Source organism: Neopelma chrysocephalum, unplaced genomic scaffold, assembly GCF_003984885.1.
Source record: "Neopelma chrysocephalum unplaced genomic scaffold, ASM398488v2 Primary Assembly neopelma1_26, whole genome shotgun sequence".
Classification (NCBI taxonomy): Eukaryota; Metazoa; Chordata; class Aves; order Passeriformes; family Pipridae; genus Neopelma; species Neopelma chrysocephalum.
This window is the reverse complement of record NW_020897695.1, coordinates 12152758-12216851: the sequence shown is the minus strand read 5'-3', so window position 1 is coordinate 12216851 and position 64094 is coordinate 12152758. Positions and strand designations below refer to the sequence as shown.

At 45.5% G+C, this 64094-nt stretch overlaps 4 protein-coding genes and 2 non-coding genes across 9 annotated transcripts; 2 read left to right on the top strand and 4 right to left on the bottom strand.

Moving 5' to 3' along the window:
- Positions 1 to 9542: 9542 nt before the first annotated feature.
- RPSA (ribosomal protein SA) lies at positions 9543 to 14277 on the bottom strand. The gene is made up of 7 exons (XM_027675579.1): positions 14160 to 14277; positions 13762 to 13929; positions 12682 to 12800; positions 11187 to 11432; positions 10176 to 10304; positions 9775 to 9943; positions 9543 to 9684 (listed from the first exon to the last, which is right to left on the bottom strand). Exons 2-7 carry the CDS (start codon positions 13892 to 13894, stop codon positions 9590 to 9592), a joined length of 891 nt encoding a protein of 296 aa, XP_027531380.1. The 5' UTR covers positions 13895 to 13929; positions 14160 to 14277; the 3' UTR covers positions 9543 to 9589.
- On the bottom strand, positions 10857 to 11015 carry LOC113964209. Its single transcript, XR_003533099.1, has one exon. It is a non-coding gene; the product is annotated as a small nucleolar RNA SNORA62/SNORA6 family (small nucleolar RNA).
- Positions 11918 to 12075, bottom strand: LOC113964210. The gene has a single exon (XR_003533100.1). It is a non-coding gene; the product is annotated as a small nucleolar RNA SNORA62/SNORA6 family (small nucleolar RNA).
- Positions 14278 to 21958: 7681 nt separating the features above from the next.
- On the bottom strand, positions 21959 to 29093 carry SLC25A38 (solute carrier family 25 member 38). Of its 3 annotated transcripts, none has more exons than XM_027675576.1 (7): positions 28972 to 29093; positions 26805 to 26926; positions 26056 to 26140; positions 25357 to 25536; positions 24736 to 24904; positions 23973 to 24139; positions 21959 to 23128 (listed from the first exon to the last, which is right to left on the bottom strand). In XM_027675576.1, the coding sequence occupies exons 1-7, from the start codon at positions 29044 to 29046 to the stop codon at positions 23006 to 23008; spliced, it is 921 nt and encodes a 306-aa protein (XP_027531377.1). In that variant the 5' UTR covers positions 29047 to 29093; the 3' UTR covers positions 21959 to 23005. The 3 variants fall into 3 exon arrangements, with proteins under 3 accessions (XP_027531377.1, XP_027531378.1, XP_027531379.1); XM_027675577.1 differs by lacking the exon at positions 28972 to 29093 and adding an exon at positions 27958 to 28103; XM_027675578.1 differs by lacking the exon at positions 28972 to 29093 and adding an exon at positions 27735 to 27755.
- A 5156-nt stretch (positions 29094 to 34249) lies between these two features.
- Positions 34250 to 37487, top strand: LOC113964192 (C-C chemokine receptor type 8-like). The gene is made up of 3 exons (XM_027676130.1): positions 34250 to 34377; positions 34467 to 34529; positions 35560 to 37487. Exons 2-3 carry the CDS (start codon positions 34476 to 34478, stop codon positions 36637 to 36639), a joined length of 1134 nt encoding a protein of 377 aa, XP_027531931.1. The 5' UTR covers positions 34250 to 34377; positions 34467 to 34475; the 3' UTR covers positions 36640 to 37487.
- A 9038-nt stretch (positions 37488 to 46525) lies between these two features.
- On the top strand, positions 46526 to 57641 carry CX3CR1 (C-X3-C motif chemokine receptor 1). Of its 2 annotated transcripts, XM_027676128.1 has the most exons (3): positions 46526 to 46769; positions 48013 to 48084; positions 56033 to 57641. In XM_027676128.1, the coding sequence occupies exon 3, from the start codon at positions 56047 to 56049 to the stop codon at positions 57106 to 57108; it is 1062 nt and encodes a 353-aa protein (XP_027531929.1). In that variant the 5' UTR covers positions 46526 to 46769; positions 48013 to 48084; positions 56033 to 56046; the 3' UTR covers positions 57109 to 57641. The 2 variants fall into 2 exon arrangements, with proteins under 2 accessions (XP_027531929.1, XP_027531930.1); XM_027676129.1 differs by lacking the exon at positions 48013 to 48084.
- The last annotated feature ends 6453 nt before the right edge of the window (positions 57642 to 64094 follow it).

Genomic DNA, 64094 nt, shown 5'->3' with positions numbered 1-64094 from the left:
AAAAAAAGAAAGAAAAAAGAAAAAAGAAAAAAGAAAAAAGAAGAAAAAAAGAAAGAAAAAAAGAGAAGTTTTTGCCAAAAGGCTTTAAAGAGTGATTCCCCCCCACCCCATTTTGATTAATTCTGCATGCAGTGTTATCAGCTCTCCAGCCTGACAGCTGTGGGGATTTTTTTTCTCTCTCTCTCATGGTTTTCCTGCTGCTTGCCTAAGCCCTGAGGCAGCAGCTCGTCCTTTGGCAGGTGGCAGCCCGGCTTCATCTGCAGCCAAGGCTTTATCACTCACAAATGCTCAGATACAGTTTTCCCCTGGGGAAAAAAGCAACTCTGAAAACCAAGGATTTCTAGGTCCTGGCCCATTTCTCACACAACATAGTCATCAATGCTGAATCAGAATTCAGCATTGTTTTAAATGGACCATACCAACACAATGCTGTGCCATGTCAAGCTAATATAGGGAGGCTTGGCTTTGCTGCAATCACAGGACCCAACTCCCTGGGATCCCCTTCAATTCAGCCATCTATAAACATCCAAATCCAGTTGTGAACATTGTCTCTAAATCTTAAACTGGCACCACGTGGTGCTACTCAGGGAATATCCACCTTCTCCACATGCTCAGCAAACATAGGCCACTAGGCTCCCACACGTCGGGAGACAGTCTGTGTATGCACAGATGCCACACAGGCACCGAGATAAAGATGAGTGAATTTTAAAATGTTTCAAAATTGATAATATTTTCTCCACCACTCCTTCATGATTGATGGCAAAACTAGAATGCAGCGAGGAAAAGAGATTTCTCTGTGGCTGGTGCTCCAAGCATGCAGGTGGAGGGAGGTGAGCTGACAGCCATCCAGGGATGGATGGACAGATGCTATTTCCCAGCAGCAAAAGCTTTGTGTGCATCAGCATCCAACCCCAATGAAAAGACCCAATGGACAAAAGTCACCTGAAGGTGGCAGAGGAGCCAACAGGAGGAGAGGGGCGACCACAGAGGGTCTTCTCCACCTCCTGGGGACCAGACACAGGCAGGAGAGCAGCAGTTGGACAGGAGAGCCTCCTGTGCTAAGCTCAGCTATGCTCCCTGGAGGCTCATGCCTAAGGGAACCGGAGTGGGATTTAGCATCATTTAACCCAGCTCACAGATCTGGGAAATCGGGAGGGTTTGGTCCCAGGCATAGCAAGCAGGTATGTTAGAAATTCAGCAGCTCTGCACCCACCTTAAGGCTGGCACAGGGGTAAGTATACACTGCACCCAACACTGCTACATACAGGCAATGAAAAAGCTTTGCAAGGCAACACCTGCAGAATAAAAAAGCAGCAGAGCTTCCCTGGTGGGAACCAAGCAATGCTTGCTGAAGCTGCCAATGTCATTTCTGTCCAGGAAATGTGGGAGGGAGACAAAATAACTTCAGCTCGGTTGAAAATAAAATGAAAACAACCATAGTGGCATAGCACTGTTACCTGGACTGCTTGAGGATGGGCAAACTATCACAGTGATCAAGTGTGCAGATCAGGTTGGTAGGAGGTGGAACTTTATTTAAATGGTGTTACTAACTCATTTTTCTGGGGAACAGCAGCTGCAGAAACATCCCAATCAGCTGTGTCCTTCCCGTTTCTCCATTCTCCCTCCATCAAAGCAAAACTGTTTGGGGGAACCAAGGCTTCTCCTGTAAAAACCTGCAGATCCAAACCTTCCTCTAATTAAGAAACATTTCACACATAGGAGACTTTTGGGGGTTTTTTTGATAGCAGCAAAGTAAATAATTCAGTGCCTTGGCAGATGTTTAGGAACTTCAAAATATGAAGGTTATTATCAGATTTATTTATATATGGTACCTGGAGGGGTCAAGGCCAGATAAAGAGAAAAAAACTCCACCACTGTAGTAAAAACCATGCCTTCTTCATTAGCCAGAGCACTTTAGCACATTATCTACAGTGGCTTGGGCACAGCAGCACAAACACTGCCTGAACACAAAGTGGAGCTTCACTGTGACTGCAGCAGCACCGCTGCAGCTTGCAGATCCCACAGCTCCATCATGCATGCTGCAGTGTGGAAACAGCCCCAATGCCAGGGCTGCAGGAGTTTTGCTGACGGCCCCGGCAAACTGAGCTTCTGCTCCCCATGAAGCCCAGCAGTTTATGGAGGAAAAGGCTGCAGAAACATTTTGACACTGCATTCACAAATATAACTAATGAACCACTGCTAAGTTTTCCCTCACGAGTGGCTGCAGCTCTGCCTGGGAAACACTCCACAGCTTCTGCTTAACTTTCCACACTTCTGGTATCATTCTCACATGGATGGGGTTGTGCCACAGCAGCAGAGAGCCGGCAGTGGGGAAACTTCAGTCTTAGTGTTGCCTGAAGCATTGCCCCGTGGACAAAACCCATTCCCTCATGCAGAAGTGGTGGAAATCTGCTGTAACACGTCTCCAGGGACAGTCCAGTATCAGGCACATGCCCTTTCAGCACTTTATGTCCTCCCTGATGCCAGTAACATGGAGAGTAAGTAGAATTTAAAGAACTTTGGCTGGCTCTGAGGAGCTAATCCACTCGTGCTGGAACAGGACAAGTCACCACCTGGGTATGCAACATTACCGCAGTGCCACTGAAGCCAAGTAGTGTATTTGAAGTGGTTATCCACCAAACAACCAAAACCATCACATTGTCAGGGATGAACCAGACATAGACTGCTCACAGTATTCCTCTAACTCAAACTCCAGGAGAAAAAACAAATATCCATCTAAAAATAATGGGGGGTGCAATAGGGTTTTTGGGCTGGACTTTGGCCCAGAGAGCAGGCAAAGCTCTTATCTCTCCATTGCCACTCCAATAAGAAACACAGCAAGACTTCACAAGCACAACCTGACCCTCCTCCTTCCAACCCACCCCACATCTACCACCTCCTCAGCACACCCTTCCCAGGAATTGGCAGCCCCGGCTCTTCCACCGACCACCAAATCATGCACATCTCAGCCTGGTGCTGATTCAACCTCTTTAGTTACAGGTTCATTTACTAATTGCATTTCAAACTGTTATCTTCCTGGGTGAAGAGGAGCGGGCGTTGACAGCCACAAGATTCCCAACAGCAGGTGCCCCTTTTCTGCCACAATCAAACCTCGAATTCAGAGGAAAGAATATGGAATGCAAGGCAAATCCTCCACAAGTAATATCTGTTTAAAACTATTTGCAGTAACCACTTATCCCAAAGCTACCCAGCACCAAAGAGGTGGGATGTGGGAGCTCTGCAGCACCAAAGTGCATCCTAGACAGCCTCCATTAAATCTCACCTAACCAGGAATATGTACCAAGCACACATTTGCCACAGGGGTCCCTATAGTACCTGCAAAATATTGCCTGAGCAGCTATCACAGCTGCTAAACTCACCCTTGCCTTGGCAAGCAAAGATGCTCATGCTGTTCCCCTCTGGCCTACATTGCCCCATGGCACACACTCATTGCTCCCCTCTGTATTTTGTGTTGCAATTACCTTAACAGCAGAAGAGCCCCAAAAGTAAGCAATTACAAAGCCACAGTTCCAGAAGACAGCAGAGTCTTTCAGCAGCCCTCACATCCCAGAACAAACATGGGGTCACACGTGCACACTCAGCCTTTCTCAGACTTGCCAGCTAAAAGATGCTCTGTTCTAACACAGTGCCTACTGAAGGGACACAAGAAGGGAAGGTCAATCCACTATTCTCACAATGGTAGAAGATTTAAAATAAAAATTAAATAAATGCAGAGGCTTGACACTAACCTGAACAGAGCAACCTCCATCTCTCAGATCCCAGGGGAGCAGAGCCAGCACAGACCACAACAGAATGGCTCGAAAGAGTGCTCATCCCACCTGGGCACCACACAGCATTAATAACTTGCAGCATTTTAAATCACAAGTCTCAGATTTGACATCTTCATGAAGTTTCTGTTTCATGGTATGGTTTGAGAAATCCCAGTCCTCATTTTGAAACAATAAACACAAACACATACCTTTCACAGAATGAAAATATAATTTAAAACAAGGAGCAGGAGCAGCATACAAATCAAGCAGAAATCCAAGACATGCTTAGGCAAACAAAATTAAGACTTAGAATTTACCTCAAAAGTTTTCAAAGGATTGAACCCCTGAAATCGGAAAAACTAGTTGTTAGACTTCTCAACCCTCCTGAAAGAGCTGATGGAGAACCACTGGCTGCTTACAGCACTTGGACAAAATGGATTTGCCTCACAAAACCAAGAAGAAAAGCCAACAGAATGCTCACTCCTACCACACACCAGTTCTTGTGAGCAAAGGGTAGGAGACACTTCAGCCCCTGGCAACTGGGGCTGGTAAAACCTTGTCCAGCTGGGAGCAGGAATGTGGCTTAAAGGAGCCTCTAACAGCAAAATAAAAAAAAACACAGCCTGATTCCCTCTCTTCATGTGCTACCTAATTTTTTTATATATAAGCAAAGCCAACAGGTGTAGTAAAGTGTATACTTGTGAGCTTTGGGAGTACTAGGGAGATGTCACTCTAGAAAAAGCTGGAAGCAATAAGCCAAAAAGGACAGATGAGCTAGAAAGCTTCCAACATATCTTCGACTAGGAGCACTTGCAGCCAGCAGCATCCCACACTTGCTCCCTTAGGGAAATTAAAAGCAGGATCAAGGTTTGCAGCTGAGCGCGGAGGCAACAAGTTTAACACTCAAACACATACAGAAAAACAGCAGGGTATTAAAAAAAAAAGTATTATAGTGCATTATGGTCCCTATGAGAGGGCATCATTCTGCTGCAGGGAAGTAAAGAAGCCAGGCCAGTACCGTCCCCTCCCCGGTGCCTGCTCTGTCCAGTTCTCCTGCGTCGGTGCCAGCAGCAGCTGAAACGCGGTCAAACCAGGAATAACAGCCCCACCTATTGGAGACTGGGAAATGATCCACACCCTCCTATTTTGCAGCTGGGCAACCCACCACCATCATTCTCCCGACACCTGCCAGGTGGAAGCGATGCTCGCGCGTTTGTTTGCCTGCTCCTAGAAAGCCACTTCCCTTAACGTGCCCGTGTATGAGAGTGGCAAAAGGCTGGTATTGTCATCCCGATCTAGCTCAGACCCAAAAAGCAAATATCCACACTATCTCCTTCACTCTCGGCATCCCCCAGCTCTCCAGAGGTGAGAGGCAAACAGCCTCTGGAACCAGTTTCTTGGACAATGCTAACAAATTCAGCATTCCAGGTGAGAACTAGGGCTTCACAGCAGCTTTCCAGACTGTACAGCCGCACCCTGACATTTTCAGCTACAGCACAGAGCAGTGCTGAGATGCCCTGTTATGGCAAAATCTTCTCCATCTTTGTCACAACTTGTCCTCCTGGCAGACCAGCTCGGAGTTTTGCAACATGCCACACTTCTCACACCGAGCTCCCTGCTTTGCATAACCCTAAACCTAACCCAAACCCATTTATACAGTGCATAGGCGTGTAGCCCCTTTGAGCACCTGAAATGTTGTTTCAGTCCTCAACACCCAACTCTGGCCCATACAGCACGCCCTGTTCCCCTCTTCTGAGCTGCCTGCTGTAAAAACCCAAGCCTCACACTAAGAGTAGTGGGCACACCACACCCTTGGAAGGTGGTCTGTGCCAGAGGCATGGGTGCACTGTGGTACCTTGTCCTGCCCGAGAGTGACCATCTAGACTCTGTACTAAAACAAAGAGAATTAGAACCCAAGGAACCCTTCTGGGTGTAGTGCAGTGGCACTTAAGCATGAAGACAAAGATTTTCCACAAAAGCAGGTTTCTCTGGCCTTCAAAGCAGGGTTAGGGAGCCATCATTTCAAATGATGCCATGTCTTTTAAGGATTTATTTTATTAATGCTTGAACAGTACTAGTAAAAACAATCTCGTAATCAGTGAAATAAACACTGACAGAAATAGTTAGGATTCTGTCATATGAGAAGATACACGCTAGTTAAACTCAGGCTTTATTAACACTTTATAAACTGAGGTTTAAGCAGCAGCCCCAAAAAGAGATGTTATTTCAGCTATTGAGATAACAATCAAAAAAGTATCTTCACTGTATAGTTTTGTTCATCAGTGACTGCTGAGTGTATAAATAAAAATTACATGCTTTCCAATTTGGACAGTAGAAAATGGCAGTGAGCATTCCGAAAAACACAAGTATTTAAAGAGCAAATAAAAACAGGCTCAGAAATCAGCATCCCACAAAGCAAGGAATTCAGAAAATCTGTGTTGTGACGTAGCAAGACTGTGCCCATGCCCGAGGTTATCACAGTCTGCCTCTTTGTAGGACCAATAATCAACAATGTTCTTCATTCCCAGTGCTACATACAGCTGTAACACACAGTTCTACCTTTACATGTTATACAGACTTGGTGGAGATGAGGTTTTCACAAACTCAGAGGCTTTGTGGTTTTCACAAGCTCTAGGTTGCAAGGGCTGGGAGCTAATAGTGCCAAGCAGTGGCTAGAGGAAAGAAACTTGGCCTGAAATGCTGACTGATATCTCCTTGGAAGCTGCAGGGCAGTGGGAAAATGCTCCAGCAACACCTTAGTCCTACAGCAATAATGAGGTAAATCTGATATGTTTTTATTTTTCCTTCCTCTGCCAGGACACACGTATTCACGACAGGCTTCATCTGTCCAGAGAAGGTTCAAGATACACAGGTTCGGAGAGTGCTGCATTCATGACAGTTCAGATTTACTATGTGCTTTACTCCATGTAGAGTCTATCTGCATCATGCATATTAATCCAAGGGAAAAAAAACCCCTCTAAATTACAAGATCCACTTCAACTGCATGGTCGTAGTCCTGGGCACAGAGGAAGCCTCTAAGAGAAGCAGTGAGGTGAATTCATCAATCACACACACCTCGGTTTCCTTTGCATACTTACGTGCTGCACTGATTTTAGTAAACAGGCTTACAATATCAGTATACCATACTCCTAAAATTCAGCATCAAACATCCTATAGCCATTTTCACAGTTTCATAAAGCAAGACAGGCTACAGATGGAAAGAGTGGAACATTCTTGCAGACTGGATTTAAGTAAACAGAGATGAGTCTCTTCAACTGTGCATAAAACCCTGCAAAAGAAAAGCCTTGGTGTAATCCTACAATACTTGGATACTAAAAATATGATGATTATTTGGGCAAAGAAGTGACTGGAGAGGAAAAGGAACATCTGTAAATGGTGGCATATAAATTAGGGAGGGAATTAGAAAGCAGATGTGTATGAGAGATTCATGGATCACATAGTAGCATTATTGGCAGGGACTCTTCAATAGCTCATTTCTCCAGGGGGGTTCTGTAATGCTCAGCAACACCAGTCGGCTCCTGCCGAGACCAAATGTGAAAAAAGGGTATCCTAAGAAGTGTATCTAGCCCAACTCAACCCACTTCTAACAACCCAAATTGAATACAGACAGATGGTCACAGAGAAAGGAAACACCACCATGACCCTCAAGGGAAAAAAGTTGTTTTCACTACATGGAGACCTCTGCCTAAACCATTTTGAGTCAAATCGGATCAATCCAGAACAGAGTTTTAAGTTCTCTGCTGTCCTTTTTCAACATCAACAATGCAATTGCTGGAAAAACCCTGCAATAATAAACAAGGCACTACCTCTAGGATTGCTCCTACCTCCTCTTCCTGTTCCTCTACACTGCCTCAATAGATCACATCTGCCAGGTGTTTGCCACGGGAAGCTCTGGCAGATGCAGGATCTTTTGCTACATCTCTGCTGCTGCCTGCACTCTTGTGCTGAGAATTCTCCTTCCCTGTGCCTCCGGTATGCTGAGGAACACAGCCTTCCTGCAATGTGCCCTCTGCTGCTGCAGCCAAGGCTGCCTTTTTTTCTAAAAGGCTGCTATTCATCCCCTCTGCAGAGCTCCAGGCAAATGAGCTCTTCCACTGCAGAGGTCTCCTGACCCTCTTTTCCCATGATGTGTAGATCCACCTCACTGACAGTCCTTGGTTCTAAGAAGAATCCCAGTCATAAAAGCCAAGGGGATACATCAGGAAATCCTTAAATGAAAACAACCACATTTCAGTAACATACCAGAAATATTTCAGTAACAAGTACTCAGATGCAGGTCTCAATTATTTAAAACAGCACCTTCACCCACACAGGAGCTGTCTGATGACTGCTACATACTCATTAACTTGAACATTTACGCTTATGAAGGAGGTTACAACACAGATAAAGAAAAGGGACAACGGTGAAACAGTAACAGTAATAGCAGTGATTCACTATACAGAGGGGTAAGACTATGCTCTGAGTTTTGAAATGTTAATGCAGAAGAGTGAAAAGAAAGTCAAGAGCAAAAAGTTATTTGGGGCAATCTGAGATCTGGGGAGAGAATCAGCAGGTGCTGTACAGGCTGTCCCCGATTCAGGTACAAAGCCCACCCAGAGTCCCAAAGCGACCAGGTCTCAACCCACCCCAACACACCAGTGACAGACCTCAGGTGACAGGAAGGAGCCTCTCACTGCTGGGTGCTGGAAAGTGAAGTACTTGAGGATGTGTCACAAACACACATCTGAAGAACATAGTGCACAAACAGAACAGGCCCCTTTCAGGGCCAAATGGTGAAGTGCTTATATGCCTCTTGGCTAAAAGCTTTTTGTTATTAACTGAATATTTAGTCACCTTGCATGTACTAGGTAAAGACAACAGGAAAAAAAATCACCCTCCTTTGGATATGTGCTGTGCAATAATATACATAACTTGCTTTAGGTTTTTTTACTGTTACTATGCACTATTACAGTAAAATCAAATGAGCACATGTGCTAAGAGCAAACATTCTTTACAGGTTAATTGGCAGTGCTGAAGGTACAAAAAAGAGAATCCGAGACCACAGCAACATGGAAAAAAAGGATCCAATTTGATCTCCAACAAAAATCCCCATTTCTCCTGGTGAAGGGTCTACCTCCCACTATTGCTATTAATCACAGCAATATAATCCTCAAAAGAGTTAAAGCAGACAAAAGAATGTGGAGGTTTTTTCCTGAAGCATACTGCAGTATTTTTGAGGAAGGAACTGGCAATACTGATGCTAGAAGCTGGGGTTTCAGCAAGGGAGCAGCTCCCACTCAAGGGCTCTCCTCTCCACACTGTGCAGTCAGGCCACCTCCCACACCCAGTCACCAGAACCTTCTTTGCCCTGCGAACTTGTGAAACCCCAGGCAGAATAATGAAAACACTCTGCTTGGGTGGACCCCAGCATCACCCACCCACCGGGGGTGCAGGGAGTGGTGGAAGAACCAGCTCCACCCCTCATGACCTCCCCTCCAGACCCACATGCAAAGCCACCCTAGCTGGACTCCTGCTGGCCAAGAGGGAGCTGCCTCATCACTCGGGGGGCATGGAGCCAGGCAAGGCGGGAAATGTGAAACCCACCCTGAGCCCTGGTGCTGTGTTTTGTCAGGCAAGCAGGCAGGAGGGGCAGCCCAGCCCACTGCTGCAGGCAGGGACAGAACCCACAACCCCCCCACTCTTGGCTGAGGACTGTGCCCCACACTACCCACACGAGACAACAAGTCTACAAAAGCAGTACCAGGCACAGTGTATAGTAAACCAGGCTTTATTTCTCTCACAGTACAGTGGGACTGAAGTTAAGACCACTCTGTGGCAGTGCCAACCCACTCAGTAGCCTGGGCTGTGGGAGCTGCTGACCAATCCTCGGTGGCAGGCTGGGCGCTCCAGTCCTCTGTAACCACAAAGACAACACTTAAGTGCACCCCAGCTCTTCCCACCCACAAAACATCCCTCCCTTCCCACAGTCACCCCTCAAACTGACCTGTGGGGAACTGCTGGATGGGTACAGATGGGACTTGCACTCCCTCAGACCAGTCTGCAACCTCAGGCTGAGGAGGAGCAGTGAATTCAGGTGCTGGGGCCGTCCATTCGGTCTGGAACTCCTCCTTCGTGACAGCTTTCTCGGCAGCAGCCTGCTCCTCCTTTTCAATCTGCAATGGAAGAGCCCAGCCTGAGTATCCCAGGAACACATCACCACACCTACTATAACACATCAGACAGCAGGCACTAACAGGCAATACAATTAACCAACCATCACATTTAAGTGTGAAGTGCAATTATTATTTTGGCAAAAGCCGTCCTCAACAGCTAGCAGACACGACAACGGGGTGGGAGCACAAGCAAAACATCTCAGAGACACACTTCCTGCCATGGGGCTCCTACCTCCTCAGGATCTCTGTAGAAGTACAAATCAGGCATGACTTCCCATGGGTGCTCACGGGAGATGGTGCCACGCATACGCAGGACCTCCCGAGCCAGCATCCACCACATCAGACCCACTGAGTGGGCTCCCTGGAACAGAAGAAAGTAGGTGAGAGTTTCTGTAAAGCTAAACCTTTGAAGAAAGAGCAAAAGACTTATTTGTACCTAATCCAAGGTTCTTCTGTGGTGAAAGAAAGACATTACTTGCCCATACCCAGACTTGTATACTTAGACACAAAAAAAAGGGCAACTTTTCACATTCCCAGTGACACTTTCAGGTCTCAGCAGGAGTTGCAGTGCACGTCAGTCACCAACATGTGAGTCTGTTGTATACAACATAGCCCAAGGTAAATCTCTTGCTATGGAGTTTCATACTGGTCACTATCCCATGTGAATCTCATCAAAAAACCAGGGATTATGCTCATCACATATGCTAGAATGAAGAAACTGAAAACTTGATGAAATAAGCAAAGCTTACACACATGCTCAGATGTGGCTTACATTAGTTTTGGTGACTGACATCTAGATAGTCTAAAGAAGCTTCTCATTTTCCTATACTTTACCTTTCAGGTGATTTCTGGCAAGGTAATGTTTCAGAGCAGTTCCTTCATCAGTTCACTTTATCTTTCATTCACATTCATAATCTGTGGCAAGAATAACTATCAAACTCCACTCACTGGGCCACAAAGACCCTCATGGCGTCAGCAAAATATCTTGCCAGGTTACTATAGCACACGTCCTACACTTGAGAGTTCCTTGGCCAGAAAGCAGCCTCAGCTCCAAGCTCCAACTGTGTGCAGTTTAACTCCTCCTCCCCACCCGCCTGCCAGTTTGCAAGAGACAATTATTAGCTTGTTCCCCTGGGAGACACACAAGATACAAGCCAACTCTCCCTTGCAGAAAGCATCCATCTTGCAAACACAGGGCATGCTACGGAAGAAGCTGCTTGGAATGTTACAACAAAGCCATTACCTTGTTATTGCAGGGAATAGCAATATCCACATAGCGCAGTGGGGAGTCGGTGTTGCACAGTGCGATAGTGGGGATGTTGACATAAGACGCCTCTGTCAGGGGCTGATGGTCAGCCCGGGGGTCCGTGACAACCAGGAGTCGTGGCTCACGGAAAGCCGCTTGGATCTGATTGGTGAAGGTACCGGGGGTGAAACGTCCGGCAATAGGAGTAGCCCCAGTGGCAGCAGCAAACTTCAGAACAGCACGCTGCAAAATGGACCACAGCAACGGTGAAGCTGGAAAACCGCATTTCAACCAACTCGCCCAGGCACTGTCAGTGAATATGCACAGAATTTAACTGAACTACTTGTTTCAATATATGTGAAATCAGGGCTCATCATCGCAGAAGGAGACAAAATGTTTCTGAAAATAGCTACACCATGAGTTTAAAACGTCATATCCACCAATAAAGCAGGAAGTCAGGATACAGAAAACACTCTTCTCTTCCCCTAAAGTAATTTGCAAGCTCTACTCCAAATTCTCATAATCAAATCATGAAAGGGGGATAAAACAAACAGCTTATTACAAAAACAAGCCAATTTTCTTCTGTTATCTCTACATCCTTTCATTATCCAGTAGCATAACTTCAGGAACTACAGGAAAAGCTTAATAGTAAATACATGCAAACTGTGGCTGTGTCCACTAAAATTCCAGCTGGCAGTTCTTACTCGCAACAGTTTTCAACTTCGCAGGCATGTGGCAGGGCCTACTATTGAACTCCAGTCCTAGAGGGAGCCCCTCTCCTGGCGTTAGCAAAAACCCTGCCATCCATTGCTGTCGCACACCTCCGACACTTGAGAGCTCATCGGCCAGAAACTGACCTCAGCATCAAGCTTTAACAGTGTGCATGTCAACCCCCCAGGAACTCAGGTTTTTCCTTCATAAATCCAACCTGTGCCACTCACAATCTCCCTGTTTGTGGCCCCAGCTGCGTTAGTCCAAAGAAACTAATCTCACAAACTCCAGTGATTAGTAAGTTTTATTTAAAGGTAGTTATCTTCTACAAGAAAAATTTTTTGCTATAACGCTACAGACAAAAATTACAAATATACCAGTTACTATATCTTGCTCAATAACAGAGAAAATTATTTCTTTGAAAACTCTTCTATTAGGTCCTTATTGTCCCCAAAAAATCAATTACTCATGGGGGGGGGAAGAGGACACCAGGGGACTGGCCACTAATATGCCAGAAAATACAAAAGGAAGTTTCCAAGGGAGGACATAGAAGACAAATAAGTTACCAAATGCTCTGAAACTACAAAAATGGGGAGTGGGTTTCAAATGATCCGTTTTAAGCTGCAAATATAACACAAGAAACATGTTTCCCAAAGTGTTCCCAAAATTAAAACTAGTGTTACTGCCTTTTATCACCAAGCTGCAACTGGCAGGCAATGATGCATGACAAGACTGTCCTGCTATTGAGACTGCAGGCCTCATGATTAACAAATGCCCGTACCTGTCCAGTATTCCTAGAGGAAATGACGCTCACATCAGCTGGGTTCTCAATGGCAACAATGGCACGTGCTGCCAGGAGGAGCTTTTCCCAGGTTCTCTTCAGATTGATGATGTAAATACCTATTGATGACAGAATGCTTTAGAGCAACCAGCAAGTACAAGATCCTAAAACAGGACAGCACTCTTCTGCCAATAAACCTGTCACATGGCTATGGTTATTCCAAAATTCAAGGAATTGTAGAATCATCAAGGCTGGAAGAGACCTTTAGGATTATCCAGTCCAACCATCAACCCAGCACTACCACATCACCCAGCACCAGATCCAAACACCTTTAACACCTCTAGGGACAGTAACACCTCCACCTATTACAATGCCTGACCACCCTAATTTTCACCTTAGTGAAATCTGAATCTCCCCATCTCAGTTTAAAGCCATTTTCTGTAGTTTTCTCACTGCTGGCATGGCAGAAGAGACTGGCCCCCACTGCCTACAACCTCCTTTCAGGTAGTTGTAGAGAGCAATGAGGTTACCCCTGAGCCTCCTCTTCAAACATGTTCTCTAGTCCTTTCACGATGTTGCCCTTTACTGGACATGCTCCAGCACCTTAATGTTCTTTTTAAAGTGAGAGCATTCTGGTCTAATTCTAATTAAAGCTATTCCAAGGAATAGCTCCCCTATGGGTTTAGTGTAACACAATTCCAGCACCTAGCACCTATCAGCAAGAACCTAGGCCTGGTATGAGCTTTAATCTTTTCACAGACGGCAGCTCAGATTGAAGAACCACGCAAACAAGTAGGAATCACTACTGAGATAGTAAAACCATGTTGTTAATATAGTCAAGAACTAGCAGAACTGCTCCAATCCAGCTGTGACTGATTTATCAAGTTCCAAAATGAAGATAGTCAAGAACTAGTAGCTCTAAAATCCATATTTCATTCTACTTCTCTGAGTTAGTACTGTTTGACCAGCAAAAACGTCTGTTCCTTTCAGGCCATGGAGAAACCATGCTAGAGAGCTCAAACATTAGCACTTTCCTGTGTCATGCCCACAAGATCCCAGCTACCCATCCCGTGGGTTTACCATCGCTCTTCCTTTTGTAGATGTACTGCTCCATCTGGAAGTCGAGGTTAGTGCCTCCCAGGTGGGTCCCGGCAGCGAGGAATTTGAGGACATCCTCCTCCTTCATCTGCAGGACATCGAGGCCTCCGGACATTGTGGGGTTTCCCTTTGGAAGCAACGACAGGGAATCTGCGGGCAGAGGGACCCGGCTCAGCGCGGCGGGGACGCGCCACGAGGACCAGCCGCACGCGCCGCCATCTTGGGCCGCCTCCCCCCTGCACCCAGCAGGCCTCGGCCTTCCCCGCGGCTCGGCCAGGCCAGGCCCGGCCCGGCCCCCGGCCCCGCGGAGGAGCGCGAAGAGAACCCCGGCGCTACCACCTCGGGGGGACGACACGCCCCGCGCGGCGGCCCCGACTCACGCTGACAACGCCGTGTGGAGGCCCAAGTGGCGCGGAGCCGAAAGGAAGTCTCCGTCTTCCTGAGGCCTATATATAGCCTCGCCAGCCAATGGGGAGCGCGGGAGGCGGAGCTCCGCGGCGGCGGGGGCGTGTCCGGCCCGGCAGGGCGGGATCGGTGCCGGCGGGAGCGATCGCGGACCGGACGGTTCAGGCCGGCCCTTCCCGGGCCCTGCCCGGCCGTGGTCTGCGTGCGGATCTGAAAGCTGTAGGATTTGTAGGATTACGGATCCAGAGAAGGGCAGCGAAGCTAGTGAAGGGTCTGGAGCACAAGTCCTATGAGGAGCATCTGAGGGAGCTGGGGGTGTTTAGCCTGCAGAAGAGGAGGCTCCGGGGTGACATTATCGCTCTCTACAACTACTTGAAAGAAGGTTGTAGCCAGGTGGGGGTCGGCCTCTTCTCCCACGCAACTACAGGATAAGAGGACACAGCCTCAAGCTGCGCCAGAGGAGGTTTAGGTTGGACATTATAATGAATGTCACAGAAAGGGTGATTAGACACCGGAATGAGCTGCCCAGGGAGGTGGTGGAGTCATTGTCCCTGGAGGTGTTTAAGAAAGGACTGGATGTGGCACTTCGTGCCATGGTCTATTTGACAGTGGTGTTTGATCAAAGGTTAGACTTGATGGGAGGTCTTTTCCCACCTGATTAATTCAGTGTTTCCATGATTCTGGACAGGAGTAACTGCTTCAGAGCTGGTGCTCCAAACAAACCCAAGGCAGTTTTTGAGTCTTTGAAGTGAAGAGAGAGCAAAGATTTATTTTAAACACTTTACAGTTCTGTTTTCCTGCTGAAAGTGAAATATATGCTCTTGTTTTCTGGGGCTGATGGTTATTTAATGAATTACATCTAGCTTCTAAACTGCCTGCTGTGGGGGGAAGCTTCTAAGGGGCCATAGCATCTTCCCTGCACCCACAGTTTCCCTCCCTGCTGGGGCACTGCTCTGAGAGCTTGTTCTGCCAAAACTGTCCATAAAAAGACATTACATTGGCACTGAACTTACACATCCTGTTCTGCAGTGGACATTCATTTGGTACTTGCCCTCATGGGGTTTTTTGTTGGGTTTTGGTTTTTGGGGGGTTTGTTTGTTTGTTTGCTTTTAAGAAGCAACAGAAAGGGATGAGATTTAAGGATCTTCATCATCTTTCTCCTCTTCTTTGTCCTATTCTGGAAGTAAGCACAGGGTTGAGAGTGGAAAAAAGAAAAGTAGTGATATTTACTTTGTTATGCTTGCTATTGTCCAGATCCAGATACATTTCTGGACAAATTTCTGGACCATGCAAACACTATTGCCAGTGCTTTCTGCTAGTAATAATTTATCTTCACATTGTTTTCGTAACAGTTTTCTCTCCTCTGTTTTAACCTAGTTTAACCTCAGCAGTGTGACTGGACATGGATTCTCTTGAGAGCCTGTTTGCGATGTCTGCACACTGAGTTGCTCTGGAGAAGATTGGTTAAATAGCAGGTTACAATGCCATCTCATGTATGTTCTTCACCTCCTGGAAAATGGGACCTTGTCATGTTTTGGTGAGGGGCCACTGCCAGCCACTTTCCAACATTTCCACAAAACTTCACCTTGCAGGTCAGGAGCTGGCATGCTTGATAGATGATGTTAATTACCAAGATTACCAGATCAGGTTTAGGATATTTTTTAAAAGAGTAATTCAGACATTTGTCACATGGTGGTGACAAAGTAGGTAAAATGAAACTCAGCGACTCGCTAGTGAGCTCTTGTCAGGAGCATGAACTATTGAGAGGTTATAGACATCTGAGGCACTTTGACAAGTGCACTGGGGACAGTGACAGCTGACCTGATGGGGCTATGTACAACATGTGTCTCTCCTAACAGGAGCACAGTGTGAATATTAGCTTGGGGGGGAAGAGGGGAGGTGGTGGTGATGTTACCATGGTGTGTGCAATGAATTTAGTCTGGAGAGTTCTTCTGCACAATCAAAATCCAGCTGTATTAAAAGTGTATTTCAAGATAATGATTGCAAGTTAAGTAATAAATATTGCAGTAATTACAATGTTATCAAAAGAGTGCCACTGGTAAGCATTCCAGACTCCTCTGGCATCTCTAATACTTAATTTATTTCTTCCTGTTACACTTTGGAGACTGTCTGGTAGACCATGAGCTCCACAGCCCATGAGAGGGCTTGGAAGAGTCATGATAAAGCTTGACAGTAAAGTATTTCTAATTATTTCTCCTTAAGTAACCTGAAAACTTGCTTTGTTTTTCCACTGTGTGCTGAGACTTCTTAAAATAAATCTCTGTTACAAATGTACACGCCCCTCAGGTAGAAGTGTATCTATCTTACCATGTGTATTAGACCTGGTATCTCTGGTCTAAAGTTCACACTGAAATCTATTACAGAATTACATACAGAGCTTGGCAGACATTGCTTTTTATAAGCTGAGTTGGATTCAAGATATTCCTTATCTGAGAGAAACTTCTTACAGTTTAATCACCTCATCTGATCACTAAGATGTTGGAGCTGATATTAAACATGAGCACCTTGAATGTGAAGGACAGATATGTTTCTACTTCTTTTGTGCAATCTGTGGACATGGCCATAGCTGCGGCTGTTCCTGTTTGGCCGGTTTTGACTCTACAGTCAGTACTAGCAAGGTAGTGACACCCCGGAGCATGCCATGCATAGGGTCTCCAGGATGGAGCCCGGAATGCTCAAGGGAAGGCTGAGGGCAGTCCGTGGGAACAGGGACTTGTAGCATGCAAAGGACCCCATAGAAAGGGGCTTTTAGCCACTGGTCCTCCTGCAGTGCCAAGGAGACTCGGGGCCTACAGGTACAGAGAGAAGCATCATGGAGTTACTACCAGCCTTTGGGTGATGACTTGAGAACCTTGAGCAGGTTCCTGGGGTAGTCACAAAGCCCCAGAAACAGCATCTCTCCGACAGCCAGCCCAGGCTGCAGGAGAGAGCAGCAGCCCTTGCCAGAAGCCTGTGAGTAAGGGGCTGTAACAGGGCCCCCCAGTGGTGGGACAGAGGGCTCCTCACAGGGCTGTAATGGGGGCATTCTGTGCTCCCAGAACAGGTCCTACAATGAATGGGTTGAATCGTGTGTCTTGGGAAGAGTCTCAGGCAGAAAGCTCTTTCAGCAGTATCTTCCCTACCAAACATGCCCCTGGGTGTCACCCAAGAGATGGTGTGGCACCCCTGGAGCTGGACTTTCCAGAAGACAAAGGAGAACTGTGAAGATCAACCTACCTCTGGTGAAACTGCACATTACCGTGCTTCCCTGCAAAATCCATCTTGGCTTGTTTCAAAGGTTTGTTATTACTTCTTACATGTTTTGGGAAAAAATACTTTGGCAAATCTATTCCCTTCTTATTTCTAGTTCTACACAGAAATGAGTTACCTAACACCTGTTACAAAACTTGCAGAGGTCTCATTGTAACCTCTTACTGGGATTTTATCATTTTTACTAAAGTTCCTTAATGCATTATGATAAAAACTCCTAAAGCATTATACAGTCATAAAATTGGAAATTAAGAAACAGTGCAATGTAGAAAATCAGCTTGCTATTTTGAAACAAGAAGCAAAGCCAGAAGGGATAAGCATATTCAAGAGTGTGGCAAACAGGCTCTCTCAGCGTCCCCGACGGCCTGATAGGAATGAGGGTTCAGACACTCCTATGTAGGGTGCAAAATGGAACTCTTTATTAACATGGCTCCTGCCTTTTATAGGGCAGGCGCAGAACTTGCTGGAACAAGGGGAATAACTGGGGAGGAGCAAGGGCAGAGTATGCAAACTAGGACTATATAGGGAAGAAATGGCCATATAAGGTTGGTACTGCAATGCAGCACTAACTGGCCAATAGAAACACAGGGTTCGAAGCCTTAGGGAAAATAAGGGAAAATGGGGGTACAATGAAAGGGAATAATACAATAACATAGTATAATAACATAACAAAAATCCTAAAACACATTTTCTCAAAAACTGGATCCCAATACAAGAGCTCTGCATAGAGTTTGTAGAAGTACACATACATACCTGTGTATGTGTGTGTGTGAGATGAGGAATACCTTCTGTTTAGTTCTGGTGTCAGTGACTATGCAGGGCACATAATACATTAAAAATTTTAAAAGCTAGCAAAGTGTTCACCTATTTTTTATTTGAAAGGGAGATCCCTAACTCAATGTTTCGCTACAATGACAGTGCCTTTAAACTTTCAGTCTTTCCCACCCTCTACCGCCCCAAGAGGGTTAGGGAGCTTGTCTGCTATCTCTTCTCACAGCTGGGGCAGCTGTCAGCAGCATGAACAGGTGGTTCTCCAAGACAGCAGGAGAGCTCTGGGGAGCCCTGCGTTTAAGAGCAGGCACCGTCCCAGCCCATACCTGAATTGCTATCAGGTACCTGCACAAGTAGTTCAGATCCAGTTGACACAAGGGGACACAGGACTGTCTCACAAGTCTGTTACACACAGATAACTCTCCACAAAAATTGTTCCATGTGAGAATGTATCATCTAAGTAACATCTGAAAAGAGAAGAGGTTTGGGATCTTCCCGTGCAGAGGCTTTACATCTCAGTATCAACAACATCAATGTTTTGCTGAGCACAACATGCCTGCTACTGAATCCCCAGGACCATAATGTGACAGCAAGAGGACATCCCAGCAATCCATCATCACCATGCATTATGCCTTGCAGGAGACAATTGCTGGTCCCCCGCTGAGATCAGACTGTCTGAGTAGCAAAGACCTCGTTGGCTGGAGATTGAAAACAGTCTCTCCCCACAAAGATTAAAACCCCACTGTCCTAAAGGCAGGTATTTCACCAGGAGATTCAACTTCCATCTGTCTTTACACACAGCAGGCAGGCAAAGGAAGCTGTGCAAAAGACAAGATTCCCCAGTGCTGTGTGTTTTTTCCATTTAAGTAAAGCTGATTTAGGTTGTACTAGCACAACCTGTGCATATTATACACCACAGAAGAAGAGAATATTCATTGCCTTGTATGGGCTCTGCAGACATGCAACAGTTCTGTTCTCTTGGGAAACTCCTTTTGCCTTCTTCAGCCTCTCTTTCATCCCATCCCTTGTGCGTTTGATTGGTTTGTGGCTTGGTTTTCGTTTTGTTGGGGTTTTTTGTTTTTTTTTAAAGAAACACTGAAGAGGAGTTTCATTCATTTTGGCAAGTCGTTTTTAATAAAACATATAATACACCTTCTCACATAAATATTTTATATAGACACATAAGCACTCACAGTACTTAAAGCCATGCAATGTTCCAAGGTTCCAGTTCTGTTTAAAACAGTGCAAGGGAAAAAAATCATCACACAGGAAAAATGGAAACATGAAGTTTCTAAAGCATATACAGACTATTCCTCTTGTGTCCTTACAACTCACTTAAATACAGCCTTTCTCAACTTGCTAGCCAGTTGTGTTCATATGCCACAGCTGCAGGGGCAAGCAGAGACAATGCACATTCACTAAGAGTGTATTGCTAGCATCAGAGGTCATCCAAGAGGGATCCAGCTGGGATCCTGCCATACATAGAAGGGATCACACTACTGTCTACTGTCTCTGGAACCCAAGCTAAGATGGCTTTGATTATCCGATAGGATTGTTAGTGTTGAATTGCTGGCACCATGCAGGTAGGTGATTAAGCACCTGTGCCCAGATCTTTTATTTAAGTTACATTGCATTTAGGTTGTACAGTGACTATTTGTTGTTAATTAGAAGCACTAAACTCCAAGGGCAATATATCTAAACTTGAAGTCTTCACTCTTTTTTTGCCTTGACTTGCTTTAGCTATCAAAAAGTAACTTCAATAAATCACTTTAGAAACAGAAAGGGAAGAAGGGAAAAGGGTGAAGGATAGTAAGGATCAGAGCCGAGAAATAGTCTTGTGCTTGCCTGTGTGATAAAGCTTTCATAAAAAGAATGAAGCAGAACTTCAGGCTTTCCCTTGCACCATAAAGAGACCTGACAAAAAAATAATAAAGAAAAACAAACAACAAACTTGCACCGCAGAATTCATTCTCCCCAGCTCACATGTAGGTAAGTTTTTGGATTTGCAGCACCAACGGTAGATGAAACATAGTGCAGTTTAGATTCACTGTTTATTATACTCAAAGGAGCTCAGGCTAATTCACAAGTCTAAAGCATGTAGTTTTTCACTCTACTCCAACATCAAAGCATCACATCACCTCATTCTCTACAAAGGGGAATGGAAGAACTTTCCCAAAGAAAAAGCAAACACTGCTTTAGGCCTGAATCAAGATTTAAGACAAACAGTAGACTTTAAAACGTGGTGCATGGGAGTAAATTCTCTAGTTCTTTGTTATTTGACCAGGCAGAAGTACAGGGCATAAAACCCACCAAAACATTTCTGAATTTCAAGTTCCTGATGAGGATATTACCTAATTCCAGATTTATCACCTGGCATTCCTTGGCTCACTTGCCTTATGTTTCTGTCTGCACAGGCTGCACACTGCTTTGCCATCGCTAAATCAGGAACTAAAATACGTGTGAAGCACCTTGAAGGTGACCCCACACACCCCCCCTTGACTACCACTGCCCAGGAGATCAACAGATCCAACTCACACACCAGATTCAGAAAGCCCCAAATAAATTCAGGCTTCCAGCACAATGTTAGTTTGATCCTATGTACAGGGGAATAAAAGACAAATGAGGTAACTTGTGTAATTGCCACCTTATTCTGCCAGGTCAGCAACCCTACACTTGGTTCTCCAGCTCTTTGTGCCAGTAGTGCCCAGGATAACAAACAAGCAGGATGAGCAGTTACCATGGTTTCATGCGCTCTCAGAAGTTCAGGTCACTACGAGTAGGAGGGACAGCAAAAGAAAGGATTTGGTAAATAATGTGCCACATGCCTGACAGTGAGAAGCAGCAGAGGGAATCTGGCTGCTTGTCAATCACAGGATTTGGTAAATAATGTGCCACATGCCTGACAGTGAGAAGCAGCAGAGGGAATCTGGCTGCTTGTCAATCACAATGTGGAATGATTTGATGCAGTGCTCTATTATCAACACATAGACGTGCACACAGGACCCTCCACCACCATTATTAGAGACTCCTGCACTGTGAAACGTCAGTGTCCCCTCACAGATGGGCTGAGACTGAAAACAGGCAACACCTTGCAAGCCTCCAGCCTGTCCCCTTACACTTTACTCAACTTTCACACCAGTTATCAAACCTTTTTGGAGTTGAAATCTGGTAAAGAACATCTTTAACAATCCACATCCCCTCTACTCTTGTGCTGAGGAGGTTGCCAGGGCAGGCAGTGATTGTCCAAATTACACTCTGAAATTTATGAACAGGTAGGTAGCACTGATTGTTCATACAGCTACAGTGTCATGCCTTCGTCTTTAGAAACAGATGCTCTGGTTTTTAAGTGAATTGTAATATCCCTAAATGTTTAAGAAAATAAAAGCCAAAGCTAAGTTTTCTACAAGGCACACTACAGAACAGGATGCACACTTCCATGCCAGCTTCATGGCTATGCTAACAGAGCTGCAAGAGATCCAACCCACCGCAGAGGCACAAGTGAAGAGGGGAGCAGGCTGTACCCAGGTTTGGACAGCACACACTGTGAGGTCTGTGTAACACAGTAGGAAAGAGTAAGAAGGCACAGTGGATGGAAAATGTGTATTTATCTCTAAGCCTAAACTCAGGGATACTCAAATATGGACTACCTGAAAAGAGAAAATGATCGGCCGGGAAAATGTGATGGTCTCTGTGGAGCCGAAGGAGAAGTAAAGTTCCCTACCAAGCACTCACAGGGCTCAAACTTTGGAGAAATCTTACAGAAAGAGCAGCCTTTTCTTTCCAAACCCCAAACACACTCCACACGCAATCAGCAGCTGCTTTTAAGGGAAACCTGAAGTGCCAGTATCTCTATCTGCTTCCATCATACCTTTATGCATTATGAGCCATAACCCTCAAAGCTACATCGAAGGACCAGTTCACACTGAGGGTGTTGATCGGGGATTAACAAACGAGTAGTGGGAAGCAAGTAAATCTCTGTGATAAAAAAAGAAACGCACAATAAAACCCACTTGAGCGTTTCTGCTAATGTTAAAACCAGCAGGAATTTTTTTTCAGAGAACAAGTAGCACTTTGGTAGCAATCAATTCTAAAGTGCCTTATGCTTCTTAATTCCAGTGCAAACACTGCTGTAGAGGCAGAAGCACACTTCAACGGTGTGAAGATGCTCAATCACATAATAACACAAAACGCAGCAAGGAGGTTCCAGTTACTCTCTCTGCTATCACACACAGTACGAAAGTGATGTCAGAGACCATGTTTCTAGCTTTCCTTCAGCACTTCATTTCTCTTCCAGCCACTCCTGCAATATAAGCATTAAGAGACACATCCAGTCCCCCACTGGGGCCTGCAATGTTCCTCTCTGAGTACAAAGCATATGAGGAAGGAGGTTCTATATCAGACGGTGGCTCACTGTGGCCTTACTGGCCACACTAGCAAGGAACAGGCTGGCAGGTTTTCTCCTCAAACACTTTTGTTCTAGGAATGTCTCACTGTGTAAAGGTGGTGAGCACAGAGCTATTTTTAAAAATAGCTGAAACCCTGCCATTTCCCATGGCAGTCTGCAAGTGCAGTCCTTCTGGAATACATTGATCAAACAATGCAAAGGTCCAGTCTTTCCGTTCCTCTACTTGCCAAAAGGCCTACTCCCCTGTCTCAGAAGGGCTTTCTTCCTCCTGGCTGAGCAAGGCTTATTCCTCTGTGGAACAGGGAACTTCCTAGTGCCAGTTGATCACAGCAAGCAGGAGAAGGAGTGAAGCTGGTCATTTCTCATGCAACTCGGTCAAGACTTCAAGCCCATTTTTTCCATCATCTGTTCATACACCGTCCATGCCATTGCTGCCATCAGAGTGCGCCTGAGGGCACGGGGCACACCACCTCGGAAAAAGCCAACCAACCCAAAGTCCTGCAACAGGAGATACACAAAAAGCAAGTCATCACAGTCTGCCTCCAGCGTTTCAGTTTCTCATCATTTATTATATGGAAGAGCACAGGATGTATTTCAGCTCAGACCCAGATCAGTTTGTGCAAGGTCCAGCCTTAAATAGCATTTAATGTTTAGAAATAACCTGTAGCACTGCACAATTGCAAGGCTACCCAAGAAAGCAGGAAGAGCACTGAGTGGAGAACACAATGACAAGATGGAGACAATAGTTAGGAAAGTCCAACAAAGAGAACCATGGTAACAGTTTCAAGACACTTCAGGAAAATTACTTGTCTTTGTTTTAGAGCTTCATATTTACAAAAATCACTTAGCTGTTCTGTAAAAACTGAGATTTATAAATACTGAAGTAAAAAAACCTTCTGATATGAGAAAAGAGTTACATAAAATACATACAAAAATAAACAGAATCCTGTTTAGGAATAGAGTTCAATATGGAAATAAAGCAAACCTGTCAAGATCTGCCCTTCTGAGAGCAGGAAGGAAAGGTGGACTTTGAGTACATCTCCATCCTATTCCTGGGATACAGATCTGGGCATTTATTTCTCTTCTAGTGTCCAAAGGACAAAGAATTATTTTGTATCTGGTTTGTATCTGAAACCATCATTTCAGACTACATACTATAGTCTTGGTTTCCCTTCAGCATCTGAAACTGGTGACACTGATTATCCCGACTGCAAGAGGGTATCAAGCAGTGACACTTGTTCACCTCCTTTAAAAGGCAAAACCTTCCCCAGAATAGCTGTGCTTCAAGCAAGGGGATCAGAAATGAAGTTGTGATTGCATGTATTAGAAGGGATTCACTCACCTTGTAAATGAAGGCAATGGCCTGGCTTGTCCTGTGGTACTTTTGGGGGGTCAGCTGCATGTGTGTTTTGATGACATCAGCAGGCTGCGTTGCCAGCGAGGCCAAGATTCCCGCAAAGATCCCACAGCCAAAATTCAGCAAGGGCATGAGCACTGGATCCAGCTGGTCTGCAACAGAGCAAAGGGAATGCACTCAGACAGAAAACAGGCCAGGAACATTCATGCTATGTGACAAAGAGAAAGCTACTGAATGATTAAATCAACATTGTAAAATCCTTGCAGGTAAAGAAACCTTTCAAAGGGAAATACGGCTACTAGTCAAAAGTTAGCACTACTAAAAAGCCTCACTTGCTGGGGAATTGAATTTGACAGAAACTCAGAAAAGACAAGACTGTACAAGTGTTGCCCCAGTCAGTTCTAACGTCAGAGAAGCCCCAGTTCAGTGGAAACAGAGCAGTATGCAAGACAAGCAGAAGTAGCAAGCAATGCTGAAGATGTGCTCTCTTTCAACTGTTCCCTAACCCACCTTATTGCATCAGTCTTCATTAAGACATCAATCAATTTAGGGTCATTTCTGCACTGACCTCAGCTATAGGTCTACAGTTCTCCACAGGAAAATGTGGATGTCTCACCTAAGGCCCTGCAAGAGACTAATTTAACTCCTGAGGTGGAGGGCAATAAGCAGAGCATGCAGGCTGTCAGCAGCAGGGCAAGATCTGAGAAGAGAAATATTTTCCATCCCAGCCTCCAACAATCATCCTTACCCTGCAGTGTGAGTTTTTTGGTCTGCGTGTAGAACATCAGGTATATGCCAGAGAAGGGGGCATCCCGCAGCAGTGTCGCCGTGAGCCCGCTGAACATGCCACGAGCCCCTTCCGTCTGATAGATATTCTTCAGAGCACCATATACGCTCCCATAGCCAAATCTTCCACTCTGCAAGGGTACACGAAGGTCAGTAATCCATGTGCCAGGCACAGGTCAAGGAGCCCTATACACACCCTGAGGCCATCCAAAGAAATGGTAGTATGCACTCACTGTGATGCCCGAGATGACAGCACAGAGGACAGCCCAAGACAAAAACTGGGTTTCACTTGCCTCAGCCTTTAAAACAATCTTTCAAGAAGGTAAAACATGAAAGATGCTACACATACATCCTATACAACTGAAACTTAAAAATCTCAGGGTGAATTTTGTGTCATCTTACACTTCTTGTCTAAGTATCAGTGTGTGGCAGCTCCTGCACAGTGTGTGAACCAGGATGAAAACAGGTCTACACCCCTGCCTGTACTCCAGTGGGAGTAACCTTCTCCAGACAGAAGAACTTATTTTTCATCACAAGGAAGCTGTGTGATACCACTAACAGGGAACTAATTGGAAAGGCATACCTCATATCGGGTCTTCACTACAGTCACTGGCAACATGCAAATCCCAGAAACTGCACGTGAAGTGGCACCCAGGAAGACAGACTCCAGGGCTGTGGGTGAACGGTCCACTAAGAACTTCTGCTTCATCATGTACAAAGTGCTGAAGTAAATCCCAACCCCAGGAATACATCTTGCAAAGGACTTCAGAAGAAACAGAAGCAGACGAAGAAAGAAAAAGCTAACGTAAGACAAAATGTACTACAGAACATTTATGAGACTGTTAAACTTGACAGAAGGCTTTGTAGAAAACAAAGAAATCACTAAAGTTAACATGCCAAGGAAAGAAGATAAGGTAAAAATTATTTATGGCACTGACAGACAAATGATTCAAATGATGCCAGGATTTAATGCATTCCTCAATGGCAGTTTTCTAGGAACAAGATATTCCAAACCAAAAGGAAGTTCGTGCAGTTGCCATCCCACATTTGCAAAAGTATTCAAGTGTTCAGCTGGTCAGGACTGCAAAACCACAGGGAGTGCCATAACCAAATCAGCGGAATTCACAACAGTAACTCCTTAAAATTGGATATAATCTAAATCATGTGGTTTCATTCATAATTGTACAAGAGTTGGCTATTTAAATCCAGGCAGATGTAGTAATAAACAGTAAATTTATTTATCTATTTATTTTCAGAAGTCAGGGTTAAAACAGCCACTTACTGGAGAGACACCTTTCCAGAGCCCCAGAATACTCTCAGTACGAACAACCCTAAAGAGCAGCCTTACCATCCCAGCACGACCAGACCTGAAAGAAAGACAGGAACTGCAGAGATGACCTGCTCCTGCTACCTGGCAGATGTACTCCATGGTCCCCCCCTTTCATGCCTATCTCTGTGCATTACTCTGAGGTGCTCTTTCTCAACTCAGCCTGCTTTTCTTGGTCTCTCTTTCCAGGGCTTCTCAATCACCTTCTGTTTCTCACCACTTGTAACACACATTAGAGCCCACTCTCATTAGCATTTTTAGCTGATCACTGCCTTTGTTAGCAGCGGCAGATATAGGCATACAAGAAGCAAATGGGAGCAGCTGCATGCATGGAAAAGTTATCCTAGGATAACCACACCAGATTTTTCAGGCAGAGGACACCCCATGAAACTGCACAGCAGCCACTCCAGCAAACCAGTCTCTCAGATGAGAACAAACAAATGCTGAGGTTACACATTATTACAGCATATGTAATATTAATTATTAATTATATTAAAGTAGCGTTCACAACCGCAGACACTTTCCCTCTTCTGGAATAAAATATCAATCCTTCTCCATGATATAAAAACATACCTCCTCTTTCAAGAAGACTCCGAGTTCCTGAATTACAAACCTGAACTCCAAACCCCAGCCAGCAAATAAGGCAGAAGCCTATGGAGGAGCACCCCCACACCCCCCATGCATACACATCCCCACCCTCTCACCCATTCACGGCAGGCTGCAGAGTTTGCAGGCGGGTTTTCAGCAGGTCAAGGGGTTGGAAGAGGAGCGTAGAACAAGTGCCACTGATGGAGCCACACACAAAGGCCTTTAGGACTGGATGCATCTGGAAGAGGAAGAACAGAAATTTAAATGGCTCTTTAATGAAGACTGGCACAAAAAGAAATATTGCAGCTGGTATGTCGCATGCTATAGGAAAGGAAGACAAGCTGACCCCAGATGCTAAGGATTGTTTTTAGGGCACAGAAAACTTTGCCAGACCTTTTTTGAGGCTGATTACATTTTATTTGTGGTTTCTGGTCCCTCTGCTCTTTTTGGGAGATTGTTCCAGAATCTCCTTGCAGTTCGGTGGTTGGAAAGTTTTGTGAACATCGAATGTATTAGCAGCCATTTGGTTACCATTTGCCATGTCAAAGGAAATGGGTGCCCCCTCCCACCACCTACCCGTACCTTTGCCCCAATCCCATCCACCTCTGCTGGCAGCACCTCCTACCCTTCCTCCCCGCTCTGCACACCAAGGTCCCGCGCTGCCACGGGCACCAGTGGCCCTCTTCCTTAAGACAGCCCTCGACCCAAACCTGGCTCAAACGTACCCAAACCACAACATGGCCTGCTCGGCTGAGCTGTGCCTCCCGCCTTTCCTTACCCGCACCGGCTGCCGCCTGCCGGCGCTTCTCGGGTAACGATAAGGCAGGAGATACAAACCACGCGGCCGGGTGAAGATTTTTTGGGGTTTTGCTTTTATATAAACATATAACTGTTTTTTTAATGGGCAACGAGTTTCTGCGCCCCTTGGCACAGCAGATGAGGAAACACTGACAGATCAGAAACTGCACGCCGGTGTCCAGAAGGGCACATTCAAAGACACCAATGGTCCCCCCGAGGCCCGACCACCCCCCACCGCCCGGACCCACCGCTACGGGGCTGGGCCCGCGCGTCCCTCCCCTCCCGTGCCTCCCGCTGCCCCGGGGCCGCGGAACAAGAGCCGGGCTGCCGCGGACCGCGATGGAGGAGGGCGGAGGGGGTGGGGGGCAGCGAGTCCCCCGCCGCCTCCCACCCGGGCGCTGCCTCGGGGCTCTCCTGGGCAGAGCGGGGGAGGAGGGCCCGAGGGAGCGGCCCAGTCCGGCCCAGCCGTACCTCAGCGTCCCGGCCCGGCATCCCCGCGCCGCCCGCAGCCAGTGAGCGCGGCGGGCAGCAGTGACGCCCATCCAGCGCCGCCGACCCCGGGCCGGCCCCGCTCCCGCCCGGCGCATGCGGGGCCTGTAACCCTTCGCTCGCCGCGCCGCCGCTCCGCTAGGGCACCCGGGCGCGGTCCCGGGAGCGAGCGGCGGCCGCCCGGCCCTGGCCGGCTCCCGCCAGCCGCTTCTGCCCCGGAGTCGCGCTTTCGTCAGTTCTCTCGGCCGTTCAGTATAGAATCATAGAACCGTAGAATCATAGAATGTTAAGGGGTTGGAATGGACCTTAAAAGATCATCCAGGCGCAACCCCCGCTGCCATGGGCAGGGACACCTCCCACTAGGCCAAGTTGCTCAAGGCCTTATCCTATGTGGCTTTGAACGCTGGAAGGGTTGGGGCATCCACAACCTCCCGGGCAACCTGTTCCAGTGTCTCACCACCCTCACAGTAATGAACTTTTTCCTAGTATCTAACATAAATTTCTCCTCTTTCAATTTGTCCCCATTACTCCTTGTCCTATCACTACAGTTCCTGACAAGGAGTCCCCCTCTGGCTTCCCTGTAGGCCCCCTTCAAATACTGGAAGGTTGCTGTGAGGTCTCAACACAACCTTCTCCAGGCTGAAAAGTCCCAACTTTCTCATCCTCTCTTTGAAGGGGAGGTGCTCCAGTCCTCTTATCAACTTTGTGGGCCTCCTCTGGACTTGCTGCAACAGTTCCATGTCTTTCTTATGTTGGGGACAGCAGAACTGTACTCAGTTCCAGCAACTGTATGCTGTATTCCAGAACTGTACACTGTATCCAGCAACTGAACCCCAAAGCGCTTTCTCAGACACCACGGGCAGTGGGAAGCAGTGGTTCATAACCAGCAGCTTCCACGTCTTCCTTCAGTTCACACCCCCCACTTCCCCACAAAACCAGCTTCTTGTGGAGATTGTGTCATTCAGAAGCCTGAGCTACTTCCTGACGCTTCCTTACCGCTACTGGTGGTGTTTCCACTTGGTCTTCCACATCCTGGGCCTGGAGCAGAGGAGGGCTGGGTTTCCAGAGCATTGGAGAAGTGAGGCACAGAAACAAAGCTTTTCAAGATTAGACCTGCGCCAGCCCTGAGACCGTGCAGCTTCACTGTGCCTGCAGAACCAGACACTGCTTATCAATCAAGCCGGAGGAGGCTGGGAGGAGCATGCAATGGCTTTGGCAAGCTGCTTTTCTGAGAATCTGGCCTACCAGCTTGCCGAGCCCTGGGCAAGTAAGGAACAGCATATTCAGAACGTCATGCTCCAGCTAGTTGGGCTGTTCCTAGAAAGAATTCCCTGGGCACAGCAGTAGCCACATGCACAAACTACTTCCTGTCGTGTGCTCGCTTTGCCACATGGCAGCCCCTGAAGAAAGAGAGAATATACTTCTCTGAGAAAATGTAGCACACAGGCTGGTAAAAGCACTTCATTAGATGCTCTCTTTCCTTTTGGAAGCTCCTCTCTTGTTATGCAGTTCTCTCCTCAGGGGAGTAACTGCCTTATATTTCATTAACTGACTTTGCCTGCTAACTCATGGAAAAGAGGATCAGCTCACCCCCATACATCCTGGTACTTCTTTCCTGTGCTGGTTTAAAGGTAAACCAGCAGGAGAAATGAACCCAACTCAAAAGAGATCATAAGCCAGAGTCACAATTTAGTAAAAATAATACAATAAATACAATTATACGGACATACAATTGGTTTTAACCCACAAAACCTAGATGTAGAACCCAACACCCTGGGGCACGAACAGAATGGTGTTCATTGGCCCCTGTGCTGAGCCCCACGTGGTCCCCCTGAGTCCAAAGTAAAAGGAGAGGAAAACTTGTTGGTGAGAGTGCTGGTCACAGTCTGGTCGAGGGTGATGGTTGCAGTCTGGTCGAGGTTCTGGTGTCCTCTGGATCTGACAAGTGAGTCCAGAAGTTGCAAGACCCCAATATTATATACACTCAGGTTTGAGTGGGAATGCCCAGTACCTCCCCCAGGACAGGGAGTTCCACAGTGGGTGATTGTGAGTCGTGAGATATTTTTGGAATCCTTGATGGCCCATTAGCAGAAATGCCCCTCAGGCTGGGTGTGGAGGTGCTAACGACTCTCCTCCGGGGAATTATTACACCTGAGTTATTGGTGTGAGGATAGGAACATCCTCCTATCTCACAGGCTTCTTAACACCCAGCTTATGGCCTGAGGGGTCAGGTGTGCTGTGGGCAGCTGCTGCAAATGGACTATTGTTAACAGTTCCTGGGAAATGATATAGAGGGTGTAGAATACACAGTTTGGGTTACACCCACACAGTGATGAACTGGTCCCAGCTGCTCTAACTAGGACATTTCCCTACCTCACATCCTGCTCCACTGTGGACTTCCACAGGGACAACATGGGTCACTATGGTCTTCCCCACAGGCTGCAGGGGAATCTCTGCTCCAGAACCTGGAGCACCTCCTTCCCCTCCGTCTTCACTGACTGTGGAGTCTGCAAGGCTGTTTCTCTCACGTATTCTCACTCTCTCACAGCTGCCATTGCACAGTGTTTCTGATTCATAGAGGCATTGCCAATATCACTAGTGGGCTCAGTTTTTGGCCAGCAGCAGAGCCATCTTGGAGTTGGCTGGAACTGGGTACTACCAACATGGGAGCAGATTCTGACAGCTTCTTACATAAGGGACCCCTTATGCAGCCCCCTTAGTACCAAAACCTTGCCATGAAAACCCAGTGCATCATCATTGATTATATAATTGATTATATAAGGAAGCTGGCTGGGAGATGTGTCATTTTGGAAAAACTGCTTTGGCTGTTTCTTTTGACACGTTTCTGGCTGTGCTGGGGTGAGACTGCGGAGGTAGATTGTTTAGAGGAGTAAGCTTAACAACTCTAATAAAGCTGCCAAACTCAAGTGATGCATTTGAAATGTTTCTTTATAGAGCTGGTGTGGTTGGGTCCTATCCGTCCATGCGTTTGGGTGGAGCAACAATGGACATTTTTGTCTTTTTCTAGGAAAAAAGGGGTTGCAACAACAGTGACTAAATGGCACGCATCCAAAGAAAGAGCTCATCCAGCATGAAACCCTGGCAGTAACAGCACTCTCCAGGTTCTTGTCTTGCTGTGGACCTGGAAGAGTTTTCTTCCTTAAAATAAGCCTCATGATGAATAAGGAGGTGAAGCAGCACCGCTGATCACACACACCTCTGCAAGGATGTGCCTCACTTCTGCAGGAAAACCCAGCAGAGGGAGCCGCATCCCTTCATGTTGCTGTCCTGGAGAAATGCAAGGAGACAACTCAGCTGTGGTGGCTTTCCAGCCACCAGTGGGGGGCACATTCATTCTTCAGTAAAGCGGTGGGGAGGCAAAAGTGAGCTGGGTCCGGACTGGTTCCTGCTCAGGTGTGGGTGCAGCTGGGGTGCCCAGGCACTGTTGGATTTAGGTATAGGATGACTCTGAATCCCTGGTCTCTTCTGCTCACTTGTCTCACACTATGGTCTCATCATGGCCCGAAATATCCCTGTTCCTGAGCCAAAGTGTTACTGACTCTGCTGAAGGAGACAAACTTCGTTGCTGAAGGAGACAAACTTCGTTGTAGAGCCAAACACTACTTTGAGGCACTTCCAGTGAAGGAGAGATGCTTCCCTCCCACGCCCCAAAACATTTACAGTGACAGCACTGGTCAATAAGCCCATTGCCATGTTAGAGCCAACAGGGCTGGGGCCATGGAGTGAATGAAGACCTCTCAGATGGTCCAAATGGCAGTCTGACAAATATCACCTCTGAGGTGACACTGATGCAATCCACCTGGCTGTGATCAGGAAGGTGGAACACATTCCCTGCATACGTTGTGCTGTGAGGACATCTTCCACAGGAGGATCCCACAGGGCTTTACAGGGATCTGCAGGTCACCGTGGCCACCAGTGCCACCCTTCTCTCTGCACTGCTGCAACCAAGCACCCTCAGGTGCTTAAGGTGCCAAATTTGGGGTTATGAGTTACAAAGGGCATTTTCAAGCTTTTGACCCAATCCAAAATGATTCCCAGTTGAACCTGTATTGCCATGCTGCAACTTGGAGGGTTTGGCTCTGCAGTGCCTGTAGGATGTTTTCTGCTGAGGGTATGTTCAGAAGAAACAGGTTAAGTTTCTCTCATGCCACTATTCATTTTCCATGTGCTCTAATACTGTAACTGCCCCTGTGAAGCCAAGGAGTGGGCATCCCATCCAAGGCTGAGACATGATGCCAGTGAGAGCAGCACCAGCACTCAGGCACTGTCCTGCTCACAGGCTGGCTACCCAGGGACAACTGCAACTGTACCCCTCTCTGCTTCTCGTGGGCACCTGCCTCTTCGTCCTCCTCCTGCTCATCCACTTTCTCCTTTCCTGCTGGCACCACTCTTTGAAAGGAGCAAGACACTGATGACCTTTCTGATGGGGTTGGTGGCAAATTTTCCTTGTTTCTGGGCTTCCTTCAGACAGGGCTTCCCACTGCCATGCAGGACACAGCCAAGGTCTCCCAGAGAGGGGCGTTGGGCCATGTCTTTCCTCTGTGAATGAGGTGCCAGTGGCCTGTGCCACTGCTATCACTGATGCATGTTGACATCCTGTCTCCTCTGGCCAGTGCTTTCCCCATAGGAAGACCCTGGGGTGGAGCTTGGCAAGCTGCAAGCAGAGGTCGCTTTGGCGTCTCTGGCTGGGGGTGTTTTGTGCTGCTGTGGCTGTGCTGACCAGTGCAGGCACCAGAGGATGTCCTGTCACAGACTCTGTGCAAATGTCACAGGCAGCTTGCTCCTCTCCCACTCAGGCTCAGTGAAACAGCTCCCCCAAGCACAACATGTGTGGCGTGAATGTCCGAGGTGTCACCCTCAGTCCCAGCTACTGCATGGGGTGGCTTGTGAGCCTCTGTTCCCACTTCATTGGGAGATGCCTGGACACTTCACAGCTCCCTAGCAGTCTCAGAGCTGCTGGGGCTGCTTGTTCCTTGTGCTCAGGCAGCCTGTCATGTCTATTTGGGAGATGAGAGGCACAGAACTGCCAAATTCCCATTTGGTGAACACATCTTTTTCCACATTGAATGATTCCTAGGTATATTCTCTGCCACCAACACTAATAAATTTGTGAGTGCTGTTTTAAACCTGCATATGGATAGTGGAGATTCAGCTTCAACAACGTCAGTAATTCCTATGACAAAGTAATTTGTTCCTGGTTTTGATTTCTAGTTTCAGGTATTTTAAGAGTTAATACCCAGCGGAGCTTGGTTGTCATGGCTTGACTCATGTATAAAACTTTGACCAATATCACTCTGCCCACCACGGACAAAGAAAGCCAATCATCACCACCACATGTGCAATAGTTGCAGATTTTCTTGGTTCACAGATATTTACCCCTCTGCCTTTGGAGCAATGGTGAATGCAGGTGGACATTCAAAGAGTTTGGGAGAGACAAGAGACCATTCCAAATGGGGATCTTTAGCGGCACATCTGTGGACTGATGCACAGTAAGGTACTGTTTGTTCAAAACAAACAAAAAATTATGAGATTTGCCTGAATTTCAGTAATGGCACCAAGCTATAGTGAGGAGCAGCAGTATTTAAGGAGATAACACACACTTCAGATGTTACCTGTTGCTCAGCAGTGCTGCTCTTTCCCATGTATCTTGTGTTGTTGGGAAAATCAGACACAGCTATGGGATGGAAGCCGTGTTGGGTCAGGATATGGTGACAGTAGGTACTTGGTAGAGTTAGTGGAAATTCAGTGCTGTTCAGGGCTTTATTGTCAGTGAGACCATCTGGAAGTGTGCATGTTTTGGGAAGAAAGGGTGATATGGACTTGGCAGCGTTCAGATTACAGTTGGACTCTTAAACATGATCTTAAACATCTTTTCCAACCTAAATGACTATGATCATTTCCCTTTGGTATTTCTGTCTGTGCTTGGGTGATTGTGGTGGGAAGGTGCCTTCCAAGGAGAAATGTTAAAGCAAACATGGTGCCCTTTACCATTGCTGGCTACTGGCAGCATTGGACCATTCCCCTCAGACATCTTCACCAAAAGTTCTTGGAGTAGAGGAGAGGCAGTGCTACTTTCACTCTCCTAGCCAGAGAAACTGCAGAACAGGGGCAGCAGGTAGGACAGGGGCACCCAGGTGAAAGACAGGGACACTTCAAAGACATGTGGGGGAAATTTCGAGTCTCTTCCACTGACGTTCATATGAACACCCAAAGTGAAAAAGCATACTGATTATTCAGAGATAAACCTGAAATGTTTCCGTTCCTCTAAGTGTCAAGTACAGAGGCTGTAACACATGCCACACAGAGGAAAAGATATTTTAGGACTGTGCACTGCAGTGGTGAGGACCTCGCCTGTGACTTGGCATTGCAACATAAGCTAAGGTAAATACTGCCAGCCTATATAAATGAAGGTATGCTTGCTTCTTAAAAATGTCATATAAAGACAATTTTTTTGCACTCTTTAAACACAGTGTTGGATTATGGAGAGAAACTTGACATACCAGCTGGGCAGAGGCAGCTCTGAGGACATGTCGGTGAGTCACTCTCCACCAGGTTGCTCCCCTGCAAGCTGAGGCCAGTAGCACATCTTAGAGGTCCGGTTTTGCCTATGGGGACATATAGTACTGAAAGAGATGACAAGGATTTAGAAGAAATCAGTGTGATTGTTGTTAAAAAAAAAAACATTGAGTGAAAGTATCTTTGGCTGATGAGACTGTGTTGTGGAAAAAGGCTGCCCTTGAGGGCAGAGGTAGTGCTAGGAGTGTCCTATGGAGGATATCCTGACTGGGGTATGTGCTACCATCCATCTTCTTTAGCTCTTTGCTGTCACAGGTACTGCCCAGGGATATGGTGGTTGCAGAGAAGGCAAAGCTGGGAAGGAGGGAGGAAGAGGCAGAAAGCACCATCTGCTCTTTGGGAAGTCACCCCATGGGCCAGAGCTGCCACTGTTGTCTCGCCTGGGGTGGCGAGAAAGTGTGATGTGCAGCACTCACTGGTGACCTGTAAGTGCTGGCACCTTTACAGCTGAAAACTGCTTGAATTGTGTAGGAATCCTTGGCAAAAGTAACTTGTCCCACGGAGGGCTATTTTTGGCATTCAACTAACTGGAAATGAAGCTTTTAGGAGATAAATGTTCATATGTCAATCTCTCTGAGCCCTGCTCCCTTTTGCCTTTCAGAAGGAAACATGAAATAGGACCCCAAAATCCATATCAGGGGCTCTCAGCACCCTGGCCATGCTTATTTTGTTGCTGGTTTGGGGATACTCCCTGTCTCTGGCCCCAGTGCCCCACCTTGACTCAGGAATGGGGGGTGCCTCCACAAGGAGTCAGGGGAGTCAGCTGCATTCTGATCTCCTCTACCCCTCTGGTGCAAGAACCTCATCCCAGATCTTGCAGGAGAGGACCAGTCTCTCATGTTCATTCCTTGTTTGCATCCTGTACCACAGCTGCAGCACAGCTGTTTTGTCTTCATGTGGCTTAGCATGAGCTGACTCGTGCCTAGTATATTTATTAAGAGGGTAATATGGGATTTGAGTCTTATGAACTTCTTTGTCCTTGAACAGGTGGGTTACACATTGCCAACATCTAACTCCCCTGCAGCCTATGAATCCACCTTCTACTACCCAGACCTGGGCATCATCTGTAATGCTGAAAATATTCCAGCATTTTCATCTACCTTTTTTCCAGTGCTGTACTCCCTACTGTTTGTGGCAGGCCTTGTGGGAAATGCTTTGGTGATTTGGGTTCTAACAGTTTTCAAGAAAATCAAGACCATGACTGACGTGTATCTGCTGAACCTCGCCATCTCTGACCTTCTCTTTGTTTTCTCCCTCCCCTTCTTGGTTCAGTACTCCATTATGAGTCAATGGACTTTTGGAAATGCTATGTGTAAGATCATCAGCTCAACTTATTTCATTGGTTTTTACAGCAGCGTCTTCTTCATAACCATCATGAGCATTGACAGGTACTTGGCCATAGTCCAGTCTGTCTATGCTCTAAAGATTCGAACAGCTGCCCATGGGGCTATCACCAGCCTGGTCCTCTGGGTAATTGCCATTTTAGCATCAATGCCAGACTTAATTTTTTACCAGGAAGTAAATGACAATAACCAGATTAAATGCATGCCTCACTATCCTGGTGGCAACAATGGCTGGAAGACTTTCAGTAATTTTGAAGTCAACATCCTGGGGTGGTTGATCCCTGTTGGTGTCCTCATTTTCTGCTACAACAGCATCTTGAAAAACCTGCAGAAGTGCCATACCCAGAACAAGTACAAAGCAATAAAACTGGTTTTTATTGTTGTAATTGTGTTCTTCCTCTTCTGGACTCCCATCAACATTGTACTTTTCTTGGACTCTCTAAGGAACATGTACATCATTGATGACTGCCAGACAAGCCAAAGGCTAGACCTAGCTGTGGAGCTGACTGAGGCGCTCTCCTTCATCCACTGCTGCCTCAACCCAGTTATCTATGTCTTTGTGGGTGAGAAGTTCCAGAAGCATCTCTGTGAAGCTTTCAGAAAATCTCCATGTTTTCTATTGATCTGCAAAGACTACAGAGCTTTCAGTGGATGCAGCCTGGACAAGAACTCCTCTCTGCACACAAGGTCCTCACAGTCGTCTTTTATTGGTACAGTCTTGTAGAACTACAAGTCAAAAAACTATCATCCTGGACAGGTGACCTAAAGCTGAGAAATCCCAGAAGGGAATCCACAGAGATGGACTATTTGTGCAACGTTTTATGACAGAAAAAGTGGAAGCAGCTGCTTGATTTTGCTTTTAGTGTTCTTACTTTTTAGAGGTTTTTTTTAGCATCTTCTTCCTTTTCCCCTAGCACATCCTGCCCTGCTTGCTTCATGAAAGGGTGGTGGAAATTACCAGCAGACTCCCACATTGCCTGAGCAGCATGGAGAGGTGCCTTAGAAACATATCTTCCACCTCTCAGATTCAGTACTGAAAGGAACTGTTTGTGTTTCTGAACTCTGGACACTTGGCTGCTCCTTCCCTGCTCTCAGCAGAGTGAATTGGCTTTGTGAGTAGGGAAGGGGGCTCACTGCAGGAGTGGGAACCTGCTCTTTGGAGGGAAATGGTATCCAAGTTTAAGGTGTCATGCCAGGGACTAGCTCCCAGTTGACATGTCTGAATGAGGCTTTCAGCCCAAAAAGAGCCTAGTGAATAATTGGATAAGCAACAAAGAAATAAATGCTGTCCACGTGTTTTTGTGAAATCAATGTGAATTAATATCTAGGTATGATCTTGACACCCCATCTATTACCAGGGCTTGCAGCTTTTTGGCTGGAGGGTTTGGAAGCTGTAGCCCTATAAATGATGCTGTGGCTGTCAAGAAACAACACTTACAGGAATGAATGACACCTGTAAGAATGGGCGGAGGAATAGTTACCAGGAAAAAGGCTGAAGAGTGGAAAAACTAATGAGTGGGAGCTCATTAGAGAGAGTGGTAAGAGTCCTCTGTCAAAGCTTTCTGTGGACCTGCTGGCTGGTATGCCACAGGCTAGGGTGGTGTCTGCTCTCAGCAGAGCCCTGACCTGCTGGCTGAGGAGCTGGCTGTTCTGCAGGTGCCTGGAACAGGACCGAGAGAGACACAAACGGGTAATACCTCAAGCATCCTGCAACTCAGGTGGTATCTAAAGCAAACAGCACTGGCTGGTTTTGCGTGGCCAGAGGCTCCTAAAAAACACAGATGGCACTCACATGTCCCCATGAGGGAACTTTCTGAACATTTTGGGCAACTGATGTGCCAGTGTTGTCACTGCTCTTGAGTGTACAACTGGGGTTGGCCTCCCAGTTACTGTACCAACTTGGTAGCTGATTTATATGTGAATGGTTACCGATTCATATATCTATGTACATATAGATGTGTATATAAAGTTGCACATACACACAAATATACACAAATAAACACACATGTATATGTATATATATATGTACCTTTTTTATATATAGAAATATTGATAGATAAATGCAATGGTTTTCTGAAACTTCTATCTCTGATCTGTTTCTCCCTACAAGATATCACCATACTTTAAGTTTTCTAATAAAGATACTGCATGCAGTGTAATTGCACAATTCTTACACCCAAAGAACCTGTTTCTTCTTTATTTCTTTCAGCTTGTGCATTTATTATGGCCTGGACAGTTCTACAAAACTGACATTCCCTTCTGCTGCCTCTTCTCTCCCTCTACTCTTTCTCTTCCTCCTTATCTGGGAAGAAGCAGAAAGTAGATTATCTTTTACTTTAGAAATTTAATTTCTGTAAGCGTCTGCCCCTGTAGTGTTTCCATACCTATTGAATACCCTTGGGCTTACTCCCTCCAATAAGCAGAACAAAACAAAAATAAAATTCTTTTAAACCACTAATCTTCTTCAGATGGCATTTACAATTTCAATGTGTGCTCCCATTTGCAATCTGCAAGGTGAAATCTTTTGCACAAATAGGCCATTAACAAAAGATGTGTGAGAAATGCATCTGCCTCATGCAGGCCATGACACGTTTCCCAAATTGTAAAGCAAAGATCGTGGCCAGAGGAAAAGGTTCAGCTGCTGCCTAGGTTCCAGCAACAGGATCGCAGCCAGGTGCATCAGTGCAGTCCCTGCCTCTCAGTGCCCTACCACCCTCGGGCAGCGAGGCTTTTTTTTGGGGTATTCAAACAGTCAGGTGCTCTAGAAGGGGAGTCATAAAAATTCAGGACAAAGCCAAAGGCTTAGAGGACAGCACCAGCTATCTCCTCTGCAGATTCACAGTATGAGCCCTCTAGATCAGAACTCGCTCAGCTGAAGCATAAGAGGTGGGAATGATTTTTGCAGCCCCACAGCTTTGTCCTGCATCTCTTGTGTGAGTACTTTGAGACAGGTACTGGAGCCCATTTGCCCAAGCTTGCAAGACAATGGCCTTTCCCTGGTGTTACTGAGCATCTCTGCTAGGGGATATCTCCTTCCTTTCAGAGGTTTCATTGACTGCTGTTGTGTAGCTTTCATTGATTGCTGTTGGAGTGAGGCTGTGACCCCGGGCTTCCCCACAAGGGCTGTAACCCGGTGGTGTGAGGGTAGCATAAACATGTAGAGCCTTCTTTGCAAAGTCTTTTACTTCTCTAGCTCTCACTGGAGGACATCCTCTCCTGCTGCTGCGTCAACACCACTTGCAAACCCTCCTAGTGCAGAAGTGCGAGAAACTTTCTGCAGCTCAGTGGATCTTCTGCTAGAGGCAGCTGCCTTCCTTTATTGCAGCAGCAACACCAGGAGCTCTGAGTTGGACCTGACCTCAACTTCTCCTCCTGGCCCAGCTACTTTAAGCTGCTATCGCTGCTTTCCTGTGCAAAGGACGAAGGCGAGACCCGCATCCGGAGGGTGCATGGCTGGCAGGACCTGCCCTGTGTAGCTGTGAGCGGCCAGGAACATCCCTGCAGATTACAGAGCTCCTTTTCTTTCTGAAGGGACAAACCTGAGAGCAGTTTGCTGCCCTGCCAATGCCTGTGAGGGCATAGAGAGCAGAAGACATCTTCCTGCATTTGTGCAAGCTGATGGGCAGCTTGAGGGTAATGGAAATTTTAGGGTCTTCCCAAGAGCTGGGAGCACAAGAAGCTGAGGATAGACCAGACCATCCTGCATAGCCGTAGTGCCTTTTTACCTACTGTGTAAAAAGTACCCACCACAGTTGTTGTATTGGTCCTGCTCATATCTGCTACTTACTTTCATATCCTGATCTTGCCTTTTCTTTTTGCTGAGAGGATTCAGGATGATGTTGGCACATCAAATAGTCAGATATAGTCTTGTTCTTAAAACAGAGACCAGCATAACTGTTACCTATATTCAAGCTTAAACCTAAAATACATACCGTTTTTCTTTCAATTTATTGGTGTTACTAGCACAGAGGGTCCCTTCAACAGACGATCTCTGTTTAGAAGGACGGAATCTTTGTCTGATGCCACCCATGATGCTCTGCATGTGTGGATGGAAAGGCCTTAACAGGCTGGAGCGTTGCAGTGGCATCAGGGGGGCTTGTCTTGCCTGATGGTCACTTAACACACTGTACAAACCTGTTCTGCATTTGTAAAGAACAAAAGGGTATGTTTAGGGACCATGCTGTTGAACTATACCAGCAAAAAGTGGGATGTATGAGGACATGTTAGCTTATGGTGTTGCTAGATCCCTTGGAAAATAGTGTGAAGTGGGGCCTAGCAGATTGTTCCTCGTCTCAGCTCTGAGCTGCAGGACTGCCACTTTTAGCACAGGGAGTGATAGTCTTAGTATCTTGTTCCAAAACAGCATCCTGGAGTAAGAAACTAGTCCATATCTGGCTTTTTCTGGCGTTAAACTGAAGCCTCCTTCCTAAGGCAACATGGAGTCAACACTAATTAAATCCTTGGCAGAGCTTCTGGCTTTCAAGTCACTTGTTCAGGCCATTGCACACAGTCTAGGGATGAGGATGGGAGCTTCTGACTTGATCCTTTCTGGAGGAGTCCTCCCAGCCAGCAGCACAACTCTGCCTCTTTCTGCTGTGGTACCATCCAGCTACACCTGGAGGTCAGAACCAGTCAAAACTTTAACAAGGGAAAAAAGAAAGGTTAGTGAAGGGTATCTGTGTCCCATGCTTCTCTTAGCTGAAAGATACCCCCGTGCCTCGATGGGCCTGCATTAGCATGCACAAAACTCCCAAAAGCCCTGTTAATTGTATCATGTCGAGGATAATCCTGTTTTATTTTCAACCTCTTGAAAACACCAATTATATATGCACCAGTATATATATATATATATATATATATATATATATATATATATATATGCATATTATATATCCATTCCAGTAATGAAGCACCATGGAAGTTAATAACTGTGCCAGTAGAGGATCCAGAAAAAACCATGACAGAAAAAGAATAAAGATGACTTTAGGTATTCTCTCCGGATGTAAAAATAGTTTGGGAAATTGAAAGGTAATTATAACCTTAGTCTGAATATGTCATATTTAACTGTAACGTGTGGGCTGACATGCGTTTTTGGTTAATGTACCTTAAAGGTTAATGTCCCTTAAAGGCAGCAAGTAATGCTGGGCAAAGCAAAGCTGCTGCTGTCCTACGTCAGTTTTGACACACAGCCTCTGAGCAGCGCACTCCTGCGTGTCTGTGCACTTCTAGATAAATCCATGTTTCTGCTGCCTCAGCTGACACCCCAAAATGTACAGAGACCCATCGCAGAAATCCCCACCTCAGAAGAGCAGTAGTGTGATTTGGGTTTCCTCAGCCACTGCTGACAAGTGTGCCTGCTGGGACCTCGTCTGACCCAATGCCGTGCTCGTCTCGTGGCTGTCAGGACTGTCTGTGTGGGTCTGCTGTGCTTTCCAGAAGCCAGTGCAGCCAGTGCAATGCCGGGTGAGCAGCTGGGTCACGCTTACCATGTAGGATGAGCTATATGTAAGAGGAGCCTACCACCAAGCAAACAGCAATGTCTGCTGTGTTACTCCGGAAAACACCATTTTTCCTTGCCATACTCCAGTATCCAGGCAGCCTTCCCAGTAATATTAATGAGTGTGCAACATGTGCATGCGCCTCTGGATCAGCAAGACAATTATCCCTTTATTCACTTGGCACCCTCGGAGAAGGTTCAGTCTCTGTAATCCTCCACATGCTTGAGTTTAGAGAAGGTGTGAATGCATGTGCAGCATGTGAGGATGAGTACAGTGATGGACAGAAAGGAAGGACACAGCCATGACCGAACACAGACCAACAGGACACTGGAAAAGTATTGATTGTCTCTTGTGTTCGACTCAGCACCAGCCTTGACTGCAGCACTCAGCAAGGTAAAGAGACCTATGTGTCAAGAAATGTTTGGAAACCAGCTGTCAGAAGGCAATGCCTTTCCTACACAACAAGGAGTGAAGGAAATGGGTTTTGTTCCCTAATGCTCAGGTATTCAACTGGGCTGAGAGCAAAGAGCAATGCTGGGTGGTTTCCTTCCGTCTTTTGTCCATGCTCACCGAAAGGCAGGCAACATTTCCACTCCCCTCATTCACCATGTCTGCTTCTGTGTCTCTGTACCTGCACGCCTCTTGCACCATCCCAACACATCTTGGTGTCCCCAACACCACACTGCCCCAATGTGTCCACAGAGAGAGGGGTGGTGCTGGTGCAAATGTACCCAAGAGCTTCAGCTCTCATAAGCAGCACAAGAGAGAGAGAGGACGGAAAGCAGGGAAGGAGGGAGAAAAGGCATTTCTTTATCATTTTGAACAGCAGCCATTCCTCTTGCCTGGGTGAGCCCAGGAGGAAATGAATGTGATTGCCCCACCAATGGCTTCCTCCCCTCTTTCTTGGATCTCATTGTTTTTGTTGGAGCCAACCTTGAAAGCAGCACAGCCTCAGCAATGTGCTCTGAGAGATTGGTGTAACTCAGGTACACACTGAAACAGGTGGATCCGAGCAGCTGGTGTGCACATCGCCCATCCCAAGGGAGGAGGACACTTCCCCAGGAGACCTGGCTAGGTCTCTGCCACCTCTCCAGGGCAGGAGAGCACCACCTCTCTGTGACAGCTGGAGTGAGAGAAGGCAAACAAATGGCTCAGGAATACAGATGTGGTCACCAAGGCACGAGTGAGCCTAAGCACTAAACTGTTCCAGTGTCCTTATCCCTTCCATGTCATTTCTAATGTGGGAATAAATGTTTCTCTTAACTTTCAATGTCTTTCTGGGCCACACCCCTACTGTTTGTAGAAGGTGTGCAAACCTTCGTCTTTCTATGGATCTTCTCTTCAGCAGCTGTCACGCTGAAACACTAGACATATCTTCTCTTTTCCTCTCTCTGGGTAATTTTTTCCTCCCCATGTTTTCAGTGAAGAATAAATGCATCTCCCACTGGTGTCTGGAAAGGTGCCAGAGCTCCATTATCTCCTTGCATCTCTCCAGAACAGTGGCATGAAGAGATGAGGCTCCCCCTGCTGGGTTTTCTCTCAGAAGTGAGGCACAGAAATGCTTTCTGTGAAGGGCTGTATGTGTGTGTGAGCAGCTAGTGCCCACAGCTACATCAAAAGCTGCCAGCTGGGCTCTGCTGCAAGACAGCATGGGAGGAACAGGACGCTGCTGTGGAAGGGATGCACCTCCACAAGAGTTTTGGAGAAATTAAAAGAAAAAGTGTCCAGCAGGGTTCAGTGCAGTCACAGCTATGGTACATGTGTTGCTGAGCCATGCAGGGCGGGGCAGCTCTGCATCACAGAGCTCCCGTGGGACTCGGGGCTCCATCCTGGAAAGATGGAGCAGTTACTCCCAGGCCAGTACTGATGCCAATCAGCCCTGCAGAGGGACTCCAGTGAAACTCTTGAGAGCCAAGATAGCCCCTTTTTATAGAAAACCACCACCATCGGGCTTTCCCACATGGCAGTGAAAGCAGAGTGAGCTAGGGAGAGCAGCATTTTGATCCTTCAGGCCAGACATTTCTTTGCCAAGTGCTTTAGTCCACAAAGCTTGAACTTGCCAGTGCTGCTGTGCAAAACCGTGTCTCCCCAAGCTGTCCTGGCAGCCTGGCCATAGAAGAGGAGGAGACACCACTCGTGTGGAAGTACCGCTGGTCTTCCCAGATGTTGAGAGAAATGAGTTTTCAAATTCAGAAGGCAACTCGGAGGGAGATGGCATAAAGAGGGGGGTTGCCCCTCTTTACCCACTGTGTCTCTGCACAGCACATCCTTTGATTTCTTCACATCCACTCTTGATTTCTTTCTCTAAAACTATTGTGTGCTTCACAGTTGGGAAGACAGCACACTCTACCTAGCTCTTCCTAGGAAAAGTCTCTCTGGTTACAAGGGATGCAACGTCTTTTTCTTTTCAGCTTGAAGAAACAAAAGATGCTTTTCTCCATCATGTACGAACCAGAATGAGTCTTTTCAGCAGCTTCCTCAGACTTTCTTATTCCTGAACTGTGAGGGTGAACAGAGGTTGAAGATGGAGAGCATTTGTTGATGTGGCAGTTGTCTTTCAGGTGGTGTTGATTTTATACCTGTCTTTGTTGCAGTACAAGTGCACACCCTGATAATGAGCAGCACTCTTATCTAGGGTTATCACTCACAACAGAATACAACAGAAAACCTTTTCTGTCTCCTGAGAAGACCTGCTGAGGACGTCTTGAGTCAGCCTGACTTGGTTTCTCTTTCTTTGAAGTCCTCCAGATAAAGACTGTTTGGATATTCCTTTCGACAAACCTCATTTCTTCTTGAGGTAACAGCCTGCTCTGTGTTCAGTGCCAGTTAAACTGGGCAGCACAGGAGGAAAGGGGTTGGTGACTGCCTTCAGGGAAATCCTGTTCTTAGGAGATTGTTAGCAGTGGCTGGGGACAGCATCTCCTGCTGTTACATATGGGAGGTCCTGACCCTTATTCACAAGGTTTTTGCCTGCAAAGAACAACACCAGAGGTACTGTGCTGAGTTGACAACTCAGGAGCGGGTGCCCACCAGGATGAGTGTCTGCCAGGATTCTGGCAATCCACATTTTACAGGTCAGCAGCAAACCAGCTTGGCATGTGCAGGTCCCCAATGGGGAAGCTCCTACTGGACTAGCTGTACATTTTCTTTATAGGGCTGAGGGAAGTGGGGGCTGGGGGAGACACAGCCTTTCACCATCCCCACAAGGCCATGGGAGACAGGTTTAGATTTTGGTGTCTTCTAAACCACAGAACATCTTCTGCAGGGCCCCCTGAAAGGGGGGCAGGGATCATATCAGACTATCACTGGCATCAGGGAAGCCTTCGTTCATCCTTCTGAATCTTAGGGTTCTCACACAATGAGAACATTTCCTTAGTACCATCTACCAGAAATTATCTTTCTGAAAGTTGAAAGCTTGTAATTTTGGCAGTCATAGATCCTACTTTCAGTGTGTGGGGAGTAACCAGCCAGTAGCTTTTTGATGTTGTTCTGAAAAGAGTGCGGAGTTGTTTATGTTTATTTTTAAAGAATGGGTAATGGAGCTGCTGGCACTTGTCAGAGGAAAAAGTGAGTTTTGAAAATCTGCTGCTCTGGCCCTTTAGAATTCCCTGACTTTTAGACTTTATTTTCAGCAGTGTGTCTTTGCTTTTCCTGGCCAACACCTATCAGGGAATCTACTCCCTGATTATTTCCATGGGCGCTTGTCCTGGTGCACCTGGCTCACATCACTTGCATAATTTGACAGATGTTGTAGGCTCACACTTTGGCCATTGCTATGTAGCTGTTGGGAATGTAACCTTTGCAAGATAAAGCATAACGCAATGAAAAAAGCCATTTAATTGGCAAAAATAGCAGAAGTATTTGCCTGGCAACTTGCTACACCAATCAACGAGCAACAGCTCAGACAAGCTGGAAGATGCTTTCCATCCCCAAAATCCAACCCAGCTCAGCCTGCCTGAAGGCAGCACAACTCTGCTTTTGGGAAGAAGGCATTTTAACCTCCCTTGACATTTGAGGCAGGGGCAGTACCTGGGGTTGTTTCCAGGACTGTATTCCTGTGTGTGCTTGAGGACTTTGGTATTGGTGCACCCTCCAACCAGACACTGTGTCTCTGTTTCTCATAACACACCCCAATGCACAGCCTCCTGCCTGGTTTCACCCCAGATGAACAGCTTTTTGTGCCCCAGTGGTGCCCTGCAATGTGCTATGCAGCATTCCAATTGCGGTGCACTCGTAATGCAACCCTGAGCACGATGCTCTGGAAGACTCCTTAATTAATGGACATCTCAATGATTTAGACCCTCAGACTCTGCTGGTCCTGGGCCGCAGAGAAATTTTATGCTTAAAATCTTGTCTACAGGCACAGAGGAGACATAATATATGTATACATAAAGCTAAGAATTTTTTGTTAGTTTAATGGCAATCTGGAGGCTCCAACTGTTATCAGTTTAGATCTGCCTGTTGCAGAGGAACAAGTACACTATTGCAGTTTAAACTTTTTTGCACACACATAGTTTCTATCCACTTTCCCTTCCCCTGCTCCTTTGGGTCCTAAGGCTGGTGGTTTCACTGGCAGTGCTAGAGCGAGCTGTCAGCATTTCCAGTCCCTGGGATAAAAGCAATGTTCATCCTAATTTTTCTTCTGCTTCTTTTTAGATCTGGTTTGCATTGTTTTTATGTTTTCTAACATTTTTCTATACCTTCCTCTGTCTTTCCTGGTCTATACACACAAAATGTGGTGCCTTTTATGTATGTTAGATACTATTTTTGTTCTGCCTGTTACCACTAAACCCAGTTTTGCCAGCTCCAGGTCTGCATTTTTTTAACTGACCATCAGTGAGTGGTGTATATCTGTGGGGCTCCCCAGTGCCATCCTGTGCCCTGTCTTTTACCATCCCATACCTGCACTCCTCTGTGCTGCATCCTGCGTCGCCACTGCTCAAGGCCCCTGCTATTGTTGCAAACTTGTATTTCTATACACTGTACAATTGTGTGTGAGTGAAAAACATCTTTCTGCATAGGATAGGGGGAACCAAGGGAGTGACAGCTTTGACACACCGAGCATGAAGCACCTTGGGCATTTCTGTCTTCTGTGCAAGGCCTGTCCTCTGTAAGCACTTCTGTCCCTCTGAGTGACCGCATCCTACTTCGCAATTTCACGGGGAGTCAGCAGGACCCAAGCAGAGCACATTAATACTTTCTCAGCTCAACCTCAGCACAGCCCAGGAAGCTGCCCTGCCAAAGTTCACATGTTTCATAGGGTAGGCACCAGCATTAGAGAAGAGGAAATATACATTTAAACCCAAACAGCTCAGCTTGAAGGAAACATTGATTTTCAATGCAGCTATGAATTAAGGTAAGAGACAATTATATTTTACCTATAATTTGACGAAGCAGGATTGAGACGAAATGCTGTTTTGTGAACTTAAAGGAAAGTCTTCACTGCTTAGTGCTTGGAATCTAATTATATTTAATTTGGGTAAAGATCATGTGGGTAATGTTTACAAATTGAGAAAGTAGAGAGGGGAACACTTTTATTAACCAAAGTGAACCAGGGCAGAGGAATTTTACTTGGTCAACTAATTATTTGTGGCATCTTGTGTAAGAGAAATATTCACCCTGGATAGAAATCCCCAAGGTTAACAAAATGCTGATAGATGACTAGTGGGCAACACTAGTCCAGAAGAACAGACCAAGAAGACACAGCCCTTCTAATTCATTAGATGCTTTTTGTTAGATGTCTGCAGGGATTTCAAAACTCCCCAGCAATGCTTGTTTCTAGTTTTGGTCAGGGAACCAACATCCCAAACAACAGTGAACTGAAAGACAGCCCAAAGCAGAAAATCTAGTAGAGTCAATAGAAAGTGTCTAATGTAGACATACCAGCAAGAAAGCAACAGAAATTCAAAAAAATTTAAAAACCCACCTTTCTGAATGACACATTACTTATTTTCTTTGTGACTCAGCTTTCCACAGGAAGGATGTTGCACAAAGATGTCTGCTGGTTTGGGTGAGACATTTGGGTAATACAGTGGTGGCAACCTGTTAACTACTTGTGTGATATAAACGTAGATCCAGAACAGTCATTCCCAAAATCTGGTCTGTTGGGGCAAACCCTATGTGGAGGCAGTGAACAGAGTGACAGGATGAAAGACAGCAACTACAATGAATTACAAGGGATTGGGAAGCACAGAAAAAATGCAAAAGGGAGAAGAAAAGGCTAAAGTTTGACGAAGGGCAACACATAATAAATTGAGAGTAAATCCATAGTAAATGTGATCTTCACATTCTGGCAGCTCCAGAACTTAAATCTCATCCATACACAATCAAGAAGGGGTAATGTGTGCTGCTCTCTAAATAATGGAGGTGATTTAAGAAGACAATTTAAGAGATCTCCCATTTCTAGAGAGCCATCTCGGATTTCTCAAGGATGCTAAAGCAATGTGATGTTATTAATCACAAAAAGGGGGGTGGGGGGCAGGAAGTAAATAGGCATCACAATAAAGGTAGCGAGAGGATGGAGCAAATAGTAACCAAAACCAAGTACAAACGGTGCTCATAGCTGAAAAAAAATCATCCGTTTTTACAGATTTTTACAGAAAATACAAAAGAAATTTGAATTCTGCTTAAGAACGGAAGGCCTGGGATACAAAAATACTGAGGAAGAGGAGGTAAGAGAAAACACTGGCAAAATGCTCAACTGTACATATAAAAAGAGATACAGAGTGTCATGAGCAACTGTGCAAGCAGAAAGGGCAATTAGGGGAATTAACAGGCTAGATGAAATACCTGTGAAATAAATTTTCCAAGACAATCCTGATCCTGGCAGTCACCATCCAATCAGATGACAACCCCAAACACCCAGTTCCCCATAGGCAGCTCTTGGGAGGGCAGCTAGTTCCTCCTCAGCTCTGCCACTATATTCCCAGCAGCTCAGTTAAAGTGCCCCCTGGACAAAAATAAATACTGCTCTACAACAATTCTCACACCATTTACCTAATTTCCCATTCCCCGGCTGGTCCCTGGGAACAGGGCACTGCCTGGAAATCATCTCAGAGTGCAGAGGCTTTGAAGGGGACCCTTGGTTCTGGTCATAAAATCAAGACCACAAAATCATGACCCTGAGAGTCACAGATGAAAATTTCAGAACCATTTCAATGATTTTAGAACCTTAGTTTTAAGATCCAGGGGAGATGCAGGAATCTGAATCATACTGCCAAGTCATCTTTCCTAAATGCATAAGTAGTTTCTGAAACAGATATTTAAGGCTCTAACTTCCTTAGGGACAGATTTCTAGAGGTGCTTTGACCAATGCCTTATGGGATTTTTCAGAAGCTTCCCAGTGCTTAGTTCCCATTCAGAAGAATGATCTGAATCAATGATGGCACCCCAGGAAAATGCCTTGACGTGACTCTGTGCAGCTTCACTTGCTCAAGGGACTTATCATGCCCCAAAACCTGACTTTATATTCCCTGCTCCATTAAGTGTGCAGGCACCAAGGCACCTGCATGTCCACCCTGTCAGCCTCAGAGGGGCTTTGTTCTCCCCAGAGCCAAGGGAAGGAGCTGAAACCACTGAAAGCTTCAGCTTTTGCTATAAATACACCAGTAACCACAGGGGTGAGCTGCCAGGGGTTTGGCAGGGTTTGGCATGGCCCTAGCACTGGTGTGGTGTAGCTGTACCTCCTGGATGGCTCACAGCAAGTCTTCCTGGCAGGACAACAAAACCAAAAAGTAGAGGGATGTTGCTGGGGGCAGGTTGCACCCAGGGCACCTGGGTTCAGTCCCCTGTGCCTGCTTTGCTCTGATGGAAGCACAACTAACCTGAGTGAGGCCGCTGGCCCGGCCAGCTGGACCATGAACTGATGGAGCAAGAGCAAAGTCTCATTCAAAATAGTACCTCTGTGGTTGCTCTGAAAGATAGGTGGTGAAGACCCTACTACTGGCAGAGTTGGCATTTTTTAAATCTCTTTGACCTAAATGCATCTATAAAGGACCAATATTCAGCCTTATATTTATCTTAATCAGCAGTGGTCTAATCAGCTTCCATTTCTGGGTCATTTACTTAAGAAACCTTAAATGCCCTAATTTTTTGAAAGCCTTTACATCACGTTTCTGCACCTTCAACTTCACCTTAAATTGGAAAATCCAGTAACAAAGCAGCCCAGATCACTACTTGCTTCTAAATAACTCATCCTTGAAGTCTTGGGAGGAGCTTCTATAAATTAAATCAGCTAAATCGATAAGCAATTATTAGGTTTGCAGAACTCTGATGGGCCACAGAAATTGTCCAGCTGATGTGAGAATAAATCACAGAAGAAAGAAGAAACACCAAAGAAAGGAATTTCCTTACCTTACAGTCATCAGGGAAGAACGGGGGGGGGGGGCGCGCAGGGAGCAAGGACACATCTGGAATTACACCACATTCACTCCCAAGTTTTTGAGGAATAATAAAAGAACTGGTTAGAAGGGAAAACACCCAGGATTTAACAGCTGCAGTACACACTGGCTGTTTGATAACAACATCCCTAAACTGTACTGCTTTCTTTCCACAGCCATCATATAGCCTCACTGCTAAGCCAACCCCAGCAGCTGCTCCGTGCTCTTCACAGGATCCCATTTCCTCCCAGGGGGTCCCATCCTAGGATTTGGGCTAGCTAATGCAGTTGAAGTACCTGGGGAGAGGATAGTTTGGCTTTTTCAGTCATTTATTACCAAAAGAGAGTCACAGTTGTTAAGAGAAGTGTGCCCCAATATGGTCTGCCTCCCTGCCTATCAGGGACTGTAGGGTTTTACCCAGTACCCTCCTGCTGAGCTCCACTATGTCTGGCCTAAACCTGGTTCCCAGACCAAAATCTTCTCTTGACATGGAGACCCTCAGATATGCAAGTCCTTCTCCTACCTGAAGGCTCTTCAGTCATTAGCCTTTCCGTGTTAAAAATGTGTATCTTATTCCTATCTTTCATGTTTCTGGTTTGAAGTTCCATGCATCACTTTAAGGTATGGCTAATCCCATTAGAATAATTAACAAGATTATTAACATAAGCAGAGGTGAAATCAACTGTTAACAAATTATGCCTCCATCCCCAGTATCAAGCTCTGCAATGGCAGCCTACCCTCTTTTGTTCCTTCCCATTTAGCGTCTCTTTAAACACCTGAGGGTTGCATCAGCTTTTCCTGCAGTCAAGTTTCCTTGAGAACTGCCCCCACTCTTGAGACATGGCCCATGTTGTTTAATTCCCAAGCTTGTCACTTTGGCTAGATTAGAGATAAAGTGAATCATCTGAGGAGCCCCAGATTACTCAGATTCTCTGAATCACTGTCCAATTCTCTAACTCTTTTATCATGTCTCCCTGCTAGCTCTGATTCCCGATCTACTATCAAACCAATGATGAAAATACTGAACAGTTTTTGGCTTTCAACTTGCTATTTCCACAAACATTTTACAAACAATATTCCTAGTTCAGTGAGGCTTCCTCCACGGATGTCTTCCTTTTGAGATCTGATGGCTAACCAGTCCAAATCCCATTGCAATGCTTTCTTGGACTTATGTTGCTTTGAGCTGGAGATATGTGTCAACCAAATAAGCATGCAGTGGAGGTCAGAGCTCAAACTCTCCTGCACAGTCACCTTTATCACCTTGCAGTATCATCAGATATCCAAAAGTTCCTTTTCTAAAAAGCCACACAGACTGGCCTTACTGCACTCTCCCTCTTAACTGTTTAAATTTCATTTTGCCAGGTTAAAGATTAGGTTACACTAGCTGTTTCACCTTGCTTTCTGCTTTTGGAGGTCAGCATTGTGTCAGCTGCTTCCAGCACCTGTAGAGGTGGAACAGGGAGAACATCTCCCCACTTCAGGACAGAATAAAAGACTGAAATTAAAGAGTTAAAGTAACTGTAAATGCTGGTCTGGGCTTGCTTTTGACCCTGGCTATCTAACATGATCCCAAGCAACTCCAGAAACCATCCCCTATGAATGGAGTGACCTTTCTCTGAATAATAAACTAAGTGAATTATAGGAACCACTTGGGTGTAGAAATAGAAACTGGGCCCCATCTGTGGCTAATGTTTTGCCCATAAGTCTAAGTTTTGGTTTGTGTATCATCTAAATCATGCTTAGAGGTGTCCGTGTTTGGTGATTGTGTGGTAGCTGCTTGGCACCAGGCTGGTTAAGAGTTTCACCTAGAGTGCTATTAAGACTTGCATCTCTCCTGATAGTTTCCACCCAGTTTTGGGTACTTCCCTTAAATCTCTTTCTGTTATGTGTTAGAAGTGCCACCATAGCTACAAGATTTCATTTGAAGGTACCTGAGGTCATCCCTGTGGTCTTGCTGAGAATCACCAGCTGGCAAGAAGCAGATGGGTGTAGTCACAAATGCAAAAAAGCAACGGCATTTATATTTGGGTAGGGGGATGGCAACTCAGATCTAAGGGTGAGAAAGGAATATGCACCCATAGGGTTTCACAAGGGTTCCCACAAAGCCTACAATTTCCCAGGGCCAGCTGAATCATCAGCCCATTCAGTGTGCACTGAAAACATGCTTTGCCTGCATAAGAAAAGCATGTAAGTGAGCCTCACTCAGAAATGCTGACTAAGGTGCAAAAATCTTTCTGAGGTTTAAATACTTTTATTAGCATATTGTGCAAATCTGAAGTGTGACTCTCTGTGAGAGGTCTGGATTTGGTTAGTTTTTTAACTTCTTTTAATTGGACAACTGGAGAGGCATCGCAGAGAGGCAAGTGCTTGTAGACCCCCTCTTCTTGGCACTTGGTTGAAGTGCTAGGGGTGACAACTGGAAAGACCAGATGTATAAGCAGGATTTAGATCTTGTGTCCTCCAGCCTGATGCCAGTGTTGTTTGAAGGCTGAAAGGCAACTTCTGTTCCTTAGAGGAGTTTGTGGATCTCTCACAATTTCACTTCCCTATGTATTACTTAGGACACATATGGTTGTTGGGAATAGCTGGGTTGAGAAACAGGGGTATTGGTCTAGCAGACTATGGTCTTTGAGATAGCTATAAACGTGATTAAGAACAGAAGTGTTTGTGGAGAGTAGGGTGCAAAGCCTCTGGGGAAATCTGGAGACAGAGCAAAGTGGTTGAGCAGTTCCATGAGAAGCAGAAGTGAATCTACTATTTACTGTACTCAGCAAGGGAAAAAGTCTGGTGGAGGAACCTCACAGCCCTCCTGTGTCCTCTACGCTCTTCAATTCACTTTGTCCCTGAGGTGAACATTTATTGTAAGCATAAGAGAGAAAACTGGTGAGGAGTTTATCCTGCGCCTCTGTGTAAATGTTCTCCGGTGAAGAAAGTGGCCATTCCTGAACCCAGCTTTCTCTCCAGGCAATGCCAGTCAGCTCAGCCTGTGCAGAAGTCTGCTAGACCAGAGGGCTGACCTGTGGAGCTGCATTTCCTTACACGTGTGAAATCCTCCGACAGAGCACAGCAACTTTTATGAACACATATGGAAAATCTCCAGAGCAACAAGCTGCTTTTCTAGATACGAATTAAGAGAGCAAGCATGTGAAAAACCAGCCCAGCTAGAGGTTCTCAGAGCAGAGAGTAAACCAGCATGCACTGCCTCTCTCCCAGATCAGGGATTTCACACAGCACAGTCTAGACAAGCACCACTGAACAGCCCCCTCTCTGGATGTCGGCACAGTTAGAAGAGATGCTAATGGGATACGAGCACGTATCAATCAGTTTTTAACTCTGTGCATGATGAGACTTTTCGCTGTGGCACCAGGAAAGTCATGTCTGAAACAGAAGCTTACACAGCAGAGGAGAAGCTGGGAAACTTTACAGAAACATCATGACCTCTGTCTGCCTTTGTTGCAGAATCATGAGGTTAGGACAGGACTTCTGGAGGTTTCTTGTCCAAATCCATGCTCAGAGCAGGGCCAGCTGAGTTTCAAGTATCTCCAGCGATTAGATCACACAACCTCCCTGGAGCCCTGGAATCCAGGTGTTTGACCGCTGTCACGGAAAAAACTTTTTCCATACATTGAGTAACAATTTCCCATGCCCTGAGGAAAATTGTCTGCTTCACCTTTACACCTTCTCACTAGATCCCACTTGAGATGTCTCTTCTTGAGGCTGATCAAACCCAGTTCTCAGTGTCTTTTCACAGAACAAGTGCTCCAGCTGTGGAGCACAGCAGCTCACAGAGTAAGACAGAGGCTCTGGTGCTTGTGCAGGTGGGTGCAAAGGAGCTGGGTGGGCTGACACAGTGACTCATATTTGTCACAAGAGACTTGGTGTACCCTGGCACTTATTTGTATTTTGAAGGCACCTGCTGCATGTATTTAGTCTCAGAAAAGAAGAAAGAAATTAGGATGGAAAGACAGAAAATGATGGATTATTGAGATTACATATGAAGTCTCCTGCCCATATCTGTATCCCTCATCAGGGCAGATAAAGAGATGATAGTATCTTTGTAGGCAACTCTAATTAGTTATCTCACCACTAGAAAATAAGTATCTTCTTTGCAATTGCTGTCAGCTTCTACCCCAGCACCTAAACATTTCTCATTTGTATCCCTTTAATTCTGCTGGTGTCAGATACCTCATCTCCAAAAGCTGAAGAATTGAACTGGACTGCAAGCAGGGGCTGGATAGACTCAGCTTCCAGTTCAAGGGGAAAGACACTGCAGGAGCTGCACAGCCCATGGGTGTGCCTGCCTACTGCAAACAGCTTTCCCCATGCTGTGCCCATGCCCCAAAGCTACCAGTGCTGAGACAGCCCTTCTTCTAGCCCACTTTTCCTGTGCAAAACCACAAAGATTGTTTTTTAGTGACTATGGGCACTTCTCATTTAAATGTTTCAGAGATTATTAGGCTTTGAACTTTCAGAATAAGAAGATAATTTAAAACAGAGAGCCTGCATTTTCAACTAGCACAAAAAAAATCTTTGAGATGATACTACTACAAAATAGGAGGCCAAAACTTCATGGCCAACACCACAAATGGCAGTCTGGCAAGGAGGCATTGGGAGAAGATGTTGATATGGTCACAGTAGCCACTCATGGGGAAGATCGTTGCAGTTGCCACCAGGTCATAGGAAACTTCTTGGGCAAAGGACTATCTCACACTCCAGGACATCTTTATTTTGTGCTTAGTTTTGCAAGGCTTATTTTAAACAGAGGGTATAAAAGCTATTGTTAACAGTGAAATGTGTACATGTAGGCTGGGATTCCAACCTGCTAATTATTAATTAGCTCTAAGCATCAGGAGTGGGAGTAGTTATACACCATCAGTGTCTGCTGCTGAATAATACTGTGCTCTCTTGGGAAAAGAACTTTCACCGATGCAATCAGCAGGGTCTGGAAAGCAGTCTGTCTTGTTTTAAAGCAGATTTGGTTGCATTAGATCAGATACACTGCTCTTTGTTTGCTGTATTGACTACATGTCCCACTAACAGGAGATGTAAACATCTATAATAGAGACATCCTATGGTCACTGAACTGAGTCCCTTCTTTACAGTCAGCGAGGGTTCCTGTAAGAAGCTGGCAACACGGTCACCAAGGGATAGTTATTAGTTGCAGTTTTGTTATCACTGGCCTTTCCTTTCTGTCTCAGCTTTAATAGGCTGTTTTGGCCATGTTGTCATCTCCCAGGGCTTCTGCACAGTGTATAACACCCCTTCATTTCCTTCATTTCCTACAATGAGAGCAAGTAGTGGATACTTACAAGCTCTTTACACCAGTGAGGGAGCAGACTGAATACAATAACATCTGGAGTCCTCTAGGATTTTTGGTTTCCTGCAAACAGAAATCTTTGAGGAGACTTGAACACCACATCCCGAGGGACTGCAGAGGAATTGACTTGTGCTCTGAGTTTTTGGGTGTGCAGATCAGTGAGCCCAGAGGTTGCGCACCTGCACCCCATACTCTCTTTGGGTTCAGCCAAGCTAACAAGCCCTGGCTCCAACCTCACAGCCAAAGCAGGAGCAGTCATGAGATGCTTTGTTGCTTGAGGAAAAGGGTCTATATAGTTTCTCTTCTTTTGATCATATGATGATTTTTAAAAGTGCTTCATCAAAGATATGATTGCTGCCAAGCGATGTCCCATTGCAGACTTTGCTCCTCTGACATCAGAAAGCATCAGTTCAGGCCTGGTTAAACTGGGTGTATTACCACACTTCCACCCCAGGGTTAACATGTGGGGTGAGACTGGGCTGCTGGTGGTGTTGACAGGCACTACATGCTGATCAGCAGCTATTTGTGAGGTACCATTTCCTGCTGAGCACTGTCCAAGAGACTGGCAGAGGGCCTGCATTTCTCACAGTGCTGCAATGCACCACATCACTTAGTCAGATCTTGGTTTGCTGCTGCCCCTGCTGCACTTCCAATAAGTAGGGGCTTATGCGACAGTCCTTGAAATTCTCATTTAGTTTTTCTTATCCTAAAGAGTTAATTTTCAGTGAAGTACGTGTAACGGCAGAGTCTGGGCTTCGGTTAGTAACTACCATCACCTCCACAGTAATACAACTATCACTAAGCCAAACAGTGACAAAATCCCAAAGTGCGCTTGTTGGTACAGTCTCTCAATATTTTACCACAGCAGATACTGGATAACTTCCTCTAACATAATTTTCTTTATTCTTCCAATTTTGCCTCTAGCCAGCAAATTCAGCATGACGGACGCATATGCAGAAACGACAGCTGAATACACTTACGATGAACATGCTTTGTCCTGCAGTAAGACTGACATCCAAGAATTTGGGAAAATATTTCTGCCAATATTTTACATTGCGGTGTTTGCTCTTGGCCTCACAGGGAATCTAATGGTGTTTTTTACCATTGTGAAAGGCAGTAAAAAAAGCATCACTGACATCTATCTCCTGAACTTGGCTATCTCGGACCTTCTCTTTGTGATCTCCCTTCCGTTCTGGGTTTCCAACACAGTGCGTGGATGGACCCTTGGGACTATTTCATGTACAGCTGTTTCCTCGCTGTATTACATTGGTTTCTTTGGGGGCATGTTCTTTATCACTGTTATCAGTGTCGACAGGTACTTGGCTATTGTTCGAGCAACATATTCTCTGAAATCCAGAACAGTGAGACAGGGCTTTCTTGTAACCTGTGGAGTATGGGCAATAGCGGTTTTAGTGTCAGTGCCACATTTTGTGTTCTCCCAGCTGGTAGAAAATGACTGCATTGCTGTCTTCCCACAGAAGCTGGAGAACATCTGGCCAGTGTTCTGCAATATGGAGCTGAACACCATCGGCTTTTTCATCCCAGTCTGTATCATATGCTATTGCTATTGTGGGATCATCAAAACCCTGATGTCCTGCAAAAATCAGAAAAAAGCACGAGCTGTAAAACTGATCTTGGTTGTGGTAGTCGTGTTTTTTCTGTTTTGGTCTCCCTACAATGTACTGATTTTTCTAGAGACTTTAAAGCAGTATGAGTTATTCCCAAGTTGCAACCAAATTAAATCATTGGACTACGCAATGCATCTGACCGAAACCATTGCATTCAGTCACTGTTGTCTCAATCCTCTTATCTATGCCTTTGCTGGGGAAAAATTCAGGAAATACCTTTATCAAGTCTGCTTGAAGTACTGTCCATTCCTGTGTTTCTGTGGCCCCTGCAGTCACTACCAGGTCACCCATTCAGTTAGTTATGCAGAAAGTGTTGTGAACAGCAACATAACCCTGAACACCAGCGACCAGGATGGCTCTGTCTTTGTCTAAAAGGCTCTGGGAAGGAGAAATGTCTGTATATGTGTCTTCTGCAGGGCTAGCAAGCGCTGAGGGATTGCCATTACCCATATGAAGAGACGACAGCTGCACTGAATTGCTGACATGCCTCTTGTTAAGCATTAAATAATCTAAACCAGTAAAGATTCTAAAACCAGAAGCAGTACAATAAGTCAGTGATAAACATGGAATGGAATCAAGAGAAAAGAAGGGGAAAGTAGAAACGAAAAGAGTGCTCTGTGCTTAGAAAGGGGGGTGGAGAAGAATTTAAGGATAAGGAACCTTTTGAACAATTTCATCATGGAAATGTGCATGTGTCAGTGTATGTACGTGTGATACTAATGTACATAGACCTAAACTCATTTTTTTAAGGGAAGAGAGATCTCTTTAATGAATGGTAGCTGTTAGGAGGATATTTTTTATAGTAAAGGGGTATATTTTTCTGATGCTGTATATCTATATGGAAGTGATTTGGGGACTATTGAATGCAACAAATGTTTTTACGTGTGCTTTCATCCCTAATAAAATCCAACTGTTAAAAAAAAAGAGTTACTTATTAACATGCTTTTGGAGCCAACAGTGCACTTTCTGTTTACAGCATGCAGTAATAGAGAAAGGACCATCCTTAAGGATCAGAGATATGCCAGTAGGCATATCTCCCAAGTACCATGGGCTTGGCCTGAGCCAAAGGCCAGAGCTCAGTGGAGTCCTTCACTTGGCACATCCCCAAGACCTCTGCTGAGCCAGGGGCTGCCAGCTTGACCAGCACCTGCTGGGACAAGGGGAACTAGAGGTATGGGTTTGGGTATCACTGTGCTTGGTCCAAATATAGCATGATCAAGCTGAGCATGGTAAGTACATGCTTCACACCCGTGCTCTGCTTGCTCCATGTTGTAAACTCCAATTGTGTCTGTACTGCCACAGACAACGGCTTTTGGGACAAAAGAACCACTTGCCCGTGCTCCTTATTACAACCTTCCTCAACCTTTGGGACCTCCCCACCACAACTGATTTCCCCAGGGAAAACTGCAGGTATACCCAGACTTAATGCATCCCAGAGGACACATTTCCCATGTGTACTCCACTGCACCCAAATATCCTTTTTACTCTTGCAATAACAATGCATTGGGGGTGGAAAATGTCAATCAGACAACTGAGACCCCTTTGCCAGTGACCTCCTTGGGAAACTATAGCCATCATCTGCTGCAAGAGCAAAGGAGATGTTTATTGGCAATGATGACTAGAGTTAGGTAAATGGAAAAAGGACTGTTGCCAATAATGAAGTTGAAATCAGCTTGCAAGGAAAAATCAAGGACCAATCTTACAAAACAAGTCCATGACAGTGGGGTTCCATTTCTATACACTGATGGAACTGAAGAAGCGCTCTCACTTTTCAAATAACACAAATGAGTTGTTTTAAAGTATCAGTGCGAGGAGTAGGCCCTTTCTTTGAGGACCTTAGTACTACCTTGTTTCTAAGAAAGCTTGGAGGAGAATGTCTCCATTGAGAATTTTCCATATACAATAATTCCACAAATATTAAATAATCCATTTTTGTTACTGAATATTCATCCTGCTCAGCTGTAAAAAAAAAAAAAAGACGCCTTTTCAAAAAATTCTTTGTATTAGGTGTAAATATATAATATATGCTCAATTTTGTAATTTTCAGCTATAAGTGGACTTCCAGACTCCAGACTTACTGTCTAAGATTGTGTAGCATGAGTGTCACTTGAAATCAAATTACTTTTCAAAATTCAGTCTGTCTAATCAAGTGGTAGAAAACAAGTCTGTCTGTTCCTACCCTCAGGAAAGTGTTATTTTTAAGATACGGTATTTTTACAACGTTTTTTTAAAGAAATGCTAAGATGTGCAGAAAGAAAGAGGAAGGTGCTCGAGACTAAACAAGAAGTCATCTGCATGAAATCAGCCTGAAGAGGGTGGATTGCCAAGCCGAGCAATGCAATCTCGCTTGGTTTATTTAACTTTACTTTGATTTTTCAGACAATGGTGAGTTACTGAGTGGGAAGAGTAAAAGGCACCTTTAAATATGATCCACATGCAATCTCTAAAGTGAAAGATGGAAACCCAGGGCTTTCTGCCAGCTTCCTAGGAAAGGAGAGCCTTTTCCCGCTTCGCTCCAGGGGTTTCTTTCCCAGCAATCTTACCCATCACCAGCACAATGCATCATATTCCTGCCATATGGATCATCCTCTTGGCAGAGCAGACTTGCTACTGAGAGTCAAACTACCTCGTCAGACCTGAGTCCTCTGCAAGCTACGATGTGTGAAGCTGCATCTGCAAAAATACTTCACTTCCAAGTCAAGGGCCCCTTCTGACAACCTGCACTACTTCTGTCTTCTTTGCCATACCATGCAATGGAAGACTTTCAAGACTTCAGTGTGACATTGTCAAGTTTTATGCCACGTATTTGCAAATTATTATATAGAATTTGCCATTTTACATGCATGGTCTTATTGATCAATATTTGAGCATTTGTATGAGATTAAAAGCTTCAGGAGAGTTTCTAGGCATTGGGCTCTGTAGGACCCCAAAAATATAATATCTGCAGAAAGGAGTTTAATGAGTCAATGCAGTGGGCCTTAGGCAACAGAGGCTGACAAGAATCCCATGATCTGAAGAGCTGAACCCTTCTCACAAGACCTGTAAAAGTTCAACCTTATGGATTAAGCCTGGCTCCAGCAGAATTAAGAAAGGACTCTTGAGATAATTGCATCAGACCGTGTCTAAACCCTTTAATCCCTTTCCCCTTGTGTAATCCTGGTTGAGGGAAATATTAATCTATTGGGTAAACTGCAGTAAAACTTGTGTAATTCCCTAATTAACATAGCTCGTCCTCCTCATTAACATGTTCTGCCCCCAAGACCCTTATATTGCGAAGTGTGTGTTCAATAAAGTATTCCAGTTTATACCCCATACTGAGATCGCTTAGTTTTTGACCCCCGCTGGGCTCTGCCACAAACATCTGGTTATGTAGATTCCTCCTCACAGCAGAAGTGGTAAATCTTTGAAAACCCAAGTGAAAACCAAAATCAACATTTTCGTTTTGTTTGTATTACTTGGAAGAGTATTCTTGTAATTGTTCCTTAAAAAGATTCAGACTCCATGAAACATGCCACTGCTCTGAGAGCCACAAGTGGCAAACTTTACCAGGACAGGGTTTGGCATTGGCGCCCTTCACTGCACTGCACCATGGCAGCAGGCATGGGGAGCCAGAGCCTCGCAGCTCCTGCCCACACCATGCCTCTTTTGTGATTTGTGACAGTTAATATTGTGTAGTTTCCTGGATTTTACTAATTTTACATATTACATTCCTTGAGGTATTCTTTGCCCAATTCAAGCTTGACTGAAAGCCCACTGATGTCTCTTTAAGAATTGGACTTTCAGTTAATTGTAGCCTTTATTTAAAAATACAACTTCTCTTTCAAAACCTCTGCAGCAGGAAATGTGTTTTTCTCACTGCCTGGCTAGTTTACAACAAGTAAACTTTTCTGTGTAGAGCACTAATGATGCATGTATCCTTAGGCAGGATCGACACATCCCTGAGGACCAGCAACCATCCAGTCCCTACCCACTAATCATGAGAAAGTAAAACAGTCTCTCAGTATAGGATAAAACCCTTCCATCTGCCATAAATTAAGGACTGACTTAGCAAGTCACAATTTACACATGGAAATACACACACACACACACACACACACACACACTTGTGTTTTTGGTTGTGCAAAAAACGAGGTCAGGAAATCTCTGGGTTTGTGGGGGAGGGGTGTTGGGCCTTGAGGTTTTGAGGGGTGGTGAGCTACCTTTGCATCTTATTTGTTCATCATGATCAACTCTTTTCCTGTTTGAGAATCACATTGACACTTAACGTAAATCTTTTTCCAGATGGATTGCAGTTTGAGGAACTAATAAAACCCAAATCCAAATTTCCTCAGCAGGTTCAAGACTATATTTCATGTTCTACTTAAAAATAGAATGAATAAGACACATGTTCAGCCAAACTGCTTGCAGTGAGATACATGGACATCAGTATTATTTTTTAGGTGCCACTGTGAATCCCTCTTAGTCAAATATTACATCACAGTTCCAAAATAACAGGATTTATGTTTCTTAATTTTTAAGCTGAGCATGGGCACTCTGAATTCTTGAGGGTTTTAACTTGTACAAAAAACTTAGAAATGCTGCCAGATCATCGCATCGGCTTAGGAAATTGCTCAGCAGTGAGAGCGGTCATTTTCAACACTGGCATCAGAAAGAGCCAGTCACTACCCACATATTTCCTTTGGATTCAGCATTTGCTGGGAGTGGATCTGAAGTCCTGGCCCAGAGCAGTCTGAAGTTTTAATGTATTTCACAGATAAACTAGTTATAAATTAATGGGTTATGGGTTAAGTTCTGTCATTTCCATTTTGTCTCTATAACCTTTGTGAAGTCCCTCACTCAGATTTTGTGGGTAATACAAAACCCTTCTCCTAGCAGGACAAGGGTCAACTTTGTTGTCAATGAGGGGACAAGTCTGATCCATGCAAGTCCCAAGTCCTGCTATCACTAAAAAACAAATGAGAATTTTTCAAAGAAGATCTCAGTTACCAGCTTTATTCTTTCCAAATGTGAATTCCAGAAGTTGCACTACATCTGCCCACTACTGCTTTTGCAACTCCTAGCTGGTAACATCTTTCCTCTGTAGTTATTACCCAAGCATGATATGGTGCTTCATCAAAGGCCATTGACACACAACTTCTAAAGGAGCCATTGAATGAAATATTTTCTGTATTAAGGCCTTACCTAGTCCTGCTCAAAGATCTGCTGTTTGCACTTCAGTTTCTTAACCATATAAGACACCTGGAACTCTAATGAAAACGTGTGTCACCTAGAGTTATTATTTTGAAATTCAAGTTTGGTAATCAAAGAAAAATTGAGAACAATGTGTAACTAACAAAGGTTGGTTTCTGACACTTAACACATACATACAGCTTCTGTTGAAGTTGTTAATAATTCTGCTACCACTGTTAATCAGAACTTCCTAATTTCCATGGTAGCTACTGTAAAAGCTTGGTTTTCAACATATACACACCCAAACCTCAAGACCGGGGTTTTGTAGTGCCAGGGTAAACACATTGTTCTCAACGTGGAAAAAAAAAATCCACCAGCTGTTCCTGTATGATATTGTTTGTTACACTAATATTCAAGAGACAAATGTTAATATATTACATTTGTCATTTCTCTTCCTAAAGAAACACTGTAAAATAGCTCCGACTGGACACGGGGAAACCAGTTTGCTTGTTTAGAACAGTTTGCATTTACCAAATTTCCAACCATGACACGTAGTCAGCAGGAAGCAGCACATTAACTTTATATCACTGAAGGCAGAAGTTAGTGAATGGGATACAGAATGCAAGCAAGGACTCTGGCACAGCTGTTTCACTGTTCAGCAGTTATGATCCCCTTTCCAACTGCAGCTATCACTGGAACAGTCTGTTTTTTCCACCCCACTCAGAATTTAAGTCTCAGTTAATTGTGTGCATTTGTCACTGCTCCACATTCAGCTGCAGCGCAACAGTCCCACTACATACAGGTCCATATGCCAGGATAATGCAGGCAACTGAGAAGCTGCATTTCTCCCATGAGAAGTTTGCATTTAGCCCATAAATGCTACATTTGCTACATTAAAACTAGAGCCAGCAGCACTGAGAGACAAAGAAACGGCAGCACAAATTGCAATGGCCAAGACTTGCAGGGTACATTGGAGGACACCAACAAAGCTGAGGAAGCAGAGCAGTCGATGGCTTCGTGCATCTGCTGACGAGACAGTTCCCCCTAGTGACAGACGGGATCTGCTGTTTCTATGTGTAATTTCCTATGCGCTGTACCAGGACGGTTCCTTACATTTAAGAACTGCTTGAAACCCTGAGCTGCAGCTTCAATTATTTTTCCCATCTCCAACCAGGTAGGAGCAAACTAGAATGAAATGGTATGTCTGAGAGGCACCTGGAGTGGGTTGTTGCACCCCCTTTTGCCCCTGGCAATTGCTGATAACACAGACCCCAACTTGACTATAGTAGGAGCACAAGGCAATGGGGAGGATTTCCCACTGGAAGGGCCTCAGGCAATAGTCTTAATGGCCTATCACTACTCAGGGATGGGGAATGGGTAAGCAGGCACAGGAATTGCTTTTTCAGCACTTCCTAGGGACATCGTGCTAGACCTCCTGGTAGGGACAAAGGACCTTCACCAGGATATTTTCTTTGCCCTGGAAGAAAGATGTATAAAGAGGTTCAAAGCTGGATTTGCCTGTTTTGTGAATAGCAGTATTAGAGCTGACTAAAATTTCCTAGGTCATGACCCCCAAGTGGCTTCAGAGCCCCTCTCCAGGGAGTCTTTTCTTTATTGTAGCCCGTCTTCCCCTTGGGATTGGTCCTACCTTAGGAAATAGGTATCCTCATACTGTGATCAGTTTTGGTGGATTGTTTTTGTTTGTTTGTTTGTTTGTTTTCCCCAAGGGAGCCCTCATTTGAATCATTAAGGCTCACCATCACTTGATCTCTTCTTCATTTACTTTCTCTTAGTCCAATTGCTGATCCTTACTCTCCAGATCCTCCTAATAGCTCAGGTTCCAGGAGGCTACAGTGCAAGGGATGGATAAAATACATGTTATCATAAAGGCAACACAGAATGCACGGGCCAGGATTTACAGATCAAGTCAGATTCCGAAAGGGCAACTGCAGACAGTGGCATACATCTTTTTACACAAGTCTGACGGTACCTGAAGCCAAGTATTTCCAGAGTCACCATACCTGTTCACTATCCCTGCATTAACCTTTGCTCATGCAGGACCCCCTGTCCTAAGCTTACTCCATTGAGCCTTCTGCCCGTGTTTAGTGTCAATACTTTCTTTGCATTTCCACCAGAGGGTGGCATTATTAAACTCTATTGGACTTAAAAGTCATTCATGGTAAAGGAGG

Bases quoted from the DNA above. Each gene is read 5' to 3' on its own strand.
- LOC113964192 (XM_027676130.1), top strand. From the start codon at position 34,476: ATGGAGAGAAACTTGACATACCAGCTGGGCAGAGGCAGCTCTGAGGAC. The intron at 34,530-35,559 runs GTGAGTCACTCT...GTCCTTGAACAG, and splicing joins GCAGCTCTGAGGACATGTCG to GTGGGTTACACATTGCCAAC.
- CX3CR1 (XM_027676129.1), top strand. From the start codon at position 56,047: ATGACGGACGCATATGCAGAAACGACAGCTGAATACACTTACGATGAA.
- RPSA (XM_027675579.1), bottom strand. From the start codon at position 13,894: ATGTCCGGAGGCCTCGATGTCCTGCAGATGAAGGAGGAGGATGTCCTC. The intron at 12,801-13,761 runs GTAAACCCACGG...TGTCATCAATAG, and splicing joins CTACAAAAGGAAGAGCGATG to GTATTTACATCATCAATCTG. The intron at 9,944-10,175 runs GTAGGAGCCCCA...CTTCCATTGCAG, and splicing joins TCTACAGAGATCCTGAGGAG to ATTGAAAAGGAGGAGCAGGC.
- SLC25A38 (XM_027675576.1), bottom strand. From the start codon at position 29,046: ATGCTCTGGAAACCCAGCCCTCCTCTGCTCCAGGCCCAGGATGTGGAA. The intron at 24,905-25,356 runs GTATGCCTTTCC...GTACCCTTGCAG, and splicing joins TAGTGAAGACCCGATATGAG to AGTGGAAGATTTGGCTATGG. The intron at 24,140-24,735 runs GTAAGGATGATT...GCTCTGTTGCAG, and splicing joins CAAAAAACTCACACTGCAGG to ACCAGCTGGATCCAGTGCTC.